This window comes from Oncorhynchus nerka, linkage group LG27 (assembly GCF_034236695.1).
Source record: "Oncorhynchus nerka isolate Pitt River linkage group LG27, Oner_Uvic_2.0, whole genome shotgun sequence".
NCBI classification, from domain to species: domain Eukaryota; kingdom Metazoa; phylum Chordata; class Actinopteri; order Salmoniformes; family Salmonidae; genus Oncorhynchus; species Oncorhynchus nerka.
In genome coordinates, this window is record NC_088422.1 from 87,980,339 (window position 1) to 88,052,280 (window position 71,942).

A 71,942-nucleotide genomic window follows, 5' to 3' on the forward strand; every position below is an offset into this window, starting at 1 on the left:
TTCAAATACAAAAACAAGATCCCACAAACAACATCTTGGGAAAATGCTGTCTTTCTGCTTTGATCCCCAATCTTATTAAAAGAGACTTTCTGCTTTGACAGCTGCCTCTGATTGGAAAAATACGTCTTTCTGCTTTGCCAACATAAAAATATCTTAAAAAATAGAGTCTTTCTGCTTTGTCACACCCTGATCTAACAAAAATGACGTCTTTCTGCTTTCTAAGGTCAGGTGTGATCTTATTAAAATGACGTCTTTCTGCTTTGTAGAAGCACAGGGCTTATTTATCTTTCCAAGGAAATGTACTTCCTAAATCTGATTAGGCTATAGTGTTTTTACATTGCCTTTAATTAAATATTGATCCCCATATGTCTCCGATCTTATTAAAAATGGTTTCTGCTTCCTAAAAGGTAGGCTATTAAAAATCATTTAAAGTTGTAGTAGTAGAATATTACAAGGTGCTTTCTTTTGAAATTCGGTAGTGCATCATCAGTTCCTCTTGTCATGTTAGTCAATGCATACCTTATAGAGCTCATTGAAAAGGAATAGGCACTACGTGCATATGTTAGGCTATTTATAACTTGTCAGAAATGTCCAGATTAACTAGCCCATCTCAACTAACGTTTTTTTATTTATTTTTTAAGCCCATAGATTTGTGTTTAATACATGTCTGTAAAAAAAGTGAAATGAAATGAAAAGGTCACAAAATGTCATCATAATATATGCACAAAGCATGCAGACACCTATTCCATTAAACGTTTTCAAGCAGTTAGGGTGCTGCTTTTCAAGTATCGAAACAGATTTGTCTGGCAAAGTCTTCAGTACTGATATGCTTTAGAAAATGGAGCAAGTGTCACTGACATCATTCTTGCAGCAACAAGTTCAGTCACCTCAGTCTGGACAACAAAATGGATGTCAGTTGGTAAAGAGTCTGGGACAAGATGAGCGTGGGGTAGGGTTCATCTTTTATTAATGATAACCCTCTCAGTTCTACTGGTGATGCTGCTGGTTGTTATTCTATTGGGCATTTTCATTTGTGTCAAAAGGAGGTGGAGATGCACTGCCTCACAGTCTAAACTTGCCAACGTTGATGCAACAATGTCAGAGGAAATGAACCTGTCTTCAGATTCTGAGACCTAATATATTCTTGGGACACTTATGCACTTTTGTCATATCAGCTCAATTCACAATGAAAATATGCCTGCCAGAGCACCTATCAGAGCAGAAACAAAATATGCAAAGGATTCTGTTATTGTTGGCCTTTCCCCTCAACAAAGGACTGTAAAGGATCAGTTTGGGGAGACTGTTGACAATAACCAACATCTGGTCATTAGTCCAGATCTGTATTTATATATTTTATAGGCTGGTTTGGCATCCTGAGCATTAACAAAGGTAATCTGCTAGTTATTTTGTGATGTATTCTGTCATTTATAATCATGACTATTCATTAATTGTACAATTCTATCTGTGCTGTATCAGCTGATATCCAGTTTCTTACCCAGAAGGAGATCATGTGATCATGTGTATGAGGTCTGTTTATTATTGGAATGTCTTTACAGTGTCTCTGTGTTGTATTGTATGTAGTGTACGTTACCCCCAGGCTGTACAGTAATACCTTTATTACAGACAATAACATGTAGCCAAATTTATTACTGCATTGATTCATATTAACTATGTCATTAATTCATGTTAATTATGTACCTTAACTTCTCTCAGGAACTTGTTTATCAGTGTGGAAGGTAGCAAAATTTGACTCTATTTCACTCCAGTTTAAGACTGGCATGAGTATTAAACTAAGGTGAATATTGTATGCATTGCTTTGACAAAAAATGAACCAATGTTAATGATGGAAAACACCTTTAACATCTAAGAATGGACCATATGACTGGCAGGGTAACATCTAATGTGATGGTTAGACAGCGTATAACATCTAATGTGAACCATATGATTGGACAGATGCTATATAACATCAAATCCCATATGACTGACAAGATACAAATCTGTCGTTCTGACCCTGAACAGGACAGTTAACATCTAATGTGATGGTTCCTGACTGGCAGATACTATATAAAAATGAAGAATTTGTTCTTAAATCTAACTGATGCCTAGTAAAATAAAAATGTAATCATGGGCCATATGAAAAGTCCTAACATTCTGATTTTACAGATATATATAACATCTAATGTTCTAAACATCCTTTCATTTAGTATTGGACAGATATTACTTTTCCTAATGTGTCAAATATTCAGAGCTTCATTTCCACTTCAAGGCTGGACCACAACATAAAACATAGCTTTCAATTATAATATCCATTTTTAACTCAATAATTAACTGTTATTTTGTATTGAACACTGAATGATATTATATAACATCAAAAGTGATGCAAAGCCAATGTTACAGATGCTTCATCTAATAAAACGACAGATAGAATAAACCCAATGTGTCTCCATATGACACAGATACATATAACATCTGTGATTTTCCCTCTGACAGCTGACATCTAATGTGATGAACCACTGGACAGATATTCCTAAACTAATGTGATCTTGACTGCAGATATTTTACATATAAAACAAACGTCAAGATCTCATATAACATTAATTATACATAAAGACTGGACAGATGCTATATAACATCTAATGTGATGGACCAAATTGCAGACCCTTTTAACATCTTCATAGTGCTTGGTTACAGATATTATATAACATCTAATGTGATGGAAATGACTGGACAGATACTATATAACATCTAATTTGATGGACCATATGACCATGTTTATAACATCTAATGTCAATTCATTGACCCCAGGTAATGTGATGGAACATGACTGGACATGTCCAGTGTTTTAACAATAAATATCCTGATGGACAGATAAAAAGGCAGAATTGATATTTGTCTTATATAAGACTGATGCCTCATAAGAGTAAATATCTAATTTGTCAATCTGACAGATATTGGTAACATCTAATGTGATGGTCCATATGACTGCAGATACTATATAACATCTAATTTCCAAATCAAGATATTGTTAACATCAATGTGAAACTTGCCTGACAGATACTATATAACATCTAATGTTCATCCATATGACCAGAAATATAACATCCAATGTGATGGGCACAAAATAACAAAAATGTCCATATGTGACTATAAACATCTAATGTGATGGTCCATATGACACAGATATTATATAACATCTAATGTGATGGTCCATATGGGCCAGATACTATATAACATCTGTGATAGCAAAAAGACTGGACAGATATTATAGAACAATGTGATGGAATATGACTGACAGATTATAAAACAATGTGATGGACCATATGACTGAATAGCATTATAAAATCTAATGTGATTCCATCTGCACCATGGCAAAATATGTTGAAATGTGATGGTAGTTAACTAGACTTATATAACATCTAACATGTGACCTCAGTCTGGACAGATACTCAAATCAAATGATGCACATGACTGCCATTACCGTTACTAATGTGATGGACCATATGACTGGCCAGAAAATGTTAATGTGAACAGTGATGACTGGAAAGATACTAGAGAACATCTAATGTGATGGTCCATATGACTACAGAGGCTATATAACATCTAATTAATGACACAAATCTGATATGGGTCACTATGTAAAACTAAGTGATGGACCATAACAGATCTATATAAAAATGTGATGGTCCATATATGGAGATAAAAACAGAACTGATGGTTCTTCAGATGGTTGTGTAATGTGATGGACCATATGAGAAGATCAATAAATCAAGTGATTTTATTTAAATTAATGGATGACTCCAAAGTGACTACAGATACTATCTGCATTTTGACATGTCTCTCAGATATTATCAACATCCAATGTGTCACTTCTAGGAAGATTTAAACATCTAATTTAATCCCAAAATGTCTCCCAGATACTTTTACCATCTAATGTGAAGCCCTAGCTATTTTGTTGCTTTGACAAAGTCAAATATATACTAAATACCATCTAATGTGATGGACCATATGACTGGACAGATACTATATAACATCTAATGTGATGGACCATATGACTGGACAGATACTATATAACATCTAATGTGATGGACCATATGACTGGACAGATACTATATAACATCTAATGTGATGGACCATATGATTGGACATATACTATATAACATCTAATGTGATGGACCATATGACTGGACAGATACTATATAACATCTAATGTGATGGACCATATGACTGGACAGATACTATATAACATCTAATGTGATGGACCATATGACTGGACAGATACTATATAACATCTAATGTGATGGACCATATGACTGGACAGATACTATATAATATCTAATGTGATGGACCATATGACTGGACAGATACTATATAACATCTCATGCAATGGACCATATGACTGGACAGATACTATATAACATCTAATGTGATGGACCATATGACTGGACAGATATTATATAACATCCAATGTGATGGACCATATTACTGGACAGATATTATATAACATCCAATGTGATGGACCATATGACTGGACAGATACTATATAACATCTAATGTGATGGTCCATATGACTCGACAGATACTATATAACATCTAATGTGATGGACCATATGACTCGACAGATACTATATAACATCTAATGTGATGGACCATATGACTGGACAGATATTATATAACATCTAATGTGATGGACCATATGACTGGACAGATACTATATAACATCTAATGTGATGGACCATATGACTCGACAGATACTATATAACATCTAATGTGATGGACCATATGACTCGACAGATACTATATAACATCTAATGTGATGGACCATATGACTGGACAGATACTATATAACATCCAATGTGATGGACCATATGACTGGACAGATACTATATAACATCTAATGTGATGGTCCATATTACTGGACAGATACTATATAACATCTAATGTGATGGTCCATATGACTCGACAGATACTATATAACATCTAATGTGATGGACCATATGACTGGACAGATACTATATAACATCTAATGTGATGGTCCATATGACTGGACAGATATTATATAACATCCAATGTGATGGACCATATGACTGGACAGATACTATATAACATCTAATGTGATGGAACATATGACTGGACAGATATTATATAACATCCAATGTGATGGACCATATGACTGGACAGATACTATATAACATCTAATGTGATGGTCCATATTACTGGACAGATACTATATAACATCTAATGTGATGGTCCATATGACTGGACAGATACTATATGACATCTAATGTGATGGACCATATTACTGGACAGATATTATATAACATCCAATGTGATGGACCATATGACTGGACAGATACTATATAACATCTAATGTGATGGACCATATGACTGGACAGATACTATATAACATCTAATGTGATGGACCATATTACTGGATAGATATTATATAACATCTAATGTGATGGACCATATGACTGGACAGATACTATATAACATCTAATGTGATGGTCCATATGACTGGACAGATACTATATAACATCTAATGTGATGGACCATATGACTGGACAGATACTATATAACATCTAATGTGATGGACCATATGACTGGACAGATACTATATAACATCTAATGTGATGGTCCATATGACTGGACAGATACTATATAACATCTAATGTGATGGACCATATGACTCGACAGATACTATATAACATCTAATGTGATGGACCATATGACTGGACAGATACTATATAACATCTAATGTGATGGACCATATGACTGGACAGATACTATATAACATCTAATGTGATGGTCCATATGACTGGACAGATACTATAGATCTATGCAAAACATCTATATATTTCATTATAATCAGGCAGTGTGGATTAGTTTGACACATCATCAGCAAAGTGCAAAATAAAAAGGTAACTATTTATGCATCGCTTAGTTTATTAAACTCTTGTTAAATAATCACCTTTTAATAACGCACATTGTTCAAGAAAAGTGTCAAATTAAATTATACTTTCAGATTGTAATGCCTTTCATGGTACTTTTGCACATATTTTACCTACAGTATTTTACACCATAAAGATGTCACTCAGTAAGTCAATAGGATGAAAACAAAACACAAAGTCACAGGAGGGTTTAAACATTTATAGTTTTTAGATGTCAGGTCCCAGTCCACATAGTTACAACATTATGGAATATAACATTGCTTCTGGCAACATTACTTTAGAATGATAAACAAGGCTCCTGCTGCAATCAGAGATGAGTTTCCCTGGCATTGAAATAGTTTTTAGATGTCAGGTCCCAGTCCACATAGTTACAACATTATGGAATATAACACTGCATCTGGCAACATTACTTTAGAATGATAAACAAGGCTCCTGCTGCAATCAGAGAAGAGTTTCCCTGGCATTGAAATAGTTTTTAGATGTCAGGTCCCAGTCCACATAGTTACAACATTATGGAATATAACACTGCTTCTGGCAACATTACTTTAGAATGATAAACAAGGCTCCTGCTGCAATCAGAGAAGAGTTTCCCTGGCATTGAAATAGTTTTTAGATGTCAGGTCCCAGTCCACATAGTTACAACATTATGGAATATAACACTGCTTCTGGCAACATTACTTTAGAATGATAAACAAGGCTCCTGCTGCAATCAGAGAAGAGTTTCCCTGGCATTGAAATAGTTTTTAGATGTCAGGTCCCAGTCCACATAGTTACAACATTATGGAATATAACACTGCATCTGGCAACATTACTTTAGAATGATAAACAAGGCTCCTGCTGCAATCAGAGAAGAGTTTCCCTGGCTTTGAAATAGTTTTTATTATCTTGTCTTGGCTCTGCTTAGGGTTGAAACATCCTGATAACTTTCCCAAAGTTCCCAGGTTTTCCAGTAATCCAGGTTGGAAGTTTTCCAGAATCAGGAGGGAATACCAAGGAATACTTGGGAATTCAGTGATAGTTAGTGGAATTTTGCAACCCTAACTCTGCTAGACTGTCTGTCTTCTACCACTCCACATCCTGAAAAAATACAAGTATAAGTCAGTACTTAGTTAGTCTTTCAGAATTCTATTATAAAAGTCTAGGGTTGGAAAGTTATAGGAACTAAACATAAGCAATACCTACAACATACTGTATTTGGTTGTACTTTTATATGAACAGCTGCTGTTTTTATCATGTGTATGACAATATAATTCATACATCATTTAATGTCCCCTGCCATTTTAAAACAAAAGATGGCTACTGTAATATCCATCCAAAAGCACAAACAACCTAAACTAACTGGTTCAAAGTCCCCATTCCAAAGCACAATACCTAATGGTGGTTAATATTTGACCAATTGTATTGGAAACGGATCTTTTCTACAAGTCTTTTCAAGTCAAGAGTGGCCTCAAAACTTTCCCTTCCTTTTTCTGTTTCGTTGATTTAAAGGCAACGGTCAGTCATTTTCTTGGCAAAGTGCTCCACATCTTACTTAGCCTCTTATAGAAGTTTGTTTGGATTGTAAATTGTGTTCAGAAGGTGGCATTAAACATTCACATTCCTGCACACACACCCTGAGAGGACAGGCAGTAGGAAAACAGAGAGGGGCAGGCAGGCAGACTTGAGAGGAGACGGGGAGGGAGGAGTGTGTGTGTGTGTATGAGGAGAGCTGGACAGGCAGTAGGAAAACAGAGAGAGGGGCAGACTTAGCAGGCTACTGCATACACACTCTGAGAGGAGACGGGGAGGGAGGAGTGTGTGTGTGTGTATGAGGAGAGCTGGACAGGCAGTAGGAAAACAGAGAGAGGGGCAGACTTAGCAGGCTAAGCACACACGCAAGTGAACTCAAGCCACACACATGCTGCACACTCCAGCACCAATATGTATTTAAATTTGACCTTTATTTAACTAGGCAAGTCAGTTAAGAACAAATTCTTATTTTCAATGACGGCCTAGGAACAGTGGGTTAACTGCCTGTTCAGGGGCAGAACGACAGATTTGTACCTTGTCAGCTCGGGGATTTGAACTTGCAACCTTTCGGTTACTAGTCCAACACTCTAACCACTAGGCTACCCTGCCACCCCACAGACAGACAGACAGACAGACAGACAGACAGACAGACAGAAAATTATCATGATCAACACACAAGCACACATTCAGGTCTAAGGATTTCACTGAACGTTATTTGTAATTCATTTACAGTATCATCTGATTGGTGTTTGGCTGTGTGTGCAACATGCAACATGACTCACCCTCTCTTCCTCATTATACCCTCAGTTTTCATTGTCTTAAATTTCCACCTCCATTTGTTTGACTCGTTCAACAACATTTAAGTACTTTACCTTGTTTTGACAAGTGAAAAGAAAAGTCTGTCAGACACTTCAGAGCTAGAAAACTGCTACGTGAGGCTACTGGAAAAGTAGTGAACATTTCAAAATCATGGGCAAACTGTCCTTTCATTTGTTCATTAGTTTTACACTATTGTCAACACAGGTAAAATGGACTTAACTTTCTCTCAAACTAATTTAATGATTTTTTTATGTTATAAAATGTCAAATGTCCATAATTGTGTAATATCACTCCTCTCCCAGGTTCAGGATCACATTCTCTGTGGGCACTTGCCACATAGACAGCAATTGGAGAGACACCTTTCCCTGAGTTACGGTTGTGGTGATGTTGGATGATGTTCAAGTGGGTTACTATGACTCCAACGATAAACAGTCTGTCTACAGGGGACAACATATCAACGACAAAACTGAGGATGAGGAAGCTCAGGACGGAGCTCATGTATTTGGAGTAATATACCAGAGGTAATTTGAATTTAAGATAGTTTGAACTGAAGCACCACTTTAATCTCACGGAAGGTCTTTAAGTTCAGCAAAGATTGACTGACTGTGAGATGATGGACAATGGAGAACCAGTCTTGGCCGTGTTTAAAGATGTTTTCAATGGCATTTTTCAAGATGTATTACAACATGACACATTATACATATGATGCTGGGAAACTACTACTAGGAAGGGATGGGTTGATGCAAGTATACAAAATAATAACGTTTTACCTTCCCCTTTGCATCAAATCACTGAAGAGATTCCTGAAGAGAGAGAAGAACGTTGTGATGCGTGAAGTTCCTCCCAGACTCAGGTTGATAAAGAAAGAGGTTTCTGGAGGGTTCCAGGTGAGCTGCTTGGCGTTTGGTTTCTACCCCCGCCACATCAACATGACCCTGCTGAGAGACGGCCAGCCAGTGGGAGAACAGGAATAGTGCCCTCAAAGCTCATCACTAAGCTAAGGACCCTGGGACTAAACACCTCCCTCTGCAACTGGATTCTGGACTTCCTGACGGGCCGCCCTCAGGTGGTAAGGGTAGGTAACAAACCATCTGCCACGCTGATCCTCAACACGGGGGCCCCTCAGGGATGCGTGCTCAGTCCCCTCCTGTACTCCTTGCTCACTCATGACTGCATGGCCAGGCACGACTCCAACACCATCATTAAGTTTGCCGATGACACAACAGTGGTAGGCCTGATCACCGACAACGATGAGAACGCCTTTAGGGAGGAGGTCAGAGACCTGTCCGAGTGGTGCCAGGATAACAACCTCTCCCTCAATGTGATCAAGATGATTGTTGACTACAGGAAAAGTAGGACCGAGCACACCCCCATTCTCATTGACGGGGCTGTAGTGGAGCAGGTTCAGAGCTTCAAGTTCCTTGGTGTCCACATCACCAACAAAATATAATGGTCCAAACACTCGGCCATTGACCGCAAGACACTGCAGAGGGTAGTGCGTACGGCCCAGTACATCACTGGTGCCAAGCTTCCTGCCATCCAGGACCTCTATACCAGGCAGTGTCAGAAGAAGGCCCTAAAAATTGTCAAAGACTCCAGCCACCCTAGTCATAGACCGTTCTCTCTGCTACCACATGGCAAGCGGTACCGGAGCGCCAAGTCTAGGTCCAAAAGGCTTCTACACTCAAGCAATAAGACCCCTGAACAGCTAATCAAATGGCTACCGAGATTAGCATTGCCCCCCCCCATTTTACGCTGCTGCTACTCTCTGTTCATTATCTATGCATAGTCACATTGACTCTGCCTACATGTACATGCATATGACCTAAATTAGCTCAACTGACCGGAGCCCCCGCACATTGACTCTGTACCGGTACCCCCTGTAATACCGTTATTTTACTGTTGCTCTTTAATTATTTGTTTTTTAAAATGTTTTACTTGACACTAATTTTTCTTAAAGCTGCATTGTTGGTTATGGGCTTGTAAGTAAGCATTTCACTGTAAGGTCTACAGCTGTTGTATTCAGCAAATGTGACAAATCAAATTTGATCTGATCAAATTAGATCTGATCGATTTTTCAAAATTAACCACCCCTTCTATCCATATGCAGAAGGGCAAATTATCTAGAGTAAGCTAATCTATGGTTGAAGCATTGCTAGCATACTATATATTACATTTTGTATTGATATTTCTGAAAGTTATTTTATTTTTTATATAATACCCCCAATTGAGCAAATGTGAAAATAATTGGTTTTGAAACTCCACCTCTGTTTGAATGTGCCTATTTCAATTGTTGGGAGGTGCAAACGGCTTGGATACAAGAACACATGTTATTTTAGCCTCTTCCACAGGCTTTCATACCGAAGCTGAGGTGAACATAAAATATAACATCACTTTTCAGGCCACTGACTACAATCAAGCAGATTCATTCCCCACTAAAGGCTTCCTATCATAAAACTGTTACATTTTTTATAATACATACAACATTCACCTTAGTTTAATACTTATGACAGTCTTAAACTGGAGAGAAATAGAGTTTAGGATTTCTCTCCCTTCCACAGGGATAAACAAGTTCCTGAGAGAAGTTAAGGTATATAATTAACATTAATTAATGACATAGTTATTATGAATCGATGCATTAATAGATTAGGCTACATTTTATTGTCTGTAACATAGCTTTTATTTTGCAGGCAGGATGAACATACACTAGATACAATACAAAACAATACAAAACAGAGACACAGTGCTATGATTTTTTTCGCACACGCTACAGAAAGCTATATCAGTCCGCTAATGCAGAGTTTCCCAAACTCTGTCCTGGGCCCCTGTGCTAATATAGGACTAGTAAAGGCCCAATACACTAATTTTGTGAAAAAATTAAAAAATATTTGTTTATATTATTTTATTTTATTTTTCAGGGGGTGGTGCAGCACCCTCAGCACCCCTACTTCCTGGGGCTATGGAGACACTGTAAAGCCATTCCAATAATAAACAGACCTCATACACAGGATCACATGATTCTCCTTCTGGTTAAGATACTGGATATCAGCTGATACAGCACAGATGTAGAAAACATTCTGAAATGAATGAATAGTTATGATTTGAAATTACAGACTGCAAAACATATATAACTCCAGATTACATTTGCTGTTGCTGCAGTTCTTTTTCTGCTGTAGCAAACAGGTTCAAATGAAGATCCTCCATCTGTAATACTGCAATAATAATAATCGTGTGGGCAGTCATCTTTTCATTGTGATTTGAGCTGAATCGACAAAGTTCCATCAGCGTCCCAACATTTTATCAGGTCTCAGAATCTGAAGACAGGTTCATTTTTTTTGACACTTTTGCATCAACGTTGGCAAGTTGTGACAATGTCTACGAGAAGGTGCATCTCCTCCTTTTGACGCAAATGAAAATGCCCAATAGAATAACAACCAGCAGCATCACCAGTAGAGCTGAGAGGGTGGATAGGTGAACTCTCTCTGTCCCAGACTCCCAACTGACATCCAGCTTGTTGTCCAGACTGAGGTGAGAGGCAGTACAGGTGTAGTTGTGTCTCTTCTTTAGCTCCTCAGTACTGACCTCCAGACTCTTCTTCAGCTGGTAGGTCCATCTCCACTAGGCAGAACCTCCCCCTGTCAGCTCCTATTTATGGTGTTGAACGCTGAGCTGTAGTCAATGAATAGCATTCTCACATAGGTGTTCCTATTGTCCAGGTGGGAAAGGGCATTGTTGAGTGCAATAGAAATTCCATCATCTGTTGGGGCGGTATGCAAATTGGAGTGGGACAAGGGTTTCTGGAATAATGGTGTTGACCATGACCAGCACTTCATGGCTACAGAAATAGCTCATGATTTTATGTTTTAACATTTCTCTTGACCACAGGGATTCTTTTGGAACCCTGGTCATGGTTATGGTCACAATATTATGGTCTGTTCAGCCCACTGGCATTGATCTGGCTTTCAAACATTGCAATGGTATATTACAGAAGATCAGATCAGTGTATATGTATGAACGGTGACCCAACTCAGTTGATGATCTAGTAGTATCATTAACCATTTGTTTCAAACCACAGTTCTCAGCATATCTTATTCATTTAGTTCTATTTGAATTATTGTGATCCTTCCAATTTATATTATAATCACCCATCTCTGTTTATGATATTAATTAACACAAATTATTTTTTTGTTTTTTTACACCTTTTTCTCCCCAATTTCATGGTATCCAATTGTTTTAGTAGCTACTATCTTGTCTCATCGCTACAACTCCCGTACGGGCTCAGGAGAGACAAAGGTTGAAAGTCATGCGTCCTCCGATAAACAACCCAACCATGCCGCACTGCTTCTTAACACAGCGCGCATCCAACCCGGAAGCCAGCCACACCAATGTGTCAGAGGAAACACTGTGCACCTGACAACCTTGGTTAGCGTGCACTGCGCCCGTCCCGCCACAGGAGTTGCTGGTGCACGATGAGACAAGGATATCCCTACCGGCCAAGCCCTCCCTAACCCGGGCGATGCTAGGGCAATTGTGCGTCGCCCCACGGACCTCCCGGTCACGGCCGGTTATGACAGAGCCTGGGCACGAACCCAGAGTCTCTGATGGCACAGCTGGCGCTGCAGTACAGCGCCCTTAAACACTGCGCCACCCGGGAGGCCCTAATTAACACTAATTTTGTTCCGAATGTGCAAATTATCCAAACAGATCCGCAAGGTAGATGGATTATTTTAAATATGTTATTGGACCATAAACAGATATGGCTCATTAACCTTTAGGGACCAAATAATGAGGATCCACACTTCTTTGAAAATATACAGTGGGGAGATACAATGTGATTTTCTGGATATTTGTTTTAGATTCCGTCTCTCACAGTTGAAGTGTACCTATGATAAAAATGACAGACCTCTACATTTTGTAAGTAGGAAAACCTGCAAAATTGGCAGTGTATCAAATACTTGTTCTCCCCACTGTATATAATAAATGATTAACCCTGCAAGCAATACAAGACTTTATTAATATGGTGGGAGATTATAATACTGTTTTAAATACCTCAATGGACCGTAAAGGAAATCACACTACAAACTATAACCCTCAGGCTCTTAAGGAAATGATGAATGTCATGGATATATTAGAACTAGTGTATATTTGGAGGCTTAAATATCCTGACCAAGTGAGATATACGTAGAGGAGGTTTAATACCCTGACCTAGTGAGATATACATGGCAGAGGCTGAATCAAGCTAGTCATCTTGACATCTTTCTTATGTCATTCTCATTGGCACCAAAAGTGAAAAAGGTTTTGATAGAATGCGGTCGGACCATCAGATATATACATTACTCTTACTGAATTTCCACGTGGGCGGGGATATTGGAAATTTAATCAAAGCCTATTGGATGATAACTTTTTTTGTAACTAGGACAGAGAAATGTATAACTGAATTGTTCTGCCGTAACATAGGTACAGCAAATCCGCTTATTGTATGTGACACTTTTAAATGTTCCTTTAGAGGTCATGCAATTCAGTACTCATCTCTAAAACAAAAAGACATTTTAGGTGAAAGGAATCCATACTAACAAAGCAAATAGAAGGTCTAACAGAACAGATAGATAGCAATAAAAACTGACCCGTAGAGGCACAGAATCAGTTAGAGGAAAAACTAAAAGAAATGGAGGAATTTATTCAACAAAGATCAAGTGTAATAATAAAGCTGGATGGAAAATGGGGAAAAATTCATCTTCAACATAGAAATGCTACCAAAAATAATTTACTGAAACTTATTACAAATGATCGAGTCACCTACGATTCACCAAACAATATTTTGAAAGAGGAAGTAAAGTACTTTAAACATATGTTTTCGTTCTAGTCTCTCCATCTCCTCTAACCGAAGCAATTTATTTCTTCTTCTATTAATAATGTAAAATTAACAGCCATACAGAAAGACTCATGTGAAGGTGAAATTACAGAGATGCAAATGTTGATGCAATTAAAGCCTTTAAATCCAGGAAAACTCCAGGGCTGGATGGCATACCAGTTGAGGTATACCAAACATTTTTTTATATACTCAGAGGACCGTTTTTAGCGTGTTTTAACCCCTCCTATGTAAATGGTAGATTATCAGACACTCAACAAGAAAGTCTGATTTCATTATTACTGAAACAGAATACAAGTGGGAAATATAAAGACCCAGTCCATTTAAAATTATTGGAGGCCCCTTACACTTCAATGTTGTGATGCAAAAATTCCAGCAAAATGTATAGTGCATTGAATTTAAAAGGTTTTGTCCGACATTATTCATTCGAATCAGACAGATGTTTTACATGGATGATACATTGGAGATAATATAAGGCAAGTACTGGAGACAATAGAACACTATAAAAAATCTGGGAAACCAGGCCTGCTATTCATAGCGGACTTTGAAAAGGCAATTTGATAAAGTACGACTGGAGTTTATATATAAATGCCTGGAACATTTCAATTTTGGAGAATCTCTTATAAAATGGGTTAAAATCATGTATAGTAACCCTAGGTGTAAAATATTAAACAATGGCTACTTCTCAGAAAGTTTTAAACTGTCAAGAGGTGTAAAACAAGGTTGTCCACTATCGGCATATCTATTTATTATGGCCATCGAAATGTTAGCTATTAAAATCAGATCCAACAGTAATAACAATGGATTAGAAATAGAGGGCTTAAAAACAAAGGTGTCATTGTATGCTGATGATTCATATTTTCTTTTAAATCCACAACTTGGATCCCTCCACAGCCTCATAGAGGATGTTTTTTGGAACAGCAAGCCAGACAAAATTAAACGTGCATATTTATATAATTAATACAAATTCAGAGGACTGAAATGATTAAATATTAAAGCATTAGACCTCTCACTAAAGGTGTCAGTCATACAAAAGTTATACTTACATCTAAACTGGTTCTCTATCAAATTAGTAAAATTGTCTCAACCTATGTTCAAGAAAGGCCTTTTTCACTTTATTCAGATTACTGTTAACAGTGAAGAGGTGACTTGCGATGCTGGCCTTCTAGGCAGAGTTGCAAAGAAAAACCATATCTCAGACTGGCCAATAAAAATAAAAGATTAAGATGAGCAAAAGAACACAGACACTGGACAGAGGAACTCTGCCTAGAAGGCCAGCGTCACGGAGTCACCTCTTCACTGTTGACGTTGAGACTGGTGTTTTGTGGGTACTATTTAATGAAGCTGCCAGTTGAGGACTTGTGAGGCGTCTGTTTGTCAAACTAGACACTCTAATGTACTTGTCCTCTTGCTCAGTTGTGTACCAGGGCCTCCCACTCCTCGTTCTATTCTGGTTAGAGACAGTTTACGCTGTTGAAGGGAGCAGTACACTGCGTTGTACGAGATCTTCAGTTTCTTGGCAATTTCTTGCATGGAATAGCCTTCATTTCTCAGAACAAGAATAGACTGACGAGTTTAAGAAGAAAGTTCTTTGTTTCTGGCCATTTTGAGTCTGTACTCAAACCCACAAATGCTGATGCTCCAGATACTCAACTAGTTTAAAGAAGGCCAGTTTAATTGCTTCTTTAATTAGAACAACCGTTTTCAGCTGTTCTGACATAATTGCAAAAGGTTTTTCTAATGATCAATTAGCCTTTTAAAATGATAAACTTGGATTAGCTAACACAACGTGCAATTGGAACACAGGAGTGATGGTTGCTGATAATGGGCCTCCCTACGCCTATGTAGATATTCCATTTAAATCTGCCGTTTCCAGCTACAATAGTCATTTACAACATTAACAATGTCTACACTGTATTTCTGATCAATTTGATTTTAATGGAACAAAAAAATGCTTTTCTTTCAAAAACAAGGACATTTCTAAGTGACCCCAAACCTTTGAACGGTAGTGTATATTTGCAAAACAATATATGGGGGATTGGAAGTGATGCAGACAACTACATTGATGGAAGCTACAATCTATCTGCAATACTAAAGCTGATCTACCCACCCCCCAACATTTAAAAATAAATAAATAAATAAACAATGCAGTTTTACAAAAAATAAGAGTTAAGAAAATATTGACTAAATAAAAAAAGTGAACATAACATAATGATAAGGATCACAATACAATAACAATGATGTAAACAGGGGTACCGGTACTGTGCAGGGGTACAGGTTAGTTGAGCTCATTGAGGTAATATGTACATGTAGGTAGGGGTAAAGTGGCTGTGCATATATAATATACAGGGTGTAGCAGCAGCGTAAATAGAAAAATGGAGGTCAATGCAAATAGTCCAGGTAGCCATTTAATTAACTTTTCAGTAGTCTTATGGCTTGGGGGTAGAAGCTGTAAGGAGCCTTTTGGACTTGGATTTGGCGCTCCGGTACCGCTTGCCGTGCGGTAGCAGAGAGAACAGTCGATAACTAGGGTGGCTCTAGTCTTTGACCATTTTTAGGGCCTTCCTCTGAAACTGCCTGGTATAGAGGTCCTGGATGGCAGGAAGCTTGGCCCCAGTGATGTACTGGGCCATACCCATTACCCCCTGTAGCGCCTTGCATTCGGATGCTGAGCAGTTGTCATACCAGGCAGTGATGCAACCAGTCATGTTCTCAATGGTGCAGCTGTAGAACTTTTTGATGATCTGAGGACCCATGCCAAATCTTTTCTGTCTCCTGAGGTGGAAAAGATGTTGTCGTGCCCTCTTCACGACTGTCTTGGTGTGTTTGGACCATGATATTGTGTTGGTGATGTGGACACCAAGGAACTTGAAGCTCTCAACCTGCTTTACTACAGCCCGCCGATGTGAATGGGGGAGTGTTCAGCCCTTCTTTTCCTGTAGTCCACGATCAATCTCTGGTTCTATCACACTTAGAGTACTGTCCTGTCATATGGTCATCTGCAGCAACAAACATACCTAAACCAGCTCCAACTCACTCAAAACACGGCTGCCAGATTAACTCTTTAATGCTTTGTTCAAATGAATATCAACAAAATGCACCAGAATATCTTATGGCTCTCCGTTGAACACAAATTACTATCAAGTCTTTAGATTTTCTTTAGGAATGTTATATTTTTCAAGAAACCACAGTATTTCTCAGACCAATTAGTGTATACTGGTGTAAGAGATGGTAAGAGAATATGGTTCTCGGCACCAGTGTAACAGATGCTCCATGAAGACCAGAAGACTGGTCTCGGGCCCAGTGTAACAGATGCTCCATGAAGACCAGAAGACTGGTCTCGGGCCCAGTGTAACAGATGCTCCATGAAGACCAGAAGACTGGTCTCGGGCCCAGTGTAACAGATGCTCCATGAAGACCAGAAGACTGGTCTCGGGCCCAGTGTAACAGATGTCCCATGAAGACCAGAAGACTGGTCTCGGGCCCAGTGTAACAGATGTCCCATGAAGACCAGAAGACTGGTCTCGGGCCCAGTGTAACAGATGTCCCATGAAGACCAGAAGACTGGTCTCGGGCCCAGTGTAACAGATGTCCCATGAAGACCAGAAGACTGGTCTCGGCACCAGTGTAACAGATGTCCTATGAAGACCAGAAGACTGGTTTCGGGCCCAGTGTAACAGATGTCCCATGAAGACCAGAAGACTGGTCTCGGGCCCAGTGTAACAGATGTCCCATGAAGACCAGAAGACTGGTCTCGGCACCAGTGTAACAGATGTCCTATGAAGACCAGAAGACTGGTTTCGGGCCCAGTGTAACAGATGTCCCATGAAGACCAGAAGACTTGTCCCGGGCCCAGTGTAACAGATGTCCCATGAAGACCAGAAGACTGGTCTCAGGCCCAGTGTAACAGATGTCCCATGAAGACCAGAAGACTGGTCTCGGGCCCAGTGTAACAGATGCTCCATGAAGACCAGAAGACTGGTCTCGGCACCAGTGTAACAGATGTGATCGTACTTCGTAAATCTCTTGAGTAATAGAGAAAGGATGTCTATCCAGAGATCCCAGTTGATTGCTGTTTATTCCTGATGATAGACACAAGGAAGCACATTAGATGGGTGTAGATTTGTGATTCGTCTGTAGTAATAACTGCGAATTAGCAAGGAGTTAATGCCACCATTGTAATTAGAGCATGCTAGCTAACTTGCTCTTACAGGAATAACATACTATTAGAGCATGCTAGCTAACTCGCTCTTACAGCAATAACATACTATTAGAGCATTCTAGCTAACTCGCTCTTACAGCAATAACATACTATTAGAGCATGCTAGCTAACTCACTCTTACAGCAATAACATACTATTAGAGCATGCTAGCTAACTCACTCTTACAGCAATAACATACTATTAGAGCATTATAGCTAACTCACTCTTACAGCAATAACATACTATTAGAGCATGCTAGCTAACCTGCTCTTACAGCAATAACATACTATTAGAGCATGCTAGCTAACTCACTCTTACAGCAATAACATACTATTAGAGCATGCTAGCTAACTCACTCTTACAGCAATAACATACTATTAGAGCATGCTAGCTAACTCACTCTTACAGCAATAACATACTATTAGAGCATGCTAGCTAACGCACTCTTACAGCAATAACATACGATTAGAGCATGCTAGCTAACACGCTCTTACAGCAACAACATACTATTAGAGCATGCTAGCTAACTCGCTCTTACAGCAATAACATACTATTAGAGCATGCTAGCTAACCCGCTCTTACAGCAATAACATACTATTAGAGCATGCTAGCTAACTCGCTCTTACAGCAATAACATACTATTAGAGCATGCTAGCTAACTCACTCTTACAGCAATAACATACTATTAGAGCATGCTAGCTAACTCACTCTTACAGCAATAACATACTATTAGAGCATGCTAGCTAACACGCTCTTACAGCAATAACATACTATTAGAGCATGCTAGCTAACTCGCTCTTACAGCAATAACATACTATTAGAGCATGCTAGCTAACTCGCTCTTACAGCAATAACATACTATTAGAGCATTCTAGCTAACTCGCTCTTACAGCAATAACATACTATTAGAGCATGCTAGCTAACTCGCTCTTACAGCAATAACATACTATTAGAGCATGCTAGCTAACTCGCTCTTACAGCAATAACATACTATTAGAGCATGCTAGCTAACTCACTCTTACAGCAATAACATACTATTAGAGCATGCTAGCTAACTCGCTCTTACAGCAATAACATACTATTAGAGCATGCTAGCTAACTCACTCTTACAGCAATAACATACTATTAGAGCATGCTAGCTAACTCACTCTTACAGCAATAACATACTATTAGAGCATGCTAGCTAACTCACTCTTACAGCAATAACATACTATTAGAGCATGCTAGCTAACTCGCTCTTACAGCAATAACATACTGTAGCGACCCGCACAGACAGCTGTGTGTTATGTGTTAGGCTAGGAGGTGGTTGTGTTGTACTGACCAGTACCCGGTGTTCGCGGGGTCTGACATGTCAATCAACCTGCTATCTGCCAATCACGGGAATGCCTGGAATGTTCTGATGCCGGGCATCCTGGTGGTTGGCGGAGTGGCGTGGAGGGGGGTTGGGCAGGGGGGTGGAGCATTGGAAGTTAAGACCAGGTTCAGCCTTTGTCCTCTCTCTCTTACGTCTGGGCTTCACAAGAGAAGGTCACGATTGGCTTGTGGGTTATCTGTCATCTATTTGGCGTGTGCTACGGCCCAAACAGTAGCCTGTGTAAAGTTGGTTTAATAAACCGTCAATTCGCAAACTCAAGCCTCTGTCTGGACAATTGTTCATTTATGATCTAGTCAGGTCATTACATTGGTGTCAGAAGTAAAAACGTTGATACAAGTTAGCCAGCTAGCTAGCTGACTTATGTGGCTAGCTACCGTAGGTGAGAACGGGGATTGAAAATGCTTCGAGGGAATCCGAAAGTGAAGGTGGAGGTAGGGGACGATTATGGCCAAGGAGGTGCGTGTGAATGGACGTCGGGGGTTCTGTCTGAGGAGATCGCCAGGGCGTCGGAGCGCAGAGGCCGCTTGAGGGAGGACGTTAGAGCGATGGCGGCTGAAGCGGGCATGAGTGCTTCGTCGACTGTATTTCGCGCGGATTCTGGTGGGCGGACCGAAGTGGTGACGTCGACGCGGCGTGACGAGGAATCTGGGGCTCAGGATGTAAACAAACATGGCGGCGCCCAGTTCCCGGCTGTGTCCGTATCTGTTAAGACCCCGAAGTATTCCGGTAAGGCGGATTGGGAAGCTTTTCATGCTCAGTTTGAACTGTTAGCTCATTTTAGGGGGTGGTCGGATGAAGAAAGGGCACTGCAGTTGGCTTTATGCCTCACGGATGAAGCTCTGGCCTGTTTGATATTGATTAGCCCCGAGGACAGGCATGATTATGGTGCTTTAGTGGGAGCACTGAGGAGGCGCTATGGACAGTGTGTACAGCCCGGGCTACTGCGCTCCGAACTGAGTAATAGACGCAGGCAGCCTGGAGAGCCTCTACGGGTGCTAGCTAATGACATTGAGAGCCTCTCTCGGCGGGCATATGCTCACATGCCCCCCTCCGTGCAGAGCGAGCTAGCACGGGACCAGTTCATACAGGCGCTCTCTCCTACGGAGCTGCGCATACAGACCCAGCTGGCTCATCCTGAGTCATTGCAGACAGCCTTGGAGATGGCTTTGGAGAGGGAGCTGGTGTGGGCTGGGGCTTCAGCTGGGGCTTTGGTGGGGGTGCAGGGAGACACACCCTCTGTGCGAGCTGGGGGGCAGAGCAGCCCGGAGCCGGAAAAGCCTGCTTGGGTGGCCGAAATGACAAAACTCATTCGTGCTGTGTCGCTACAGGCGGAACGAAACACACGCCCTGGTCCCAGGGTCTGCTGGGGTTGTGGCCAGCCAGGCCATCTGCGCCGAGATTGCCCCATGTCCCCCAGAGCTCAGGGAAACGGCTCGGGGTCCGCATAGACCGGGTAGTGGGGACCCCTGGCTTTCTATCCCAACCATCATCATCTTCAGGAGGAGCCCACCGGCACAGACGGGGAAGCAAGGCTCCACTTCCCCCAGAAGCAGACGAGGGCAAGCGGATGGAGCCTGTTGTTGTGGTGGGCCGGACCTGTGTTGGGGACTTTTGTCATGTCCCTGTCACTGTGGAGGGGGTGCCCTGCTCCGCCCTGGTGGACACTGGGTCCACAGTAACCCTGGTGAGGCCAGATATTGTGCCAGGTTGGACTCAGTGTGAGCCTACAACTGTGCAGCTCCGCACAGTCACAGGTGAGCTGGCACCCATGAAAGGGAAGGGAATAATGACTCTGACAGTAGGGGGCAGGACTGTGCGTCATCCTGTGTGGGTGGCGGCTGTGCAGGACCCTTGTATCCTGGGGTTGGACTTTCTTAGGAGCACAGGCTGCCAGTTAGACCTAAATAGGGGCACACTGAGCTTACAGGGAGGGACGGAAGTCACCATGGCCCCCCCTAATGTCACATTCACTCAACCCAACAAACCTTTTACTCCAACAGTTAAAGCAGCAGAGACTCATGGCCCCCTCCCCCACAGCTGTGTGTGACTTTTCCCCAGTCCCCCTGTCACCTACGGTGGTGTGTTACATTCCCCCAGCTACCTCCATGACACAGCCCTCTGTGAGCCCGGGCCGCACCCCCCCAGCCCAGCTACCCCAGATGGGAGAGGAGAGGACACTGTCTGCAGTGAGGGAGATATGGGGGAGGAACTGTGTTGGTCTTGACCCCGAGCAGCAGGAACGGTTGTGGCAGTTGCTGTTTGAATTCAGAGACAGCTTTGCGTTGAGTGAGGAAGAGGTGGGTCAGACTCATCTGGTGCAGCATGAGATCGACACAGGTGATGCTCGACCCATCAAGATGCGTCCCCGCCGTATCCCGCTGGCACGCCAGGAGGCGGCAGACAAGGCTGTGTTGGAGATGCAGCGGGCAGACTTCATTGAGCCCTCAGACAGCCCCTGGGCGGCGCCAGTCGTCATGGTTCCGAAGAAGGGGGACAAGCTAAGGTTCTGTGCGGACTACAGGCGGCTGAATGAGGTAACCAGGAAGGACTCATACCCCATACCACGTATCGATGAGTTGCTGGACCTGGTTAGGGGGTCCTCCTGGTTCTCCTCACTAGACCTCCGCAGTGGCTACTGGCAGGTGCCCCTCTCCCCAGAGGCCAGAGCCAAAACTGCGTTCTCCACTAACAGAGGACACTGGCAGTTCAAGGTCCTGTGCTTTGGCCTGTGCAACGCTCCAGCTACTTTTGAGCGTTTGATGGACAGGGTGCTGGATGGCATCCCCCGACAGCAGTGTCTGGTATACCTCGATGACATCCTGGCCCATGGCAGCTCCTTCCAGTCAGCCCTGGGGGCGCTACGGCGTGTGCTGGAGAGGGTGGCTGCCGCAGGTCTGAAGCTCCACCCCGAGAAGTGCCACTTCATGAGGAGAGAGGTGTCCTTCTTGGGCCACCGAGTGGGGAAGGAGGGGATCAGCACCATGGAGGACAAGGTAGGGGCTGTCAGAGACTGGCCCACCCCCACCGACCAGCGTCAGCTGAAGAGCTTCCTGGGCCTGGCCTCGTACTACAGGAGGTTTGTACGGGGCTTCTCAAGCGTTGCTGCTCCACTGAACCGCCTGCTGCCGAAGGACAAGGCTTTCACTTGGACAGTGGAGTGTGAGGAGGCGTTCAACACCCTCAAATGTGCACTGATCGAGGCCCCCGTGCTCGCCCCCCTGACCTCACCTTGCCCTTTATCCTGGACACAGACGCGAGCAATGTGGGCATGGGTGGGGTGCTGGCCCAGGTGGGGCCAGAGGGGGAGAGAGTGGTGGCGTACTTCAGCAAAACATTTGACAAACATGAGCGCCGCTACTGTGTCACCCGGCGGGAGCTCTTGGCTGTTGTGGCTTCCGTCAAACACTTCAAGTACTACCTGGGTGGTCTGCCCTTTACTGTAAGGACTGACCACTCTGCTCTCCAGTGGCTCATGTCTTTCAGAGAGCCAGAGGGACAGGTGGCACGCTGGTTGGAGGAGCTTCAGCCGTATGACTTCACGGTGGTGCACAGGGCAGGGGCACGCCACTCCAACGCCGACGCCATGTCCCGTCGGCCCTGTACTGCAGACGGCTGCCGCCACTGTGAACGGAGAGAGGGACGGGAGAGAGAGCTGCGGGCAGAGGAGGGTGTCTGTGCCACAGTGTGTCGGGCGAGCGGGCCTGTCTGCTGTGAGCTGCAGACTGTCGACGTGGCTGAATGGCGGCAGCAGCAGGGACGGGACACAGACCTACAGCCAGTGCTACAGTGGGTAGAGGCGCAGGTGAGGCCACCATGGGAAGAGGTGACAGCGCTCTCACTCGCGACCAAAGGGTTGTGGTCGAAGTTTGAGAGACTGCGGCTGGCTGATGGCGTGCTACAGCGGGCATGGAAGGAGTCAGCTACGGGAGAGGAGAGGTGGCAGGTGGTGGTCCCAAAAGCATTGCGGGAGGCTGTGCTCCAGAGTACTCATGGGGGGGGTGGGGACTGGACACTTTGGGGTCACAAAAACACTGCGCCGTCTCCGTCAGGGCTTCTACTGGGGGCAGCACAAGAGGGATGTGGAGGACTTTTGTCGCCGCTGTGACAACTGCACAGCGAGAAAGGGCCCCCCAGGCCGCTCTCATGCTCAGCTCCAACAGTTCCCAGTGGGGGCTCCCATGGAGAGGGTGGGAGTGGATGTAGTTGGGCCGTTCCCCACCACAGACAGTGGAAACCGCTGGGTGCTCACGGCCATGGACTATTTCACAAAATGGCCCGAGGCCTATGCTCTGCCTGACCAGGAGGCAGAGACCATCGTCGACGCCCTGACAGCGGGGATGTTCAGCAGGTTTGGAGCTGCAGAGTCCATCCACAGCGACCAAGGCAGAAACTTTGAGTCCCGTGTGTTCGCCACCATGTGTGAGAGGCTGGGTATGCACAAGACCCGCACTACTCCTCTCCATCCTCAAAGTGATGGCCTTGTGGAGCGCTTCAACAAAACGCTTGGACAGCAGCTGGCCATCGTCTCTTCCAAACACCAGCGTGACTGGGACAAGCACCTGCCTATGGTCCTCATGGCATGCCGCTCCGCTGTCCAAGACTCCACCTACTGCCCTCCTCATGCTGGGGAGAGAGATCCGCACCCCTGCGGAGATGGCGTTTGGTCGGCCCCTGGATAGCCCTCATGTTCCTCCGGGGCCGGAGTATGCCCGGAGACTCCAGGACCGCCTGGAGACAGCCCACACCTTCGCCAGAGAGCAGCTGGTGAATGCAGGTGTGAGGCAGAAAAGGAACTATGACGTGCACACCCGGGGAAGGCACTTTGTGGCTGGGGAGCTGGTCTGGGTCTACAGCCCCCTAAGGAAAAAAGGCAGATGCCCCAAGTTGGACAGTCACTGGGTGGGACCCTGCAGTGTCCTGGAGAGGGTAGGGGAGGTTGTGTACCGGGTGCAGCTTCCTCCCAGGGGGAGAAAGGTGGCACTGCACCGGGACAGGTTAGCCCCATACAGAGGGGCCTCTTCTCCCCAAACCCCAGGAACCCCCACAATTCCCCTCTCTGGCAATGACATTCTCCAGGCACCCACCCTCAGGTGCCGCAGACAAGGCTCCAGACAGCCCACTCCCCTGTCTCCCCCTGTGTCACCGCGTGGTTCCCCAGAGCCACGGACTGTATTACCCGTTCCCGCTTCCTTGTCCCCCATATCCCTGCCTTCATCCCCTGGTTCCCAGAGGGGCACTCTGCGACCATCACGGCCACGCAGGCAAAGGAGACCTCCGGGTCGCTTCAGAGACTTTGTTTGTTCCCTCGGGGACGAGGGACTTTGTGGTGGGGGGGGCTGTGTAGCGACCCGCACAGACAGCTGTGTGTTATGTGTTAGGCTAGGAGGTGGTTGTGTTGTACTGACCAGTACCCGGTGTTCGCGGGGTCCGACATGTCAATCAACCTGCTATCTGCCAATCACGGGAATGCCTGGAATGTTCTGATGCCGGGCATCCTGGTGGTTGGCGGAGTGGCGTGGAGGGGGGTTGGGCAGGGGGGTGGAGCATTGGAAGTTAAGACCAGGTTCAGCCTTTGTCCTCTCTCTCTTACGTCTGGGCTTCACAAGAGAAGGTCACGATTGGCTTGTGGGTTATCTGTCATCTATTTGGCGTGTGCTACGGCCCAAACAGTAGCCTGTGTAAAGTTGGTTTAATAAACCGTCAATTCGCAAACTCAAGCCTCTGTCTGGACAATTGTTCATTTATGATCTAGTCAGGTCATTACAATACTATTAGAGCATGCTAGCTAACTCACTCTTACAGCAATAACATACTATTAGAGCATGCTAGCTAACTCACTCTTACAGCAATAACATACTATTAGAGCATGCTAGCTAACTCGCTCTTACAGCAATAACATACTATTAGAGCATTCTAGCTAACTCGCTCTTACAGCAATAACATACTATTATAGCATGCTAGCTAACTCACTCTTACAGCAATAACATACTATTAGAGCATGCTAGCTAACACGCTCTTACAGCAATAACATACTATTAGAGCATGCTAGCTAACTTGCTCTTACAGCACATACTATTAGAGCATGCTAGCTAACTCACTCTTACAGCAATAACATACTATTAGAGCATGCTAGCTAACTCGCTCTTACAGCAATAACATACTATTAGAGCATGCTAGCTAACACGCTCTTACAGCAATAACATACTATTAGAGCATGCTAGCTAACTCGCTCTTACAGCAATAACATACTATTAGAGCATGCTAGCTAACTCGCTCTTACAGCAATAACATACTATTAGAGCATGCTAGCTAACACGCTCTTACAGCAATAACATACTATTAGAGCATGCTAGCTAACGCACTCTTACAGCAATAACATACTATTAGAGCATGCTAGCTAACGCACTCTTACAGCAATAACATACTATTAGAGCATGCTAGCTAACACGCTCTTACAGCAATAACATACTATTAGAGCATGCTAGCTAACTTGCTCTTACAGCAATAACATACAAAAGCACATCCCAAAATGCCCCCATTTATGCTTCTACTACAATAAGGCACTACTTAGTTAGTTGTTGAAAAGTCTATTATAAAAGTCTAGTGTTGGAAAGTTATAGGAACTAAACATAAGCAATACCTACAACATACTGTATTTGGTTGTACTTTTATATGAACAGCTGCTGTTTTTATCATGTGTATGACAATATAATTCATACATCATTTAATGTCCCCTGCCATTTTAAAACAAAAGATGGCTACTGTAATATCCATCCAAAAGCAATAACAACCTAAACTAACTGGTTCAAAGTCCCCATTCCAAAGCACAATACCTAATGGTGGTTAATATTTGGCCAGCTGTATTGGAAACTGATCTTTTCCACAAGTCTATTCAAGTCAAGAGTGGCCCCAAAACTTTCCCTTCCTTTTCCTGTTTCATTGATTTAAAGGCAACAGTCAGTACATTTTTTGGCAAAGTGGTCCTCAATCTTACTTAGCCTCTTATAGAAGTTTATCAGGATTGGAAAGTGTTCAGAAGGTAACATTAAAAATTCCCATTCCTGAACACACACTCAGAGGAGACGGGGAGGGAGGAGTGTGTATGTTTGTGTATGAGGAGAGCTGGACAGGCAAAACAGAGAGAGGGGAAGAATTAGTACACACACACACACACACACATTCATGTCTAAGGATTTTTTGTAATTCATTTACAGTATCATCTGATTGGTGTTTGGCTGTGTGCGCAACATGACTCACCCTCTCTTCCTCATTATACCCTCAGCTTCATTTGGTCTTAAATTTCCACCTCCATTTGTTCGACTCGTTCAACAACATTAAAGTACCGTACCTTGTTTTGACAAGTGAAAAGAAAAGTCTGTCAGACACTTCAGAGCTAGAAACCTGCTGCATGAGGCTACTGGAAAAGTAGTGAACATTTCAAAATCATGGGCAAACTGTCTGTCCTTCTTTTTGTTCATTCGTTTTCCACCATTGTCAACGCAGGTAAGATGTACTATCGACTTTCTCTCATAACTCATTTAATGATTTGTTATGTTATAAAAAATATCCATATCTGTGTATAATATCACTCCTCTCCAGGTTCAGGATCACATTCTCTGTGGGTACTTGCAACATATATAAGTGGAGAGACACCTTTCCCTGAGTTTACGGTTGTGGTGATGTTGGATGATGTTCAAGTGGCTTACTATGACTCCAACATGAAACACTTCATCTACAGGGTAAATAACAACCCTAACAAAATGCATGATAACGAAGCTCAGGACGGAGCTTATATACTTGGAATGATGTACAACAACATGAAAGAGAGATCATTTCACCTAAAGCACCACTTCAACCTCACAGAAGGTGTTCAAGTTCAGCAAAGAATGTCTGGCTGTGAGATGTTGGACAATGGTGAACCGGTCATGTTCATGGTGAAGGACACTTTCAATGCCATTTATACAGATTTACATTTACATTTAAGTCATTTAGCAGACGCTCTTATCCAGAGAAATGGTATATTACAACATGACACATTTTATATATGATGCTGGGAAACTACTACGAGGATGGGATGGGATGAGGCAAGCGTTTGAAAGAGTATTATTTGAGAACGTTCACCTTCCCATTTGTATCAGAACACAGAAGAAACTCCTGAAGAGGGAGAAGAACATTGTGATGCGTGAAGTTCCTCCCAGACTCAGGTTGATAAAGAAAGAGGTTTCTGGAGGGTTCCAGATGAGCTGCCTGGCGTTTGGTTTCTATCCCCGCCACATCAACCTGACCCTGCTGAGAGACGGCCAGCCAGTGGCAGAACAGGAGCTGACAGGGGGGGAGGTGCTGCCTAGTGGAGACGGGACCTACCAGCTGAGGAAGAGTCTGGAGGTCAGTACTGAGGAGCTAAAGAAGAGACACAACTACACCTGTACTGCCTCTCACCTCAGTCTGGACAACAAGCTGGATGTCAGTTGGGAGTCTGGGACAGAGAGAGTTCACCTATCAACCCTCTCAGCTCTACTGGTGATGCTGCTGATTCTTATTCTATTGGGCATTTTCATTTGCATTAGGAGGTGGAGATGCACTGCCTCACAGTCTAAAATTACCAACGTTGATGCAAAAGTGTCAGAGGAAATGAACCTTTCTTCAGATTCTGAGATCTAATAAAAATGTTGGGACACTGATGCAACTTTGTCAATTCAGCTCAATTCACAATGAAAATATGACTCCCAGAGCACCTATGAAGGAAGACACAAAATGTGTGAACGATTCTGTTATGGTCAGTTGATCTTCCCTTCCTCTCAACAAAGGACTGTAAAGGATCAGTTTGGGGAGACTGTTGACAAGAACAAATATCTGGGTATTATTAGTACAGATCTGCATTCATATATTGTATAGGCTGGTTTGGCATCCTGCTCATTAACAAAGGTAATATTTGTATTATTTCTGTTATGTAATCTGTCATTTTTAATCATGACTATTCATTCATTTCACAATGCACTTCATATCTGCAGTCAGTGCCATGAAAAAGTCCTTTAGTGTTACTTTTCCCCAGTCAAATATTCAGGCTTATATTTCCACTTCAAGGCTGGACCACAACATAGAAAACAATGTGTTTGATTATAAGATCTAGTTCAACTATTATTTTATGATGAACACTGAATGGTATATCAAAAGGCTGAAAAGCCAACGTCTCCATTACACATTTTAAATAAGTATCCTTCCATGTTACCTGCTTCCTAATGAGACCAGCTAGGTTAGAACCTAGGTCTCCTGCACACCACGACACTGTGTAGACCTCTGAGCTGAATCCTAGAACCACTGGCAACATTAGATTTCTTAAACCTGCTTGGTGCATTTTTGTAAAAGTCACAAACATAACTTACCTACATTTCATTACCGATGTAAAGGGCAGGTGCTCATAGACTATGTTCCAAATAGCACCCTATTCCCTACATAGTGCACTAGGGGCCCTGGTCAAAAGTAGTGCCCTATATAGACAATAGGGTGCCATTTGGGATGCAGTTATAACCACTGACTTTAGTCAAATTCCCCAGTTCTGCACACTCCAGTGGTTTCCCATTCAAAACCCTGAAGGTAGAAAAAAGGCAGAATTATATTTGTCATGGAGACGGATGCCTCATAAAGAGTAAATGTCATTTGTCAATCTGAAATGAGTCAGAGTTGGTGATGCTTGAGAGCAGAGATTAATACAACACAAATACTGTATTTGCTTTCAGAAAACATACACACATGTATCGTGAGATTTTGAGTGAAAACCTCCTTCCTGTCCTGAGGTGGTGAGAATAAGGGCTGTCCAGAATGTCTCCTGTCCTGAGGTGGTGAGAATAAGGGCTGTCCAGCATGTCTCCTGTCCTGAGGTGGTGAGAATAAGGGCTGTCCAGCATGTATCCTGTCCTGAGGTGGTGAGAATAAGGGCTGTCCAGCATGTCTCCTGTCCTGAGGTGGTGAGAATAAGGGCTGCCCAGCATGTCTCCTGTCCTGAGGTGGTGAGAATAAGGGCTGTCAAGCATGTCTCCTGTCCTGAGGTGGTGAGAATAAGGGTTGTCCAGCATGTCTCCTATCCTGAAGTGGTGAGAAGAAAGGAGAAGTTGAAGAAGTAATGGTAGGAGAAGAGACACCAGAGAATGTTTCTTGTCAACAGAGGGATCCTGTCCTGTTGCATGTAAAGAAGGTGGACATGGTAGTGTATATTGCATTGATTATCAACTGCACAGCGCAAACAGAGAGGGAATCTGAGAACATAGGCACCGTTGTGTGCGGCTGAAAGTTTTTTGGGACTCATGGACTTTCCACAGAGACACTACAAGGAATCCTTTCGATGAAGGCCCCCGAGCCGGTGTAGGGATGTGATTTGAATTGTGACTGAAGTGGGATGTTTTTATTTTTTATTTTATTTTGTATGATGTCTGTGTTTTCCACTATCTTTCCCACAATGGAACATTTTTGTTTCCCCACCCTGTACAGTAGGTGTCGGCAATAGAGCAGTAGGTTGTAGTCTGCCATAAAACCTCAAAAAAGAAGATACACTTCTAACGTTTGTTTGCAGACCGCCATAATACCATAGAAGAAGAAGAACGTTTTCTCAGCACCAAATATGGTAGTGAGAGCAAGTCCAGCTGTGGGTCGGAGACCGGAAGGAGGCGCTATGACAAGAAAAGGAAAGAATGGTACCGTTAAGATCAGAGATTCATCTCCTGCCTCTTGATTACATACCTTCGTCGTCCTAATACACACCAACAAATATAACTTATTGGCCTTCATGCTCTTCTTGAGCCAGCCCAGGATCAAGGGGGCCTACCTGCGGCGGCAGGTGTATTGGAGAGTTCCAACGTTTGTCCTGAGAATTCTACCAGAGATGATTTTGGACCGGTAGGGGTAATACTTTTGGCCGACCCACACCGACCAACACGTTGTGTCGCTCTGGTTAAAGGACAAACTGGGAATGGTCGATTCAGTGAAAGTTTTGAGAAGTGGGGCTGAGCTTTGACACAGAGTTTGGACCTTATAAGGTCAGGTTAGGTTATATTTGCTATTCTGTGAGGGCCTATGTTTATAATCCACTAATGTTTTAGGTGTCAAGGATTCATACGTGTTGCAGCAGTGTGTAGAAGGGAGATCACCACGCTGTGAGACATGTCCAGGAGGGCATAGTCAGAGGGACTGTACAGTTGCGAAAGAGACAAATCTGTGTGTCAACTGTGGGGGTGCTCATGCAGCTGAGGAACTGAAGTGAGAGAGACAGGTTGAGATTGCCAGAGTTTGAGTGGGACAGAATGTGTCCTATGCTGAGGCAGTGAAGAGAGCAGAGGATAGACCAAGGGTGAGTGAGTTGACTGGGTGATTCCCTGTGAGTAGGCCTGAAGAGAGAGATCCTGAGAGGATGAGTTTCAGTAAGGTTGGATTTCTTGTGTTTATAGCCATTGGGATCATCTGCACTGTAATGATGGAGTGGAAGTCACAGCAGATAGATGTGGTAGTTGCAGCTGCAGAGAAGTATTTGGATATGAGAGATATCAGTGCAGAGATCTACAGGAAGTTGAGAGAAGGGGTTACATCATAACAGGCCGATGGCCTGGTGTAGGATCGTTTAGGGACAAAGTGGTGGGATGGGGTGGTGTTTTGGGGACACTGTATAACTGCAGGTTAGATGGTGGTGCAATTCAATATTTTCCTATTTCCCTTTTCCTTGTATTTTTTATTTATTTTTTGTGACCAAAATGTGTAATCCACACCAAAACCTGTGAAAGGCAGCAATATGCAACACAGCGTCTAGCCTGCCAGAAAGTTACATGAAAAAGAAGAAAGTTGCAGGTAGTGAGAGAGGATGGAACTAGCTGAAACTGGGCTGACATTCTTCACATTTCCTCATCAATAAAACATCTGATCTCAATACATTTTTATGTTCCCCAAACTAGAATATGTTACAAACACAGTGCATTAAATGTTATAGACTTGACGCTTTGACAAAGTTTCAGAAAATTGTTGTTTAGGAGTGCAAGGTCGAATTGAGCTTGTGCACATGCGCACTTCACGGAGGAGACATTCCCTCACAGAAATATGCAAACACATGCTACATCGTGCCAATAGGATCTCGCTAGCTCGTGCTTGGCTTTGCTTGTTCTGCCCAGTATGCTCCATTTGCTCCCACTGTAAACAACACAGATGAACGATCAGAGGAGGAAAGATGGCAGAAGTGGATGTAGAGTATGATTTAGGCAGTGAGTGGAGTTCATTTGCTGAAGAGGAATGTTCTGAATGGACTACAGTAGTATCGAAAACTGGAGCAAAAAGAAAATTGTCTAAAATTGTAGTGGAGGATGTGTGTGTAAATTATAATGAATCGCTTATTGTTGGGATGCGTTTATTGAGCAAGGATTCATATGTGGGAAACCCATTAGAGGTGTCAAAAAATTGTGAAGTATGCGCTTGGAAATGTGGAGTCTGTCAGAGTGACCAGGAGTGGTCTTATTTTGTTAAATTGTATTTCTGATGAGCAGAGGAAGATTGCAGTGGGTCTCAAAAGAATCCGGACAACAGAAGTTTTGTGTTTTGAACTTGGGAATAGAGCACCCGTCAAAGGAGTCATCTCAGGGGTGACGACGGATGTTCAGGTTGAATACATGAAGAGAATTCCTGGTGTGGTTGGTGCCCGGCGTCTGACCCGCTGGGTGAATGGAGAAGAAGAAGAAAGTCGGTACTGTTGTTTGTTGATAAACAGCACATCCCTACCCATGTGAAGCCTGGTTATGTGTAAGATACACCATAAGAGCTTTCATTCCCAAACCACTGCAGTGTAAGAACTTTAAAGGATTTTGCCGTGTTTCAAGTGTGTGTAGATGAACAGAGTATATAGGAGAACGGTGTGTAGAAGGACGACGGTGTTTGTTGTGGTGGGGATCATGATCCTGAGTTCCTGGAGTGCCCTGTAAAGGTGAAGGAGGTAGAGGTGGCAAAAGTTTGGTCAACCAAATCTCCTGTGTTGAGATTCACTGTCAGATGCTAGTGAAGATATGGTATGGGATAGAATACAGCCTGTAGTAAATGTTTGCTGTCAGACAAAAGATACCCTGTGTGTTAAAAGGTGGACTTTGTTGCGTTCATTGCCACAGTTATATACTGTACAGCACAAGTCTCAAAGAAGTTGAAGAAAATTGACATTATTGTGGCTGAGGCAGAAAAGTTTTTGGGACTCAAGGATTTTACATCTGTAGACTTACAGGTACCCCTTGAGCCTGTGTAGGGATCAGATCTGTTTCATATAGTTATATTATATTAACAGAAAAGTTGTTTAGTTTATTTATTTTTGGGTAGTTTTTTGGTAGTTCAGTTTTTTGGGGAATCCTGTTTTCATCCTGTATTGTAGGTGGCGGAATGCACATTCAATTGTGATCATCAATATACCATAGAAGAAGAAGACACAAATGAACAATCATGGGATAGTTATAAATACCTTTGACAACAAGCATGCAAGCTCTATACAAAAAATATGCTACTCAGTTGGCTAAGTGAAAGGGAAAGTCTTTCAGACTCACTTCTTGCTATGCAGTTGGCATGGCGATTTTAGCATGTAAATCTTGACGGGGCAAAAATAATAATAAGTGTGATGCATGCCAGCAATGCCACTACACAACACAACACTTAACAATACATGAATTAAACTATAACGGTGACAAACGGTGCCCACAAACAGTTAGGGCCTCCATAAAGCTGTCCCAACAGCAGTTTCAACATCTTACCATTGCTACACCTGGCCATCAGCAGAGCCTTATCCGGCAGCAAAGCAGTTAATTCAGTCTCATTTACTGGATTTAAAAAAACATAGCTGATACGGCTGACTTGTTTAAACAAATATGGCTTCTATTAAGTATTGAGATGTACAAACTATGGCATAAGGGGATGACAAGCGAATAAGAGGCAATCCGTAATTTGGATTAGGACATTAATGAGCGAGCTAGGACGGACATAGTCAATATAACTATTTGTTCAGCAATTTTGAAATGTATTGTGACAGAATTCAGAACATGGGCGGTTCTTACAGTGCTCTCCCTCTACACCAAGTCAGAACCGTATGATAAATAGGCAGACAATGAAAGCTTTTACAATATTCAATGATTACATTTCTCTAAAACAGGTTATAGGCTAGATGTGCACCACCAAGTCAGAACAGTAGGCAAAATTAAGAGGGATAAATAGACCAAATGATTAGGGTGAGGCACATGGCCTACTAACATCTTACTACACAACATACACTTAGTATTACTTTCTTAGCGACAGTATACATATATCCCTGCCATATTACATCATTTATGCAGCACCATAAAATGCATTTTTGGACTCACCTTGCTTTGCTGTTCTCACTTGAACAGGAAGGTGGCGCGGCGGCCCTTCGTGGGCAAATGTTATCATCAAAGTCCGACATTCTCTGGATTGATGATGCTTTCAAGACAACTGGGAACTCTGAAAAAAACTATGTTGAATCATGGTGACGTCATTGATCTTCAGGTCGTAGCTCTAGAAAGAGGCCAGATTTACAATTCCGAGTTGGATGACCGTTCAAAACGTATTTTCGCAGTCTTAGCTCATTTATTCCTGACTTCCCAGTTGTCTTGAACTCACTGAAGTCAGGTTTTCGCAGTTCCGAGTTAACAGTTGTTTTGACAGCATGGCCAATGTTGAATGTTTATCATTTTAAAATTGGGAAAGAACTTAATCCCAGATTTGGGACCACACATCCACTGTCACTGATTTCTTCCAAACCACTCATGGTTGAATTAGCGATTTCAAACTTGTGTAATGTATGTACAATGGCCGATGAGCACCGAAACACTTTATCTATAATTTCTCTTCATTAATTATCTTCATATGACAAGGATTAAAAAGGATTTGCCAGTAGATTGTCGACTTGATTCATGATGTCTACTAGCTAAGATTTCGAAAGTATGATGTTGACATGATCAGTCCAATCAAAGCTACTGTAGATATAACGTGATTTGACGTAATTTTATCTGTGGCCAATGACCTTGAGCCTTCTTGGATGGGCACATCTTATGTAACTCTATGGTAGCATCCAAGGGGCTAAAGTTTTCGAGGTCTACCCTTAAGACTTTTCGGTGACGTAGTGTCCCCATGAGTGACAGAACACTGAGCCAATCACGGCGCAATGCTCTGTGATGTACCCTAGTGGTTAGAACGTTGGACTAGTAACTGAAAGGTTGCAAGATCGAATCCCCGAGCTGACAAGGTAAAAATCTGTCGTTCTGCCCCTGAACAAGGCAGTTAACCCACTGTTCCTAGACCGTCATTGAAAATAAGAATTTGTTATATATTTTTATATATATTTATACAGGCAAGCCTATATTTCTATATTTAAAATATATATTTTTTTACATTGTTTGCAAACTGATATGTGACACTGATATGGGACATTAATGCCAAAAGAACATGCAAAACAGGCAAGCCTATTGCTCTGCCCCACCTGCCCTGAATGACGGGTCGCCATTGGCAGTTGGCTAAGTGAAAGAGAAAGTCTGACAGACTCAATTCTTGCTATACAATCGGCTAAGTGGAAGGGAAAGTCTGACAGACTCACTTTTTGCTATGCGAGGCTACACTATCAAAATAATGGGCAAACTGTCTGTCTTTCTGTTTGTTCTGTCGTTTTACACCATTGTCAACGCAGGTAAGGGTTTAACTTTGTCGCTTACTCACTTACTCATTTAATGATTTATTAGACAATGTAAAATGTCCATAACTGTTTACAGGGTTGGGGAGTAGTGTGCCGACTATACTGATATCATTTATAGTTGATATCTAGGCTAAATGGCGCATTGATGATGCGAATCACACTGCTGCTCTCTATATCTTCTTGGCTGCATTCCAAACACTTGAAAGACACTGGCCTATCCCCTGTGCCCTCAAATTAAGTGGACACTTCTGATGACGTATCATGACTTCTGACGGGTATACACTTGCAGGGCAAGGGGCAATCATCGCGGGATGAACGAGTGACGAATTTCCGGGCAAGTCCATTTAAAAATCATTCCCTCCTCCCTTGCTCGGAAATTCGTCACTCGTTCATCCCACGTTGTGTTTTCAGCCACATGTAGCTTGTGGGTGCTTTATATGCGCTACAGTCAATTATGATTTTATGTCTACTTAAATTTACTATATAATTATTAATTATATAATAATTATTATTATGCCTAATGTATGATCGCTATCAAATTAATTAGCTAACTAACGTTATTTCTCCAATTTCCAAAAGCTGACCGAACAAAAACATTACTTTTACGAGATGTGTTTGTGCCGTCATGTGCATTAGTAGCACCATTTCTGACTTATTTACATTGGTTTTTACTTACATTTGTATGTTGACTCCATATTGACGTTGAGGTTTTACGTTTTTGCTGACTTTTCTTAGCAGATGTACAAACATCGTGAATTGAATTATGGGGTTTATAAAGGCCTCAAAGTGAACACAATTGTACACTCGCAAACTCCATTAAAAACGAGGGCTGAGGGGCTTATGTTGCAAACGTCCCTGATTGGCTAATCGTTTGGACCGACGACAAATATGGCTGCGGGGATTCCCCCAAGGGCATAAGGCGAGGGTAAGTGGACGAGGGTGTCTTTTATGAGTTTGAAACGCAGCTCTAGTCAGTTGCACAACTGAATGCAGTCAACTGAAATGTGAGAATATGCCCCAGTAGACAGCCAGTGAAAATGCGCTCCAACAGCAGCTGCGGATCCCAACCTTTGGAATGAACGTTTGAGTTCCTCCCTTCTAAACTCCCCTGTGGTATTGTGCTCCATACGTCTTCAACTAGTTTCATTTAAGAAGACCACCAGTGGGGCTTTTATTTTCTTCATGGAAAATTACCATCTTGTTTTTCTTTCTCAACGAGAAGCAATGAGTCCAATCAGTCCTCCATTACAACAAAATAAAAAATAACAGATTAGGCTAATTAGTGGGTTATGCTCAGGTAAAACAATTTGGCTAATCTATGTTTCCATTTTATCTTATAAAATGTCAAATGTCCACAATAATTTCACTTCTCTCCCAGGTCCAGGATCACATTCTCTGTGGGCACTTGCAACCTACATCACCGGAGAGACGCCTTTCCCTGAGTTTACGGTTGTGTTAATGTTGGATGATGTTCAAGTGGGTTACTATGACTCCAATGACAAACAGTCTGTCTACAGGGGACAACATATCACAGAAAAAAACAAGGACGATGAAGCTCAGGATGGAGCTTATGTATTTGGAGTAATATACCAGAGCATGAAAGACAGATCATTTGAACTAAAGCACCACTTTAATCTCACGGAAGGTGTTCAAGTCCAGCAAAAATTAACTGGCTGTGAGATGTTGGACAATGGAGAACCAGCCTTGGTCATGTTTAAGGATGCGTTCAATGCCATTTATACAGATCGAACATTATATTACAACATGACACATTTTACGTACGATGCTGGGAAACTACTACTAGGATGGGATGGGATAAGGCAAGCATATGAAAGAACACTTTATGAGAATGTTTACCTTCCTATTTGTATAAAATCACTGAAAAAAATCCTGAAGAGAGAGAAGAACGTTGTGATGCGTAAAGTTCCTCCCAGACTCAGGTTGATAAAGAAAGAGGTTTCTGGAGGGTTTCAGATGAGCTGCTTGGCGTTTGGTTTCTACCCCCGCCACATCAACATGACCCTGCTGAGAGACGGCCAGCCAGTGGCAGAACAGGAGCTGACAGGGGGGGAGGTGCTGCCTAGTGGAGATGGGACCTACCAGCTGAGGAAGAGTCTGGAGGTCAGTACTGAGGAGCTAAAGAAGAGACACAACTACACCTGTACTGCCTCTCACCTCAGTCTGGACAACAAGCTGGATGTCAGTTGGGAGTCTGGGGCAGAGAGAGTTCACCTATCCACCCTCTCAGTTCTACTGGTGATGCTGCTGATTGTTATTATATTGGGCATTTTCATTTGTGTTAAAAGGAGGTGGAGTAACACTGCCTCACAGTCTAAACTGGTCAACGTTGATGCAACAGTGTCAGAGGAAATGATCCTGTCTTCAGATTCTGAGATTTAATCAAATGTTGGGACAGAACTTTTCAGAACAATTCAGCTAAATTCACAAAATAGGACTACCCCCACTATTATAATTTTTATTATTATTGCAGTATTAAAGATGTAGGATCTTAATTTGAGCCAGTACGCGACAGCAGGAAAACAACACTGCAGCCACAGGAAAAATCCTACATGTTTTACATTTCCTGCAACAGGGAAACAGGCACAAAATGTGTGAATGGTTCTGTTATTGTCAGTCAGTCTTCCCTTCCTCTCAACAAAGGACTGTAAAGGATCAGTTTGGGGAGACTGTTGACAATAACCAACATCTGGGCATTAGTCCAGATCTGCATTTATATACTTTATAGGCTGGTTTGGCATCCTGAGCATTAACAATTGTAATCTGGTAGTTATTTCTGTTATGTAATCTGTCATTTCTAATCATGACTATTCATTAATTTCAGAATGCACTCTACATCTGTGCTGTATCAGCTGATATCCAGTATCTTAACCAGAAGGAGATCATGTGATCATGTGTATGAGGTCTGTTTATTATTGGAATGTCTTTACAGTGTCTCTGTGTTGTATTGTATGTAGTGTTTGTTACCCCCAGGCTGTACAGTAATACCTTTATTACAGACAATAACATGTAGCTGAATTTATTACTGCATTGATTCATGTTAACTACAACATTAATGAATGTAATAAAGCAATGCCAAGTATACCATAACTTCTCTCAGGAACTAGTTTATCTCTGTGGAAGGAAGACATCTGACACTCTATTTCACTCCAGTTTAAGACTGGCATGAGTATTAAACTAAGGTCAATGTTATATGCATTATAAACAATTAAACCGTTTTATGATAGGAATCCTTTAGTGGGGAATGAATCTGTATGATCATGTTCAGTGCCATGACTACAATCCTTTTCTGTTTTACAGTATGCACACCGCTCGTTCTAAACATCATTTTTTTAGTGCTACTTTTACCCAGTCAAATATTCAGGCCTACATTTCCACTCCAAGGATGGACCACAACATAAAACATAGCTTTTGAATATAAGGTCTGTTTTAATTAACTGTTATTTTGTATTGGACACCCAATGATACATCAAAAGGCTGAAAATCCAATGTCTCCATTCCACATTTTAAATAAGTATCCCTCCATGTTACCTGCTTCCCAATGAGATCAGCTAGGTCTGATGCACATCACAATTCTGTGTTAGCCCTCTGAGCTAAAGCCTAGGACCACTGGCCATATTAGATTCCCTAAACCTGCTTTGTGCATTTTTCCATGTAAAAGCCATAAACATCTTTATCTAACCTACATTCTATTAATTATGTAAAGGGCAGGTGCTCAGAGGATATGTTCCAAATGGCACCCTATTCCCTACATGGTTCACTATGGGCCCTGGTCAAAAGAAGTGCACTATATAGACAATAGGGTGCCATTTGGGATGCATCATTATCATTGGCTTTAGTAATTCCAGTGACATACATTTTTTTCCTATAATCTCGCAAATCTCCATTTTGGACGAGACTGACTTTATGACCAAAGTTATCCTATTTACACTTTATAGTCAATGTTGACACTAGAATAAATGTTTCTGTCTCATATCGATGCCACACAGGACATTTTCTAAACGAGAAGTGATATTTCAGGGGCAGTCGTGCTTTAATAAAAGGGAGCATAGAAATATCAGAAATAGAACATATATACCGCTTCCCAGACTTGCTTTCATTGAGAATGACAGATCTATAACGTACATTTCTACGTGAATTTGGTATTGTCTCCCAAAAAGCTACATAACCAACTGTGTAGCACATTGTTATTCATAGCTAAAAGAAAGGGGAAGTCTGTCAGACACACTTGAGAGCTTAGAAACTTGCTACGCGAGGCTACATTTTCTAAATCATGGGCAAACTGTCTGTCTTTTTGTTTGTTCTTTCCTTTTGCACCATAGTCAAGTCAGGTAATATGGACTGTTTACTCTTACCTCAATTAATGATTGTTTTATGTTATAAAATATAAAATGTTCATAACTCATTTTAATTTAACTGCTCTCCCAGGTTCAGGATCACATTCTCTGTGGGCACTTGCAACATATATAAGTGGAGAGACGCCTTTCCCTGAGTTTACGGTTGTGGGGATGTTGGATGATGTTTAAGTGACTTACTATGACTCCAACATGAAACACTTCATCTACAGGGGTCATAACACCTCAGACAAAATACATGATGATGAAGCCAAGAACGGAGATTTTGTATTTGGAGTTATGTACCACCACATGAAGGAGAGATACTTCCACCTAAAGCACCACTTGAATCTCACAAGAGGTGTTCAAGTTCAGCAAAGAATGGCTGGCTGTGAGATGTTTGACAATGGTGAACCAGCCCTGATCATAACAAAGAACACTTTCAATGCAGTTTTTGTAGATCATGCGATATATTACAACATGACACATTTTACATATGATGCTGGTAAACTACTTCAAGGATGGGATGGGATGAGGCAAGCACAGGAAAAAAATCTTTATGAGAATGTTTTACTTCCTCTTTGCATCAGAACACTGAAGAGATTCCTGAAGAGGGAGAAGAACGTTGTGATGCGTAAAGTTCCTCCCAGACTCAGATTGATAAAGAAAGAGGTCTCTGGAGGGTTCCAGGTGAGCTGCCTGGCGTTTGGTTTCTACCCCCGCCACATCAACATGACCCTGCTGAGAGACGGCCAGCCAGTGGCAGAACAGGATCTGACAGGGGGGGAGGTGCTGCCTAGTGGAGACGGGACCTACCAGCTGAGGAAGAGTCTGGAGGTCAGTACTGAGGAGCTAAAGAAGAGACACAACTACACCTGTACTGCCTCTCACCTCAGTCTGGACAACAAGCTGGATGTCAGTTGGGAGTCTGGGGCAGAGAGAGTTCACCTATCCACCCTCTCAGTTCTACTGGTGATGCTGCTGGTTGTTATACTATTGGGCATTTTCATTTGTGTCAAAAGGAGGTGGAGTAATACTGCCTCCCAGTCTAAACTGTCTTCAGATTCTGAGACCTAATAAAATATTGGGACACTGATTCAACTTTGTCAATTCAGCTCAATTCACAATGAAAATATGACTGCCAGAGCAAAAGATTGTTATTGTTGGTCAATCTTCCCTTCCCCTCAACAAAGGACTGTAAAGGATCAGCTTGTGGAGACTGTTGACAATAACCAACATCTGGGCATTAGTCCAGATCTGTAATTTCCAATCATGACTATTCATTCATTTCACAATGCACTCTATATCTGTGCTATATCAGCTGATATCCAGTATCTTAACCAGAAGGAGATCATGTGATCATGTGTATGAGGTCTGTTTATTATTGGAATGTCTTTACAGTGTCTCTGTGTTGTATTGTATGTAGTGTTTGTTACCCCCAGGCTGTACAGTAATACCTTTATTACAGACAATAACATGTAGACTAATCGAATGTAGGGAATAGGGTGCCATTTGGGACATATCCGTATTTACTGTGTAACGGCTTTCTTCCGCTGAAGGAGAGGAGGACCAAAATTCAGCGTGGTTAGTGTTCAACATCTTTAATATAGACGATCAATGAGAACACTACAAAATACAAAACAATAAATGTGAAAACCGAAACAGTCCTATCTGGTGCAATGACACAAAGACAGAAGACAATCACCCACAAAATACCCACAGAATATGGCTGCCTGAATATGGTTCCCAATCAGAGACAAAGATAGACAGCTGCCTCTAATCGAGAACCAATCTAGGCAACCATAGACCTCCAAACTACCTAGAAAGGAAACAGCCCCATAAACATACAAAAACCCCTAGACCAGTCAAAACACATACATCCCCATGTCACACCCTGACCTAACCAAAATAATAAAGAAAACAAAGATAACTAAGGCCAGGACGTGACATACTGGCTTTAGTCAATTAAGTTCCCCAGGTCTGCACACTCCAATGTTTTACCATTTAAAAACCTAAAGGTAGAAAAAAAGCTTAATTGTATTTGTCTTGGAGACTGATGCCTAATAAAGAGTAAATTTCATTTACAATCTGAAATGAGTCAGAGTTAGTGCTTCTACCCTTTTCCAAATCAAGTATTGTTCATTGTGAAACTTGCCTGGTTGTCGTTCATACTTCCTGAAATTGCACTGGGGGCACAAAATAACCCAAAATATATCCACATCTGACACACACACAGGCACACAGTCACACACACAGGCCGGTACGGACAGACTTGGAGGTCAGGGGCTCCTAGATAGCATGTGAGAAGAAAAAGTTTAGAATTGCAGGAAATCAGCTTTAAAACTGCAACATTTTATTTTAGCCTCATGACAAAATGTGTAGAATAGCATTATAAAACTGCAAAATGTTGTCTCCGCACCATGGCAAAATGTGTAGAATAGCATTATAAAACTGCAAAATGTTGTCTCCGCACCATGGCAAAATGTGTAGAATAGCATTATAAAACTGCAAAATGTTGTCTCCGCACCATGGCAAAATGTGTAGAATAGCATTATAAAACTGCAAAATGTTGTCTCCGCACCATGGCAAAATGTGTAGAATAGCATTATAAAACTGCAAAATGTTGTCTCCGCACCATGGCAAAATGTGTTGAAATGTAGGAAGTTAGCTGATTCCTCTCCCCCTCATGGCAAAATGTGTTGAAATGTAGGAAGTTAGCTGATTCCTCTCCCCCTCATGGCAAAATGTGTTGAAATGTAGGAAGTTAGCTGATTCCTCTCCCCCTCATGGCAAAATGTGTTGAAATGTAGGAAGTTAGCTGATTCCTCTCCCCCTCATGGCAAAATGTGTTGAAATGTAGGAAGTTAGCTGATTCCTCTCCCCCTCATGGCAAAATGTGTTGAAATGTAGGAAGTTAGCTGATTCCTCTCCCCCTCATGACAAAATGTGTAGAAATGTAGGAAGTTAGCTGATTCCTCTCCCCCTCATGGCAAAATGTGTAGAAATGTAGGAAGTTAGCTGATTCCTCTCCCCCTCATGGCAAAATGTGTAGAAATGTAGGAAGTTAGCTGATTCCTCTCCCCCTCATGGCAAAATGTGTAGAAATGTAGGAAGTTAGCTGATTCCTCTCCCCCTCATGGCAAAATGTGTAGAAATGTAGGAAGTTAGCTGATTCCCCCTCTATCTTTTGCCAATTATTTGGATCTCAATCCTGATACAATTCGGCTCCACATGTGACCTCAGTCTGGAAGCTCAAAAATCAGATTTGTTTTGCTCTGAAGTATTTGTACATGACCTGCCATTACCATGACAACCATCCCAAAATGTTTAAGGAACAGTGACAGGAAATGAGCATTGCATCTGTGTGCTACTACAGAGGCTACATCCTGAACGTGCAAATCTGATATGGGTCACATGTTAAATTGAGTGTGGACAGTTAGAAAAAAGATTAGATATTTACCAGTTAATCCAATAGCAAACAATGTAAGATACAGTACGTGTTTCAAATGGCCCTTAGAAGTGCAGAAAGTAATACACTACAGTAGATTACACCGTTTTCACATTAGGCAATGCACTTACATTACCCAACACAATTGACAGAAAATCTATAATTCCCATATATATCCAATGTGTAATCAAAGATGTGATCAGTGAAGACATCCTGTACATTCATTCATGCAAATTTAGATGTTTTAAATTGTTCCGATATAATTGCAACAGAGGTGTACTGTCTGTAATCAAATGTAAGAAATTTAATTAAACAAATTAAATGAGAATGAAAACAAAACAACATTTAGCAGGCATTCATTTGCATCAAGCCTGTCTGACTAATTGGGCCATACATTCTCATCCACATCACAGTGAATGTGCTCATTGTTCATGCACCGTGGGAGAAACCTTTCGGCATGGCGAATCCAAGCTTGACAATGGTCTGCATTGATGTCATTGCATGCCTCGTCCATGGCCAGAAGGAGGGTGGCACACTCATGGGGATGGCGATCGTACACCTTCCACCTCCATGCTGAAAGGAGAGTATGGTGGCAGGTATAGGGTCATGAATCGGCGATGGGCCCGAAACCATGCCTGAACCACCTCTACATGGTGGAACCTGACATTGTCCCACAGAATGACATAGGTGACCCCTTCACCTTGACTGATCTGCTTAATTTCATTGCGTTGTAGGATCCAAGTAATGGCCTACGTCCTAACACACCATCTTCAGAGATAGGGCGCATATGGAGATGTTTCCCCCACGTTGTCCAGGCACTTGGACATTACATTTCACACTAAACATATATTTTGAATAAATGGTTGTGTGGTGAGAGATGTTTACAATCCACATGAATGAACAATGAATGAAAGACTGGCGGTGTTACATGTGTGATCAGTTTGTAGTTTTGCACTAAGAGTTGTGAAAATGTACCACATATAAGTGAAAATAGTACCAAAGCGATAAAAAGAAAAGCTGTAATGAAACAAGTCTTCTTGATTATCTGGCATTTCTAACCAGATCCTTCCTCAGCAGCTCTGTCCTTCTGAGTGTAACGAAACAGTGGATTTCCTATTCTACCAGCCACTGCCCAGACGATGCCATTGATTTACACTGTTGCAGAAGGCTACAGAGACTAGTCTATGGAAGGAAACGCCAAACATGGTCGTCTGCAGGACACGTCACCTGGTGATGAAGTGATTCCTTTTTTCCTCTCATGTTTGTTGTATTCACATGTTTTGAAATACATTTTCCGTGCCAACTTATTGACTAGTGCTGTGTGTTAAATAATTGAAGTGTGCACTGGAAATGAAGAAGATAAATGTTGATTGACAGATTTTACACGAGGCATCTTCATGCCCAACCTGTGCAGTGTGATAAATGTAAACTATTTGGCCATGTGTCAAGTGTATGTAGACAGCAGGAGTATCGTATGCCAGTTGAGCCTAAATGCTGCAATTGTGGTGGTGAACATGTGCCCGAATTCCTGAAGTGTCCTGTTAGGATGAAGGAGACGGAGGTGGTGAGAATAAGGGTTGTCCAGCATGTCTCCTGTCCTGAGGTGGTGAGAATAAGGGTTGTCCAGCATGTCTCCTATACTGAGGTGGTGAAAATAAGGGCTGTCCAGCATGTCTCCTGTCCTGAGGTGGTGAGTATAAGGGCTGTCCAGCATGTCTCCTGTCCTGAGGTGGTGAGAATAAGGGTTGTCCAGCATGTCTCCTATACTGAGGTGGTGAAAATAAGGCCTGTCCAGCATGTCTCCTGTCCTGAGGTGGTGAGAATAAGGGTTGTCCAGCATGTCTCCTATACCGAGGTGGTGAAAATAAGGGCTGTCCAGCATGTCTCCTGTCCTGAGGTGGTGAGAATAAGGGTTGTCCAGCATGTCTCCTATACTGAGGTGGTGAAAATAAGGGCTGTCAAGCATGACTCCTATACTGAGGTGGTGAGAATAAGGGCTGTCAAGCATGACTCCTATACTGAGGTGGTGAGAATAAGGGCTGTCCAGCATGTCTCCTGTCCTGAGGTGGTGAGAATAAGGGCTGTCCAGCATGTCTCCTATACTGAGGTGGTGAGAATAAGGGCTGTCCAGCATGTCTCCTGTCCTGAGGTGGTGAGAATAAGGGCTGTCCAGCATGTCTCCTATACTGAGGTGGTGAGAATAAGGGCTGTCCAGCATGTCTCCTGTCCTGAGGTGGTGAGAATAAGGGCTGTCCAGCATGTATCCTGTCCTGAGGTGGTGAGAATAAGGGCTGTCCAGCATGTCTCCTGTCCTGAGGTGGTGAGAATAAGGGCTGTACAGCATGTCTCCTGTCCTGAAGTGGTGAGAAGAAAGGAGAAGTTGAAAAAGTAATGGTAGTAGGAGAAGAGACACCAGAGAATGTTTCTTGTCAACAGAGGGATCCTGACCTGTTGCATGTAAAGAAGGTGGACATAGTTGTGTTTATTGCATTGATTATCAACTCCACAGCGCAAACAGAGAGGGAATCTGAGAAAATAGGCATTTGTTGTGTGCGGCTGAAAGTTTTTTAAGAGTCAGGGATTTTACAGCAGAGGCATTACAAGGAATACTGTCGATGAATGCTCCACCCTCACAGGCCCCTGAGCCTGTGTAGGGATGTGATTTGAATTGTCTGAAGTGGGACATTTTTTCTATTTTTTCTTATTTTGTATGATGTCTGGGTTCCCCCCCCCCCACCTTTCCCGCAGTAAAACATTTTGGTTTCATCACTCTGTACAGTTGGTGTCAGCAATAGACCAGTAGGTTGTAGTCTGCCATAAAACCTCAAATAATAAGAAGAAGAAGCACTTCTAACGTTTGTTTGCAGACCGCCATAATACTGTGGAAGAAGAAGAAGAAGTTCTCACCCCCAAATATAGTAGTGAGAGCAAGTCCAGTCGCGGGCCAGAGACCGGAAGGAGGTTGAGATTGCCAGAGTTCAAGTGGGGCAGAACGTGTCCTATGCTGAGGCAGTGAAGTGAGTAGGGGATAGACCAAGGATGAGTGAGTTGACTGGGTGATTCCCTGTGAGTAGGCCTGAAGAGAGAGATCCTGAGAGGATGAGTTTCAGTCAGGTTGGATTTCTTGTGTTTATAGCCATTGGGATCATCTGCACTGTAATGATGGAGTGGAAGTCACAGCAGATAGATGTGGTAGTTGCAGCAGCAGAGAAGTATTTGGGTGTAAGAGATATCAGTGCAGAAGTTTTGCGAGAAGGGGTAACATCATGTCAGGCTGATGGCCTGGTGTAGGATCGTTTAGGGACAAAGTGGTGGGATGGGGTGGTGTTTTTGGGGGGGATAGGGTTTAGGTGCAGGGTTAGATGGTGTTGCAATTTTACCATTCCACTTTTCCCTGTATTTTCTATTTATTTTTTGTGACTAAAATTAGCAATCTGCACGCTGGCGTCTAGCCTGCCAGAAAGTTACATGAAAAAGAAGAATACAGTCTCGGGTAGTGATAGAGGATGGAACTCGGTGTAACTAGACCCACACTCAGTTAATGTTCTCATCGATAAAATGTCTGATCTCAATACATGTTTCTGTTCCCATAACTAGAATCTGTTACAAACACAGTGCACCAAGTTTTATAGACTTGACACTGACACATTGTAACGGTTTTCATGTGGTGAAGGCGAGTCGGACCAAAATGCAGCGTGTAGATTGCGATCCATGTTTAATGAACAAACGTAACACGAATCTAAATACAAACACTACAAAACAATAAACATAATGAAAACCGAAACAGCCTATACTAGTGTAAACTAACACAGAGACAGGAACAAGGACACTAAGGACAATCACCCACGAAAAACTCAAAGAATATGGCTGCCTAAATATGGTTCCCAATCAGAGACAACGATAAACACCTGCCTCTGATTGAGAACCACTTCAGACAGGCATAGACTTAACTAGAACACTCCACTAGCTACAATCCCAATACATACACACCACATACAAAAACCCATGCCACACCCTGGCCTGACCAAATACATGAAGATAAACACAAAATACTTCGACCAGGGCGTGACAGAACCCCCTAAGGTGCGGACTCCCGAACGCACCTCAAAACAATAGGGAGGGTCCGGGTGGGCGTCTGTCCATGGTGGCGGCTCCGGCGCGGGGACGTGGACCCCACTCAATCAATGTCTTAGTCCCCTCTCCTCGCGTCCTTGGATAGTCCACCCTCGCCGCCGACCATGGCCTAGTAGTACTCACCCAGAACCCCACTGGACTGAGGAGCAGATCGGGACTGAGGGGCAGCTCGGGACTGAGGCAGCTCGGGACTGAGGGGAAGCTCGGGAGTGAGAGGAAGCTCTGGAGTGAGAGGAAGCTCAGGTGTGAGAGGAAGCTCAGGTGTGAGAGGAAGCTCAGGAGTGAGAGGAAGCTCAGGAGTGAGAGGAAGCTCAGGCAGGTTGATGGATCTACCAGATCCTGGCTGGCTGGTGGTTTCGGCAGATCCTGGCTGACTGGCAGATCCCGGCTGACTGGCAGATCCTGGCTGACTGGCAGATCCTGGCTGACTGGCAGATCCTGGCTGACTGGCGGATCTGGCAGATCCTGGCTGACTGGCGGATCCTGGCCGACTGGCAGATCCTGGCCGACTGGCAGTTCTGGCAGATCCCGGCTGACTGGCAGATCCCGGCTGACTGGCAGATCCCGGCTGACTGGCAGATCCTGGCTGACTGGCAGATCCTGGCTGACTGGCGGATCCTGGCAGATCCTGGCTGACTGGCGGATCCTGGCTGACTGGCGGATCCTGGCTGACTGGCGGATCCTGGCCGACTGGCAGATCCCGGCTGACTGGCGGATCTGGAAGAGTCTGGTTGACTGGCGGATCTGGAAGAGTCTGGTTGACTGGCGGATCTGGAAGAGTCTGATTGACTGGCGGATCTGGAAGAGTCTGGTTGACTAGCGGATCTGGAAAAGTCTGGTTGACTAGCAGATCTGGAAAAGTCTGGTTGACTAGCAGATCTGGAAGAGTCTGGCTGACTGGCAGATCTGGAAGAGTCTGGCTGACTGGCAGATCTGGAAGAGTCTGGCTGACTGGCGGATCCTGGCAGACTGAAAGATCTGGCTGCTCCATGCTGACTGGCGGCTCTGGCTGCTCCACGCTGACTGGCGGCTCTGGCTGCTCCATGTAGGCTGACAGCTCTGGCGGCTTCTTACAGACTGGCAGCTCTGGCGGCTCCGTGCAGACTGGCAGCTCCTTGCAGACTGACAGCTCCCTACAGACTGGCAGCTCCTTGCAGACTGGCAGCTCCTTGCAGACTGACATCTCTGGCTGCTCCATGCAGACTGACAGCTCTGGCTGCTTCATGCAGACTGACAGCTCTGGCTGCTCCATGCAGACTGACAGCTCTGGCTGCTCCATGCAGACTGACATCTCTGGCTGCTTCATGCAGACTGGCAGCTCTGGCTGCTCCATGCAGACTGACATCTCTGGCTGCTTCATGCAGACTGGCAGCTCTGGCTGCTTCATGCAGACTGACAGCTCTGGCTGCTCCATGTAGACTGGCAGCTCTGGCTGCTCCATGCAGACCGACAGCTCTGGCTGCTTCATGCCGGCTGGCAGCTCTGGCTGCGCTGAACAGGCGGGAGACTCCAGCAGCGCTGTAGAGGAGAAAGGCTCTGGCTGCGCTGAACAGGCGGGAGATTCCGGCAGCGCAGGAGAGGAGAAAGGCTCCGACAGCGCTGGAGAGGCGAGGCGCACTGTAGGCCTGATGCGTGGTGCTGGTACTGGTGGTACTGGACCGAGGACACGCACAGGAAGCCTGGTGCGGGGAGCTGCCACCGGAGGGCTGGTGTGTGGAGGTGGTACTGGATAGACCGGACCGTGCAGGCGCACTGGAGCTCTTGAGCACCGAGCCTGCCCAACCTTACCTGGCTCGATGCCCACTCTAGCCCGGCCGATACGCGGAGCTGGAATATACCGCACCGGGCTATGCACCCGCACTAGGACCGTGCGCACCACTGCATAACACGGTGCCTGCCCGGTCTAGCCCCCCGGTAAGCACAGGGAGTTTGCGCAGGTCTCCTACCTGGCATAGCCATACTCCCTGTGAGCCACCCCCCAAGAAATTTTTGGGGCTGACTCTCGGGCTTCCATCCGCGCCGCCGTGCTTGCTTCGCCAACTCCATTCTCTGATAACCTTCCGCGCACTGCTCCATCGAATCCCAGGCGGGCACCGGCACTCTCCCTGGGTCGACCGCCCACCTGTCTATCTCCTCCCAAGAAGTATAGTCCATACTGTCCTCCTCTTTGGGCTGCTCCTGTTGCCTCTTCTCCTGCTGCACCTTTGGGCGGCTACACTCATTTACATTTACATTACATTTAAGTCATTTAGCAGACGCTCTTATCCAGAGCGACTTACAAATTGGTGCGTTCACCTTAAGACATCCAGTGGAACAGCCACTTTACAATAGTGCATCTAAATCTTTTAAGGGGAGGGGGGGGGTGAGAAGGATTACTTTATCCTATCCTAGGTATTCCTGAAAGAGGTGGGGTTTCAGGTGTCTCCGGAAGGTGGTGATTGACTCCGCTGTCCTGGCGTCGTGAGGGAGTTTGTTCCACCATTGGGGTGCCAGAGCAGCGAACAGTTTTGACTGGGCTGAGCGGGAACTGTACTTCCTCAGTGGTAGGGAGGCGAGCAGGCCAGAGGTGGATGAACGCAGTGCCCTTGTTTGGGTGTAGGGCCTGATCAGAGCCTGGAGGTACTGAGGTGCCGTTCCTCACAGCTCCGTAGGCAAGCACCATGGTCTTGTAGCGGATGCGAGCTTCAACTGGAAGCCAGTGGAGAGAGCGGAGGAGCGGGGTGACGTGAGAGAACTTGGGAAGGTTGAACACCAGACGGGCTGCGGCGTTCTGGATGAGTTGTAGGGGTTTAATGGCACAGGCAGGGAGCCCAGCCAACAGCGAGTTGCAGTAATCCAGACGGGAGATGACAAGTGCCTGGATTAGGACCTGCGCTGCTTCCTGTGTGAGGCAGGGTCGTACTCTGCGGATGTTGTAGAGCATGAACCTACAAGAACGGGCCACCGCCTTGATGTTAGTTGAGAACGACAGGACACTCCCCTGGTTTAGCCCAGGGTCCTCTCCCGTCGAGGATTTCCTCCCATGTCCAGAAATCCTTATTACGCATCTCCTCTTTGGGCTGCTCCTGCCTGTTGACACGCTGCTTGGTCCTTTTGGTGTGGGTGATTCTGTAACGGTTTTCATGTGGTGAAGGAGAGTCGGACCAAAATGCAGCGTGTAGATTGCGATCCATGTTTAATGAACAAACGTAACACGAATCTAAATACAAACACTACAAAACAATAAACGTAACGAAAACCGAAACAGCCTATACTAGTGTAAACTAACACAGAGACAGGAACAAGGACACTAAGGACAATCACCCACGAAAAACTCAAAGAATATGGCTGCCTAAATATGGTTCCCAATCAGAGACAACGATAAACACCTGCCTCTGATTGCGAACCACTTCAGACAGCCATAGACTTAACTAGAACACCCCACTAGCTACAATCCCAATACATACACAACACATACAAAAATCCATGCCACACCCTGGCCTGACCAAATACATGAAGATAAACACAAAATACTTTGACCAGGGCGTGACACACATTTTCCAAATATTTTGTTGTTTAGGTATAACGGCACAGGGTGAGACCCATATGCAGACACAGGAGGCAGATGGTTAGAGTCTCTGATATTTATTGAAATACAAGGGGCAGGCAATGGGCAGGTCTCGGACAGGCAGAAATTCATTAACCAGGTCAGAGTCCGAAAGGTACAGTTGGGTCAGTTAGGCTTGAGGTCAAGGCAGGCTGAATGGACAGGCAGGCGGGCTCACTGTCAGGGCAGGCAGAATGATCAGAACCGGGAGGGCTAGAAAAACAGAGACTAGTAGAGCAGGAGCATGGAAAAACACACTGGTAAGCTTGACAAGACAAGACGAACTGGCAACAGACAAACAGAGAACACAGGTATAAATACACTGGGGATAATGAGGAAGATGTGCGACACCTAGAGGTGGTTGATGCTTATTTATAAAACCCTCTTAGGTCTCACTCCCCCCTATCTGAGATATCTACTGCAGCCCTCATCCTCCACATACAACACCCGTTCTGCCAGTCACATTATGTTTAAGGTCCCGAAAGCACACACATCCCCGGGTCGCTCGTCTTTTCAGTTCGCTGCAGCTATCAACTGGAACGAGCTGCAACAAACACTCAAACTGGACAGTTTTATCTCAATCTCTTCATTCAAAGACTCAATCATGGACACTCTTACTGACAGTTGTGGCAGCTTTGCGTGATGTATTGTTGTCTCTACCTTCTTGCCCTTTGTGCTGTTGTCTGTGCCCAATAATGTTTGTACTGTTTTGTGCTGCTACCATGTTGTGTTGCTACCATGTTGTTGTCATGTTGTGTTGCGACCATGCTGTGTTGTCATGTTGTGTTGCTACCATGTTGTTGTCATGTTGTGTTGCGACCATGCTGTGTTGTCATGTTGTGTTGCGACCATGCTGTGTTGTCATGTTGTGTTGCGACCATGCTGTGTTGTCATGTTGTGTTGCGACCATGCTGTGTTGTCATGTTGTATTGCTACCATGTTGTTGTCATGTTGTGTTGCGACCATGCTGTGTTGTCATGTTGTGTTGCGACCATGCTGTGTTGTCATGTTGTGTTGCGACCATGCTGTGTTGTCATGTTGTGTTGCTACCATGTTGTTGTCATGTTGTGTTGCGACCATGCTGTGTTGTCATGTTGTGTTGCGACCATGCTGTGTTGTCATGTTGTGTTGCGACCATGCTGTGTTGTCATGTTGTGTTGCGACCATGCTGTGTTGTCATGTTGTCTTGCGACTATGCTGTGTTGTCATGTTGTGTTGCGACCATGCTGTGTTGTCATGTCGTGTTGCGACCATGCTGTGTTGTCATGTGTTGCTGCCTTGCTATGTTTTTGTCTTAGGTCTCTCTTTATGTAGTGTTGTGTTGACTCTCTTGTCGTGATGTGTGTTTTGTCCTATATCTATATTTTATATTTTAATTTTTAATCCCAGCCCCCCCTCCCTGCAGGAGGCATTTTGCCTTGTGGTAGGCTGTCATTGTAAATAAGAATTTGTTCTTAACTGACTTGCCTAGTAAAATAAAGGTTACATAAAACAAATAAATACAAGTATTGAAAACTGGAACAAAAACTTGAACAAAATGTAAATCTCAGAGGTGATGACGGATGTTCAGGTTGAATACCTGAACACAATTCCTGGTGTGGTTGGTACCCGGCGTCTGACCCGTTGGGTGAATGGAGAAAAAGAGAAAAGTCTATCGGTACTGTTGTTATTGATAAACAGCAAATCCCTATGCATGTGAAGCTTGGTTATGTAAGATACACCATAAGAGCTTTCGTCCCCAAACCACTGCAGTGTAAGAACTTTAAAGGATTTTGCCGTGTTTCAAGTGTGTGTAGATGAACAGAGTATATAGGAGAACGGTGTGTAGAAGGACAACGGTGTTTGTTGTGGTGGGGATCATGATCCTGAGTTCCTGGAGTGCCCTGTAAAGGGGGAAGGAAATTGGGGTGGCAAAAGTTAGCAGTCAATCGAATATCCTATGTTCAGACAATCAAATCAAATCAAACTTTGTCACATGCGCCGAATACAACAGGTGTAGACCTTACCGTGAAATGCTTACTTGCAAGCCCTTAACAAACAATGCAGTTCAATAAAGAGTAAAGAAAAATTTCTCAAAATGAACTGATATAAAAAATTATAAAAAAGTAGCACAATAAAATAGCAAAAACAAGGCTATATACAGGTGGTAACGGTACAGAGTCAATGTGCAGGGTACAGGTTAGTCGAGGTCATTTGTACATCTGGATAGGGTTGGATTAATTGTTCAGCAGTCTTATTGTTTGGGGGTAGAAGCTGTTAAGGAGCCTTTTGGTCCTAGACCTGGAGCTCTGGTACCGCTTGCCGTGCGGTAGCAGAGAGAACAATCTATGACTTGAGTGACTGGGAGTCTTTGACAATTTTTTGGGCCTTCCTCTGACACCGCCTAGTATATACAGTTGAAGTCGGACATTTACATATACCTTAGCCAAATACATTTAACCTCAGTTTTTCACAATTCCTGACATTTAATCCTAGTAAAAATTCCCTGTCTTAGGTCAGTTAGGATCACCACTTTATTTTAAGAATGTGAAATGTAAGAATAATATTAGAGATAATATTTTTTTCAGCTTTTATTTCTTTCATCATATTCCCAGTGGGTCAGAAGTTTACATACACTCAATTAGTATTTGGTAGCATCCCCCTGACAGAGCAGGTGTAACTGAGTCAGGTTAGTAGGCCTCCTTGCTCGCACACGCTTTTTCAGTTCTGCCTACAAATGTTCTATAGGATTGAGGTCAGGGCTTTGTGATGGCCACTCCAATGCCTTGACTTTGTTGTCCTTAAGCCATTTTGCCACAACTGTGGAAGTATGCTTGGGGTCAATGTCTATTTGTAAGACCCATTTGCGACCAAGCTTTAACTTCCTGACTGATGTCTTGAGATGTTGCTTCAATATATCCACATCATTTTCCTACCTCATGATGCCATCTATTTTGTGAAGTGCACCAGTCTCTCCTGCAGCAAAGCACCCCCACAACATGATGCTGCCACCCCCTGTGCTTCACGGATGGGATGGTGTTCTTCAGCTTGCAAGCCTCCCCCTATTTCCTCCAAACATAACGATGGTCATTATGGCTAAACAGTTCTATTTTTGTTTCATCAGACCAGAGGACATTTCTCCAAAAAGTACGATCTTTGTCCCCATGTGCAGTTGCAAACCATAGTCTGGCTTTTTATAGTTGGTTTTGGAGCAGTGACTCCAAAAATGTCAGGAATTGTGAAAAACGGAGTTTAAATGTAATTGGCTAAGGTGTATGGTGTAAACTTCTGACTTCAACTGGAGGTTTATGTCGATATAAGACTCGTTTTACTGTGGATATAGATACTTTTGTACCTGTTTCCTCCAGCATCTTCACAAGGTCCTTTGCTGTTGTTCTGGGATTGATTTGCACTTTTCACACCAAAGTACGTTCATCTCTAGGAGACAGAACACGTCTCCTTCCTGAGCGGTATGACGGCTGCGTGGTCCCATGTTGTTTATACTTGCGTACTGTTGCTTATACAGATGAACGTGGTACCTTGAGGCGTTTGGAAATTGCTCCCAAGGATGAATCAGACTTGTGGAGGTCTACAATTTTCTTCTGAGGTCTTGGCTGATTTATTTAGATTTTCCCATGATGTCAAACAAAGAGGCACTGAGTTTGAAAGTAGGCCTTGAAATACATCTACAGGTACACCTCCAATTGACTCAAATGATGTCAATTCGTCTATCAGAAGCTTCTAAAGCCATGAAATCATTTTCTGGAATTTTCCAAGCTGTTTAAAGGCACAGTCAACTTAGTGTATGTAAACTTCTGATTTCAACTGTAAGTCCTGAATGATGTACTGGGCCGTACACACTACCCTCTGTAGTGCCTTACGGTCAAATGCCGAGCAGTTGCCATACCAGGCGGCGATGCTGCCGGTCAGGATGCTCTGCATAACTTTGTGTTCAGCTGTATAACTTTTTGAGGATCTGGGGACCCATGACAAATTCTTTCAGTCTCCTGAGGGGGAAAAGGTGTTTTCGTGCCCTCTTCACAACTGTCTTGGTGTGTTTGGACGATGATAGTTAATTGGCGATGTGGACACTAAGAAACTTGAAACTCTCGACCCTCTACACTACAGCCCCGTCGATGTTAATGGGGGCCTGTTCGGCCCGCCTTTTCCGTAGTCACATTGAGGGAGAGGTTGTTAACCTGGCACCACACTGCCAGGTCTCTGACCTCCTCCCTATAGGCTGTCTCATCGTTGTTGATGATCAGGCCTACCACTGTTGTGTTGTCAGCAAACTTATTGATGGTGTTGGAGTCGTTTTTGGCCACGCAGTCGTGGGTGAACAGGGAGTACAGGAGGGGACTAAGACAAGGGATGCTAGTGAAGATATGGTAGTGGATAGAATACAGTCTGTAGTAAATGTTTTCTACCAGACAAAATATACCCTGTGTGTTAAAAAGGTGGATTTTGTTGCGTCCATTGCCACAGTTAAACTGTACAGCACAAGTCTCAAAGAAGTTGAAGAAACTGGACATTATTGTGGCTGCGGCAGAAAAGTGTTTGGGACTCAAGGATTCTGGATTCTTGAGGATTCTCAAGGATCTGTAGACTTACAAGGATCTGTAGACTTACAAGGGGTACTGGCACCAGAATACCCAACCTCCCAGGTTCCCCTTGAGCCTGTGTAGGGATCAGATTCTGTTCAATTTATTTATTTATTTGAACAGTTTTTGGGAAGTTTTTTGTTAGTTCAGTTTTTTGGGGTGAATCCTGTTTCCATCCTGTGCAGTAGGTGGTGGAATGCACATTCAATTGTAATCGCCAATATACCATAGAAGAAGACACAAATGAACTATTTTGGGTTAGTTATAAATACCTTTGACTACAAGCATGCAAGCTCGATACAAAAAAAGTATTTCAGACTCACTTCTTGCTACGCAGTTGACTAAGTGAAAGAGAAAGTATGACAGACACTTCTTGCTACGCAGTTTAAGTTGAAGGGAAAGTCTGTCAGACTCACTTCTTACTACACAGGGCTACACTATCAAAATCATGGGCAAACTGTCTGTCTTTCTGTTTGTTCTGTCGTTTTACCCCATTGTCAACGCAGGTAAGGGTTTAACTTTCTACCTCATTTAATGATTTATTATGTCAGACAATGTAAAATGTACATACCTGTTGTCAGGGTTGCGAGTAGCCTACAGGCTACACTGATATCACGTATTATTGATATCTAGGCTACATGGCGCATTGATGATGTGAATCACACTGCTGCTCTCGAATTTATTTGCGCCTTACGGATTGTGAAGGAAAAGGGCATGTCTAGTTAGTTCAGCTGAAATGTGTCTTCCGCATTCCCCATTTGTGAACAGCCATCCACAAGAACTGCACCTCTCTGATTCAGAAGGGTAATCTATATTTCCATATTATGTTATAAAATGTGTATAATATCACTCCTCTCCCAGGTTCAGGATCACATTCTCTGTGGGCACTTGCAACATATATAAGCGGAGAGACACCTTTCCCTGAGTTTACGGTTGTGGTGATGTTGGATGATGTTCAAGTGGGTTACTATGACTCCAACATGAAACAGTCTGTCTACAGGGGACAACATATCAACGACAAAGCCGAGGATGAGGAAGTTCAGGACGGAGCTCTTGTATTCGGAGATATGTACCAGAGCATGAAAAACAGATTATTTAAACTAAAGCACCACTTTAATCTCACGGAAGGTGTTCAAGTTCAGAAAAGAATAGCTGGCTGTGAGATGTTGGACAATGGTGAACCGGCCTTGGTCATGTTTAAGAACGTTTTCAATACAGTTTCAGTAGATTATGCAATATATTACAACATGACTCATTTTACATATGATGCTGGTCAACTACTGCAAGGATGGGATGGAAAGAGGAAAGAAGTTGAAATAAATAATTTGATGGAAGTTTACCTTCCCATTTGCATCAAATCACTGAAGAGATTCTTGAAGAGGGAGAAGAACATTGTGATGCGTAAAGTTCCTCCCAGACTCAGGTTGATAAAGAAAGAGGTTTCTGGAGGGTTCCAGGTGAGCTGCCTGGCGTTTGGTTTCTACCCCCGCCACATCAACATGACCCTGCTGAGAGACGGCCAGCCAGTGGCAGAACAGGAGCTGACAGGGGGGGAGGTGCTGCCTAGTGGAGATGGGACCTACCAGCTGAGGAAGAGTCTGGAGGTCAGTACTGAGGAGCTAAAGAAGAGACACAACTACACCTGTACTGCCTCTCACCTCAGTCTGGACAACAAGCTGGATGTCAGTTGGGAGTCTGGGGCAGAGAGAGTTCACCTATCCACCCTCTCAGCTCTACTGGTGATGCTGCTGGGTTTTATTCTATTCAGCATTTTCATTTGTGTCAAAAGGAGGTGGAGTAACACTGTTGATGCAAAAGTGTCAGTGGAAATGAACCTTTCTTCAGATTCTGAGACCTGATACATTTTTGGGACACTGATGCACCTTTGTCGATTCAGCTCAAATCACAATGAAAATATGACTCCCAGAGCACATTTGAGGGAAGACACAAAATGTGTGAAAGATTCTGTTATTGTTGGTCAGTCTTCCCTTCCTCTCAACAAAGGACTGTAAAGGATCAGCTTGTGGAGACTGTTGACAATAACCAACATCTGGGCATTAGTCCAGATCTGTATTTATATATTTTATAGGCTGGTTTGGCATCCTGAGCATTAACAAAGGTAATCTGCTAGTTATGTGTGTTAAGTAATGTGTCATTTCTAATCATGACTATTCATTAATTTCACAATTGGCCCAGCGTCGTCCAGGTTGGGCCGGTGTAGGCCGTCGTTGTAAATAAGAATTTGTTCTTAACTGACTTGCCTAGTTAAATAAAATAAAATATATATATATCTGTTCTGTATCAGCTGATATCCAGTATCTTACCCAGAAGGAGATCATGTGATCATGTGTATGAGGTCTGTTTATTATTGGAATGTCTTTACAGTGTCTCTGTGTTGTATTGTATGTAGTGTTTGTTACCCCCAGGCTGTACAGTAATACCTTTATTACAGACAATAACATGTAGCTGAATTTATTACTGCATTGATTCATGTTAACTACAACATTAATGAATGTAATAAAGCAATGCCAAGTATACCATAACTTCTCTCAGGAACTAGTTTATCTCTGTGGAAGGAAGACATCTGACACTCTATTTCACTCCAGTTTAAGACTGGCATGAGTATTAAACTAAGGTCAATGTTGTTCTGACTACAATTAAACAGTTAAACATGATAGAACACCTTTAATAGAGAATGAATCTGTTGGATTGTAGTCAGGGCCATGAAAAGTCATTTTCTATTTTACAATATGCACACTGCTTTTTTAGTGCTACTTTTACCCAGTCAAATATTCAGGCCTACATTTCCACTCCAAGGATGGACCACAACATAAAACATAGCTTTTGAATATAAGGTCTGTTTTAATTAACAAATCCAATGTCTCCATTCCACATTTTAAATAAGTATCCCTCCATGTTACCTGCTTCCTAATGAGACCAGCTAGGTTAGAACCTAGGTCTCCTGCACACCACGACACTGTGTAGACCTCTGAGCTGAATCCTAGAACCACTGGCAACATTAGACTTCTTAAACCTGCTTGGTGCATTTTTCCATGTAAAAGTCACAAACATAACTTACCTACATTTCATTACTGATGTAAAGGGCAGGTGCTCAGAGTATGTGTTCCAAATATCACCCTATTCCCCTCATAGTGCTGTATTTTTTGTGAAGAATCAACAGACTATAGGGTGCCATTTGGGACACAATATAATCACTGGCTTTAGTCACATTTATTGAGTGGTTTCCTGAAGGTAGAAAAAGGCAGAATTGTTTCAAACTTTTTTAAAAAATCAGAAATTTGTCATGGAGACGGATGCCTCATAAAGAGTAAATCATTTGTCAATCTGAAATGAAAAATACAGTTTTAAATCTTTTGTTTGAAAAGCCTGAAATGTGGCAAAACACACAACACAGTTCAACACACACACATACACACACACAGGCACTGTATACACACACACACACACACACACACCAGGGCTGCTCTGTCACTGTATATCTCCCCATACTATATTATATTAATGAATCAAGTCTTCTTGATTATCTGGCATTTCTAATCAGATCCTTCCTCAGCAGTTCTGTCCTTCTGAGTGTAACGAAACAGTGGATCTACCAGCCACTACCCAGACGATTCTATTGATTAGGCTACAGTGACTAGTGTAGGGAAGGAAACTCCAATATGGTATTCTCTAGGGGACACAGTGGCACAGTCACACACACAAGCAGGGACTGATATATGCACACATGCAGGGAAAACACACACACAAACGCACGCACACACATACATACATACACGCACACCGTTTTCACTGAAAGGTTTTGATATATAATTTATAATGTCATCTAACTGGTCTTTGGCTGCGCGCCCAACATGCAAAATGACTGTGTTTAGACAATCAAGACACCAAGCTAAATCCAAGGTCAGTAAACATGTTACAGAATAAATCATCTGGGCAGCCCCTTGAACAGACTAGAGTTTCCAGATTAAACTGGTTGATGTCATTTCCAGAATGACACCAAAGCAAAAGCGCCCTCTCTTCCTCATTCCACCCTGTTACAGACACACTGAGTCTTGTCATGCAATAAACTGAGTCTTTACTTCAGAACCTCATGTTAGCAACTCATACAAACTTGTGTAACCCTCACACGTCCAGGGGTCCTACTGATCTCCCCAAACAACCCCTAAACAACCAACCACAAACAACCACAAACAGGTACCTCAAACAACTGAACTAGCTACTAGCTAAACCCTGGACCAGAGCCAGTTAGTACGGCCAAAGCTAGACCAGAGTTAATATGGACCAGGGCTAGCTAGCCACTAGCTACATACTGGACCAGAGCTAGTTAGTGCGGACCAGAGCTATATCAGAGCTGGTGTGGACCAGAGCTAGCTACTATCTATGCCTTGGACCAGAGCTAGTGACATACAGATTATAGCTCTGGTCCAGGGTGTTAGAGCACTGCATGTGCACATACCAAATGAGACATAAAAAATACCATCTGAAACCAAGCGCATGCACTTTGAGGTTCGCAGACCAGGTGACCTCAGCACACATAATCTTCAGCTGGATGCTTTTCGGTGTTTAGGGATCCTGTTTATGGTTGTTTGGCAGCCCTGTTCCACAGTGTATTTATGCAAATAATTCAAATATTTTCTTTATTTTAACAAAAAATATAAAATAAATATATATAACTGTATTCCCACCAAAATCCCTGAACTCCATGCATTATTTGTCTGTGCCTGTCAAATGATTTATGTGCTACAGATCTTACTTTGATCTCTCTTTTGTCATTATGAATTCTTCTGCACAAAAGGAAGTGCAAACTCGTATTTGAGATTTAAAAAGGCTTCTAAAGTTTGTAATTCCCACTTTAAAATGTCAGACTTGATTTGCCCTAACAAAAAATATCAACCCCTACAAAAAATGTCCTTTAAATATAATCCACACATTAATTGGCATCTCCTATTGCTGTAGGATTATTTTCCTGCTGTAGCAAACTGGCTCAAACTAAGATCCTACATCTGTATAATTCAGTCAATAGCTGATGGATTTTAAAAAGTAAGTTTGCAGCATCTTCATCCATTGTCTAACTATTGCATTTATTAGAATTGTTTTTAAAACCTTTTAACAATTTTGATGACCGTCACTATTGTTTGTTGTTTTTTGGGTGGTTGTTTGTAGTTGTTTAAGGTGATTTGGGTATCTGTTTGTAGTTGTTTAAGGTGATTTGGGTATCTGTTTGTGGTTGTTTGTGGTTGTGAGTAGTTGTTTAAGGTACCCGTTTGTGGTTGTTTGGAGTGATTAGTAGGACCTCACAACCATGCATACATTCTGCACACATTCTGCATACATTCTGCATACATTCTGCACATGTGATAAATTCTTAAAGCAACAGCATTCAATACTCAACTGAGCTAGAACCCCACATTACTGAACACATCCAAAATAACTTCACAGAGTCACACATAAAAAATCTGAATAGTTCCCCTTCTTTATCACATAAAAGGCATATGTCCTCTAAGTCTAGGAATTTAGACAAGCTATTATCAAATTCAATCAATCAAATGTATTTATAAAGCCCTTCTTACATCAGCTGATGTCATAATGTGCTGTACAAAAACCCAGCCTAAAACCCCAAACAGCAAGCAATGCAGGTGTAGAAGCACGGTGGCTAGGAAAAACTCCCTAGAAAGGCCGGAACCTAGGAAGAATCCTAGAAAGGAACCAGGCTATGAGGGGTGGTCTCTTCTGGCTGTGCCGGGTGGAGAATATAACAGAACATGGCCAAGATGTTCAAATGTTGACCAGCAGGGTCAAATAATAATAATCACAGTGGTTGTAGAGGGTGTAACAGGTCAGCACCTCAGGAGTAAATGTCAGTTGGCTTTTCATAGCCAATCATTCAGAGTATCTCTACCGCTCCTGCTGTCTCTAGAGTTGAAAACAGCAGGTCTGGGACAGGTGGCACATCCGTTGAACAAGTCAGGGTTCCATAGCTACAGGCAGAACAGTTGAAACTGGATCAGCAGCACGACCAGGTGGACTGGGGACAGCAAGGAGTCATCAGGCCAGGTAGTCATCAGGCATGGTCCTAGGGCTCAGGTCCACTGAGAGAGAAAGAGAAAGAAGGAATTAGAGAGAGCATACTTAAATTCACACAGGACGCCGGATAAGACAGGAGAAATACTCCAGATATTACAGACCATTCCTAGCCCCCCGACACATAAACTATTGCAACATAAATACTGGAGGCTGACAGGTGGGGTCGGGAGACACAGTGGCCCCGTCCGATGATACCCCCGGAAAGGGCCAAACAGGCAGGATATAACCCCACCAACTTTGCCAAAGCACAGCCCCCACACCACTAGAGGGATATCTTCAACCACCAACTTACCATCCTGAGACAAGGCCAAGTATAGCCCAAGAAGATCTCCCCCACGGCACAAACCCAAGGGGGGGCGCCAACCCGGGCAGGAAGATCACGTCAGTGACTCAACCCACTCAAGTGACGCACCCCTCCTAGGGACGGCATGGAAGAGCACCAGTAAGCCAGTGACTCAGGCCCTGTAATAGGGTTTGAGGCAGAGAATCCCAGTGGAGAGGGGGGAACCGGCCAGGCAGAGACAGCAAGGGCGGTTCGCTGCTCCAGTGCCTTTCCGTTCACCTTCACACTCCTGGGCCAGACTACACTCAATCATATGATCCACTGAAGAGATCAGTCTTCAATAAAGACTCTCACATGGATAGGCAGACCAGTCCATAAAAATTTAATTCTATAGGAGAAAGCCCTGCCTCCAGCTGTTTGCTTAGAAATTCTAGGGACAGTAAGAAGGCCTGTGTCTTGTGACCGTAGCGTACATGTAGGTATGTATGGCAGGACCAAATCAGAAAGATAGCTAGGAGCAAGCCCATGTAATGCTTTGTAGGTTAGCAGTAAAACCTTGAAATCAGCCCTTGCCTTAACAGGAATCCAGTGTAGAGGCTAGCACTGGAGTAATATGATCAAATTTATTGGTTCTAGTCAAGATTCTAGCAGCTGTGTTTAGCACTAACTAAAGTTTATTTAGTGCTTTATCAGGGTAGCCGGAAATTATAGCATTGCAGTAGTCTAACCTAAAAGTGACAAAAGCATGAATTAATTTATAGATGGAAAACATCTGTCCTTGAAATAGTCTTGATATGTTCGTCAAAAGAGAGATCAGGGTCCAGAGTAACTCCGAGGTCCTTCACAGTTTTATTTGAGACGATTGTACAAACATCAAGATTAATTGTCAGATTCATCAGAAGATCTCTTTGTTTCTTGGGACCTAGAACTAGCATCTCTGTTTTGTCTGAGTTTAAAAGTAGAATATTTGCCTCCATCTACTTCCTTATGTCTGAAATACAGGCTTCCAGGGAGGGCAAATTTGGGGCTTCACCATGTTTAATCGAAATGTACAGCTGTGTGTCGTCCACAGCTGTGTGTCGTGCATAGCAGTGAAAGTTAACATTGTGTTTCCGAATGACATCACCACAAAACACAACTTTTGTTAGAAGGATTATATTTTGTGCAAGATTTTAAAAATAACATTTGTTTTACTTTATTTTATATGCAACAATTGTGAGGGAGAAACCAAGCTTTCTTCCATTCAATGTCAGTTATATGTGCGTTCCAGAAGAATTTCCCTCTTCGAGAGATCAAGTTCTTTGGGTAAAACAATTTAATTAAGAAAATCCCTTAAGAATGTATTATTACATTTCTTATCCAGCAGGGGGCAACCTTCTAACATAAGATGTGCACCTACAATAACTTGACATGATCTCCAAAACACAAATAAAATGTCATTAATTGAGTAAGTCTTGAAAGTATTGCTTTGCATATAGAATACAATTCTTTATAATGTATTGGTAAGTTATATGATTCTAAGAACTTTCTATAAGAGAGTATATTCCCTTTATCAAATAAATCAAGCACAAATATAATATTTCTATCAAACCACTTAGGGAAGAATAAAGCCTTGTTTTTAACAACAATATCTTTGTTGTTCCACAGAAGTTTTGTGTGGGGAGAAGTTGTGGACATAGTTTCAAGGCTAAAAGGGCTTGTTGGGGACATTTTGACAGTTTGATGAGTAATTTTGCTGGAGAATAGTTGCACTAACCCATTTTCTGAAAAATATGACAAGGATTGAAGTACCATATAGATTCAGAGCTAAGCATACACATATTTTTTCTCCAGTTTACTTTAAAAGATATTGTTGATATCAATAAATCTAGTACTTCAAGCCCATCATCAGCTCTTTGGTTTGACATTACAGATTTCTTAAGTTTGGGTTTATTTTTCCATATGAAGTCTAGGAAAGTCTTGTTGATATCCTTGCTGGTTGGATCAGCTACAGATAGGGATAGAGCAGGGTAGACAACATGACAGACCCTCTGCTTTGGACAGTAAAGCCCTTCCAATAATAGAGAGGTCACACTGGAGCCAGTTTTTACAGATGGATTTTTCATCTCTGAGAGAAATTGAGATGTTGACAGACAATATGGTTTTTCGCCATGTGCACCCGTAAATATTACACATGATCTTTCACAGGAATATTCTCAACAGATTGGTCATTTGAGTTACACAGGGACAATATTTCACATGTATTTAAGTTAAGTTCCAGACCAGAAGCAGAAGAGAATGATTTGATAATAGTGTAATAGCATCTTGATCATTGTCTTTTATAAACAGAGTTGTATCATCTGCTAATTTAGATATTTGTATTTATTTTCCAAATATTGAAATACCTTTTAATTCAGGGTTATTTAAAATGCTAATATAGAGTAATTCTACAACTAAAAACAATAGGAAAGCTGAAATAGGGCAACCCTGGTGTACACTACGGTGAATATGACATATTTTAGGTGTGTTATGATTAATCATAATATAACTATTCAAATCTTTATAAAACATATTGATAACAGAGACAAAGATAGTCCCGAAACCAAAGGTGTACAACAATGTATTAGGAACTTGTGTTCCATTGTAGCAAATGATTTACAACAGTGGAGGAATGCAATAATAGCCTCTGAGTCAACTGAATCAGTGTAATCAATCAGGTCTAAACTAATGTTACAGCTGATGTGGAGACCCTTCATGAAACCAGTTTGGGTTTCATATATAAAGGTGGTTTAGGCCCATTTTAACTTTATTAGCATATGCTAAAATGACCAATTCAGAATCTGTCATTAATAATGTAATAGGTCTATTATCTATGAAAAGGGGATCTTTGTCAGGTTTTGGTATTAAGGTGTCACGTTCTGACCTTAGTTCCTTTTTTATGTCTTTGTGTTAGTTTGGTCAGGTGAGTTGGGGTGGGTAGTCTAAGTTCTTTTTTCTAAGTTGTATTTCTGTGTTTGGCCTGGTATGGTTCTCAATCAGAGGCAGCTGTCGATCGTTGTCTCTGATTGAGAATCATACTTAGGTAGCCTGTTTTCCCCATTTGGTTGTGGGTGATTGTTTTCTGTTGTATGTCTGCACCAGCCAGAACTGTATTCTGTTGTGTGTCTGCACCAGCCAGAACTGTATTCTGTTGTGTGTCTGCACCAGCCAGAACTGTTTTCTGTTGTGTGTCTGCACCAGCCAGAACTGTTTTCTGTTGTGTGTCTGCACCAGCCAGAACTGTTTTCTGTTGTGTGTCTGCACCAGCCAGAACTGTTTTCTGTTGTGTGTCTGCACCAGCCAGAACTGTTTCCTGTTGTGTGTCTGCTGCACCAGCCAGAACTCTTTTCTGTTGTGTGTCTGCACCAGCCAGAACTGTTTCCTGTTGTGTGTCTGCTGCAGAACTGCACCAGCCAGAACTGTTTTCTGTTGTGTGTCTGCACCAGCCAGAACTGTTTTCTGTTGTGTGTCTGCACCAGCCAGAACTGTTTCTGTTGTGTGTCTGCACCAGCCAGAACTGTTTTCTGTTGTGTGTCTGCACCAGCCAGAACTGTTTCTGTTGTGTGTCTGCACCAGCCAGAACTGTTTTCTGTTGTGTGTCTGCACCAGCCAGAACTGTTTTCTGTTGTGTGTCTGCTCCAGCCAGAACTGTTTTCTGTTGTGTGTCTGCACCAGCCAGAACTGTTTTCTGTTGTGTGTCTGCACCAGCCAGAACTGTTTTCTGTTGTGTGTCTGCTGCACCAGCCAGAACTGTTTTCTTGTGTGTGTCTGCACCAGCCAGAACTGTTTTCTGTTGTGTGTCTGCACCAGCCAGAACTGTTTTCTGTTGTGTGTCTGCACCAGCCAGAACTGTTTTCTGTTGTGTGTCTGCACCAGCCAGAACTGTTTTCTGTTGTGTGTCTGCACCAGCCAGAACTGTTTCTGTTGTGTGTCTGCACCAGCCAGAACTGTTTTCTGTTGTGTGTCTGCACCAGCCAGAACTGTTTTCTGTTGTGTGTCTGCACCAGCCAGAACTGTTTTCTGTTGTGTGTCTGCACCAGCCAGAACTGTTTTCTGTTGTGTGTCTGCACCAGCCAGAACTGTTTTCTGTTGTGTGTCTGCACCAGCCAGAACTGTTTTCTGTTGTGTGTCTGCACCAGCCAGAACTGTTTTCTGTTGTGTGTCTGCACCAGCCAGAACTGTTTCCTGTTGTGTGTCTGCACCAGCCAGAACTGTTTTCTGTTGTGTGTCTGCACCTGCCAGAACTGTTTTCTGTTGTGTGTCTGCACCAGCCAGAACTGTTTTCTGTTGTGTGTCTGCACCAGCCAGAACACTTTTCTGTTGTGTGTCTGCACCAGCCAGAACTGTTTTCTGTTGTGTGTCTGCACCAGCCAGAACTGTTTTCTGTTGTGTGTCTGCACCAGCCAGAACTGTTTTCTGTTGTGTGTCTGCACCAGCCAGAACTGTTTTCTGTTGTGTGTCTGCACCAGCCAGAACTGTTTTCTGTTGTGTGTCTGCACCAGCCAGAACTGTTTCTGTTGTGTGTCTGCACCAGCCAGAACTGTTTTCTGTTGTGTGTCTGCACCAGCCAGAACTGTTTTCTGTTGTGTGTCTGCACCAGCCAGAACTGTTTCCTGTTGTGTGTCTGCACCAGCCAGAACTGTTTTCTGTTGTGTGTCTGCACCAGCCAGAACTGTTTTCTGTTGTGTGTCTGCACCAGCCAGAACTGTTTTCTGTTGTGTGTCTGCACCAGCCAGAACTGTTTTCTGTTGTGTGTCTGCACCAGCCAGAACTGTTTTCTGTTGTGTGTCTGCACCAGCCAGAACTGTTTTCTGTTGTGTGTCTGCACCAGCCAGAACTGTTTTCCTGTTGTGTGTCTGCTGCACCAGCCAGAACTGTTTTCTGTTGTGTGTCTGCTGCACCAGCCAGAACTGTTTTCTGTTGTGTGTCTGCACCAGCCAGAACTGTTTCCTGTTGTGTCTGCTGCACCAGCCAGAACTGTTTTCTGTTGTGTGTCTGCACCAGCCAGAACTCTTTTCTGTTGTGTCTGCACCAGCCAGAACTGTTTCCTGTTGTGTGTCTGCTGCACCAGCCAGAACTCTTTTCTGTTGTGTGTCTGCACCAGCCAGAACTGTTTCCTGTTGTGTGTCTGCTGCACCAGCCAGAACTGTTTTCTGTTGTGTGTCTGCACCAGCCAGAAATGTTTTCTGTTGTGTGTCTGCACCAGCCAGAACTGTTTCCTGTTGTGTGTCTGCACCAGCCAGAACTGTTTTCTGTTGTGTGTCTGCTGCACCAGCCAGAACTGTTTTCTGTTGTGTGTCTGCTGCACCAGCCAGAACTGTTTTCTGTTGTGTGTCTGCACCAGCCAGAACTGTTTTCTGTTGTGTGTCTGCTGCACCAGCCAGAACTGTTTTCTGTTGTGTGTCTGCACCAGCCAGAACTGTTTTCTGTTGTGTGTCTGCTGCACCAGCCAGAACTGTTTTCTGTCTGCACCAGCCAGTGTCTGTGTGTCACCAGCCAGAACTGTTTTCTGTTGTGTGTCTGCACCAGCCAGAACTGTTTTCTGTTGTGTGTCTGCTGCACCAGCCAGAACTGTTTTCTGTTGTGTGTCTGCACCAGCCAGAACTGTTTTCTGTTGTGTGTCTGCTGCACCAGCCAGAACTGTTTTCTGTTGTGTGTCTGCTGCACCAGCCAGAACTGTTTTCTGTTGTGTGTCTGCACCAGCCAGAACTGTTTTCTGTTGTGTGTCTGCACCAGCCAGAACTGTTTTCTGTTGTGTGTCTGCACCAGCCAGAACTGTTTTCTGTTGTGTGTCTGCTGCACCAGCCAGAACTGTTTTCTGTTGTGTGTCTGCACCAGCCAGAACTGTTTTCTGTTGTGTGTCTGCACCAGCCAGAACTGTTTTCTGTTGTGTGTCTGCACCAGCCAGAACTGTTTTCTGTTGTGTGTCTGCTGCACCAGCCAGAACTGTTTTCTGTTGTGTGTCTGCACCAGCCAGAACTGTTTTCTGTTGTGTGTCTGCACCAGCCAGAACTGTTTTCTGTTGTGTGTCTGCACCAGCCAGAACTGTTTTCTGTTGTGTGTCTGCACCAGCCAGAACTGTTTTCTGTTGTGTGTCTGCACCAGCCAGAACTGTTTTCTGTTGTGTGTCTGCACCAGCCAGAACTGTTTTTTCTGTTGTGTGTCTGCACCAGCCAGAACTGTTTTCTGTTGTGTGTCTGCACCAGCCAGAACTGTTTTCTGTTGTGTGTCTGCACCAGCCAGAACTGTTTTCTGTTGTGTGTCTGCACCAGCCAGAACTGTTTTCTGTTGTGTGTCTGCACCAGCCAGAACTGTTTTCTGTTGTGTGTCTGCACCAGCCAGAACTGTTTTCTGTTGTGTGTCTGCACCAGCCAGAACTGTTTTCTGTTGTGTGTCTGCACCTGCCAGAACTGTTTTCTGTTGTGTGTCTGCACCAGCCAGAACTGTTTTCTGTTGTGTGTCTGCACCAGCCAGAACTGTTTTCTGTTGTGTGTCTGCACCAGCCAGAACTGTTTTCTGTTGTGTGTCTGCACCAGCCAGAACTGTTTTCTGTTGTGTGTCTGCACCAGCCAGAACTGTTTTCTGTTGTGTGTCTGCACCAGCCAGAACTGTTTTCTGTTGTGTGTCTGCACCAGCCAGAACTGTTTTCTGTTGTGTGTCTGCACCAGCCAGAACTGTTTTTCCTGTTGTGTGTCTGCACCAGCCAGAACTGTTTTCTGTTGTGTGTCTGCACCAGCCAGAACTGTTTTCTGTTGTGTGTCTGCACCAGCCAGAACTGTTTCCTGTTGTGTGTCTGCACCAGCCAGAACTGTTTTCTGTTGTGTGTCTGCACCAGCCAGAACTGTTTTCTGTTGTGTGTCTGCACCAGCCAGAACTGTTTTCTGTTGTGTGTCTGCACCAGCCAGAACTGTTTTCTGTTGTGTGTCTGCACCAGCCAGAACTGTTTTCTGTTGTGTGTCTGCACCAGCCAGAACTGTTTTCTGTTGTGTGTCTGCACCAGCCAGAACTGTTTTCTGTTGTGTGTCTGCACCAGCCAGAACTGTTTTCTGTTGTGTGTCTGCACCAGCCAGAACTTTTCTGTTGTGTGTCTGCACCAGCCAGAACTGTTTGCACCAGCCAGAACTGTTTTCTGTTGTGTGTCTGTCTGCACCAGCCAGAACTGTTTTCTGTTGTGTGTCTGCACCAGCCAGAACTGTTTCTGTTGTGTGTCTGCTGCACCAGCCAGAACTGTTTTCTGTTGTGTGTCTGCACCAGCCAGAACTGTTTTCTGTTGTGTGTCTGCACCAGCCAGAACTGTTTTCTGTTGTGTGTCTGCACCAGCCAGAACTGTTTTCTGTTGTGTGTCTGCTGCACCAGCCAGAACTGTTTTCTGTTGTGTGTCTGCTGCACCAGCCAGAACTGTTTTCTGTTGTGTGTCTGCACCAGCCAGAACTGTTTTCTGTTGTGTCTGCTGCACCAGCCAGAACTGTTTTCTGTTGTGTGTCTGCACCAGCCAGAACTGTTTTCTGTTGTGTGTCTGCACCAGCCAGAACTGTTTTCTGTTGTGTGTCTGCACCAGCCAGAACTGTTTTCTGTTGTGTGTCTGCACCAGCCAGAACTGTTTTCTGTTGTGTGTCTGCACCAGCCAGAACTGTTTTCTGTTGTGTGTCTGCACCAGCCAGAACTGTTTTCTGTTGTGTGTCTGCACCAGCCAGAACTGTTGTTTTCTGTTGTGTGTCTGCACCAGCCAGAACTGTTTTCTGTTGTGTGTCTGCTGCACCAGCCAGAACTGTTTTCTGTTGTGTGTCTGCACCAGCCAGAACTGTTTTTCTGCACCAGCCAGAACTGTTTTCTGTGTGTCTGCACCAGCCAGAACTGTTTTCTGTTGTGTGTCTGCTGCACCAGCCAGAACTGTTTTCTGTTGTGTGTCTGCACCAGCCAGAACTGTTTTCTGTTGTGTGTCTGCACCAGCCAGAACTGTTTCTGTTGTGTGTCTGCACCAGTTGTGTTGTGTGTCTCTGCACCAGCCAGAACTGTTTTCTGTTGTGTGTCTGCACCAGCCAGAACTGTTTTCTGTTGTGTGTCTGCTGCACCAGCCAGAACTGTTTTCTGTTGTGTGTCTGCACCAGCCAGAACTGTTTTCTGTTGTGTGTCTGCACCAGCCAGAACTGTTTTCTGTTGTGTGTCTGCACCAGCCAGAACTGTTTTCTGTTGTGTGTCTGCACCAGCCAGAACTGTTTTCTGTTGTGTGTCTGCACCAGCCAGAACTGTTTTCTGTTGTGTGTCTGCACCAGCCAGAACTGTTTTCTGTTGTGTGTCTGCACCAGCCAGAACTGTTTTCTGTTGTGTGTCTGCACCAGCCAGAACTGTTTTCTGTTGTTTTCTGTTGTGTGTCTGCACCAGCCAGAACTGTTTTCTGTTGTGTGTCTGCACCAGCCAGAACTGTTTTCTGTTGTGTGTCTGCACCAGCCAGAACTGTTTTCTGTTGTGTGTCTGCACCAGCCAGAACTGTTTTCTGTTGTGTGTCTGCACCAGCCAGAACTGTTTTCTGTTGTGTGTCTGCACCAGCCAGAACTGTTTTCTGTTTTGTCTGTTGTGTCTGTCTGCACCAGCCAGAACTGTTTTCTGTTGTGTGTGTCTGTTGTGTGTCTGCACCAGCCAGAACTGTTTTCTGTTGTGTGTCTGCACCAGCCAGAACTGTTTTCTGTTGTGTGTCTGCACCAGCCAGAACTGTTTTCTGTTGTGTGTCTGCACCAGCCAGAACTGTTTTCTGTTGTGTGTCTGCACCAGCCAGAAACTGTTTTCTGTTGTGTGTCTGCACCAGCCAGAACTGAACTTTTCTGTTGTGTGTCTGCACCAGCCAGAACTGTTTTCTGTTGTGTGTCTGCACCAGCCAGAACTGTTTTCTGTTGTGTGTCTGCACCAGCCAGAACTGTTTTCTGTTGTGTGTCTGCACCAGCCAGAACTGTTTTCTGTTGTGTGTCTGCACCAGCCAGAACTGTTTCTGTTGTGTGTCTGCACCAGCCAGAACTGTTTTCTGTGTGTGTCTGCACCAGCCAGAACTGTTTTCTGTTGTGTGTCTGCACCAGCCAGAACTGAACTTTTCTGTTGTGTGTCTGCACCAGCCAGAACTGTTTTCTGTTGTGTGTCTGCACCAGCCAGAACTGTTTTTTTCTGTTGTGTGTCTGCACCAGCCAGAACTGTTTTCTGTTGTGTGTCTGCACCAGCCAGAACTGTTTTCTGTTGTGTGTCTGCACCAGCCAGAACTGTTTTCTGTTGTGTGTCTGCACCAGCCAGAACTGTTTTCTGTTGTGTGTCTGCACCAGCCAGAACTGTTTTCTGTTGTGTGTCTGCACCAGCCAGAACTGTTTTCTGTTGTGTGTCTGCACCAGCCAGAACTGTTTTCTGTTGTGTGTCTGCACCAGCCAGAACTGTTTTCTGTTGTGTGTCTGCACCAGCCAGAACTGTTTTCTGTTGTGTGTCTGCACCAGCCAGAACTCTTTTCTGTTGTGTGTCTGCACCAGCCAGAACTGTTTTGTGTGTGTCTGCTGCACCAGCCAGAACTGTTTTCTGTTGTGTGTCTGCTGCACCAGCCAGAACTGTTTTCTGTTGTGTGTCTGCACCAGCCAGAACTGTTTTCTGTTGTGTGTCTGCACCAGCCAGAACTGTTTTCTGTTGTTGTGCACCAGCCAGTGTCTGCACCAGCCAGAACTGTTTTCTGTTGTGTGTCTGCACCAGCCAGAACTCTTTTCTGTTGTGTGTCTGCACCAGCCAGAACTGTTTTCTGTTGTGTGTCTGCTGCACCAGCCAGAACTGTTTTCTGTTGTGTGTCTGCACCAGCCAGAACTGCACTGCTGCACCAGCCAGAACTGTTTTCTGTTGTGTGTCTGCACCAGCCAGAACTGTTTTCTGTTGTGTGTCTGCACCAGCCAGAACTGTTTTCTGTTGTGTGTCTGCTGCACCAGCCAGAACTGTTTTCTGTTGTGTGTCTGCTGCACCAGCCAGAACTGTTTTCTGTTGTGTGTCTGCA

At 43.5% G+C, this 71,942-nt stretch overlaps 3 protein-coding genes, 2 long non-coding RNA genes and 2 pseudogenes across 6 annotated transcripts; 5 read left to right on the top strand and 2 right to left on the bottom strand.

The window, feature by feature from the left end:
• The first annotated feature begins 6,084 nt into the window (after positions 1-6,084).
• LOC135565128 (major histocompatibility complex class I-related gene protein-like) lies at positions 6,085-11,311 on the top strand (annotated as a pseudogene).
• A 15,637-nt stretch (positions 11,312-26,948) lies between these two features.
• On the top strand, positions 26,949-28,402 carry LOC115120977 (major histocompatibility complex class I-related gene protein-like). The gene is made up of 3 exons (XM_065012232.1): positions 26,949-27,224; positions 27,321-27,688; positions 27,732-28,402. The coding sequence occupies exons 1-3, from the start codon at positions 27,167-27,169 to the stop codon at positions 28,380-28,382; spliced, it is 1,077 nt and encodes a 358-aa protein (XP_064868304.1). The 5' UTR covers positions 26,949-27,166; the 3' UTR covers positions 28,383-28,402.
• LOC135565389 (uncharacterized) lies at positions 27,567-36,184 on the bottom strand. The gene is made up of 3 exons (XR_010461606.1): positions 36,104-36,184; positions 29,472-29,804; positions 27,567-29,309 (listed from the first exon to the last, which is right to left on the bottom strand). It is a non-coding gene; the product is annotated as an uncharacterized LOC135565389 (long non-coding RNA).
• On the top strand, positions 35,342-38,535 carry LOC115125982 (major histocompatibility complex class I-related gene protein-like). 2 transcript variants are annotated; one of them, XM_029655572.2, is made up of 2 exons: positions 35,342-35,421; positions 36,806-38,535. In XM_029655572.2, the coding sequence occupies exons 1-2, from the start codon at positions 35,364-35,366 to the stop codon at positions 37,825-37,827; spliced, it is 1,080 nt and encodes a 359-aa protein (XP_029511432.2). In that variant the 5' UTR covers positions 35,342-35,363; the 3' UTR covers positions 37,828-38,535. The 2 variants fall into 2 exon arrangements, with proteins under 2 accessions (XP_029511432.2, XP_064868303.1); XM_065012231.1 differs by lacking the exon at positions 35,342-35,421 and adding an exon at positions 36,269-36,352.
• Positions 38,536-38,621: 86 nt separating this feature from the next.
• On the top strand, positions 38,622-41,267 carry LOC115125984 (major histocompatibility complex class I-related gene protein-like; annotated as a pseudogene).
• A 9,702-nt stretch (positions 41,268-50,969) lies between these two features.
• Positions 50,970-56,262, bottom strand: LOC135565390 (uncharacterized). The gene is made up of 2 exons (XR_010461607.1): positions 56,099-56,262; positions 50,970-52,830 (listed from the first exon to the last, which is right to left on the bottom strand). It is a non-coding gene; the product is annotated as an uncharacterized LOC135565390 (long non-coding RNA).
• On the top strand, positions 55,905-58,070 carry LOC115125983 (major histocompatibility complex class I-related gene protein-like). The gene is made up of 2 exons (XM_065012233.1): positions 55,905-56,033; positions 56,389-58,070. The coding sequence occupies exons 1-2, from the start codon at positions 55,976-55,978 to the stop codon at positions 57,384-57,386; spliced, it is 1,056 nt and encodes a 351-aa protein (XP_064868305.1). The 5' UTR covers positions 55,905-55,975; the 3' UTR covers positions 57,387-58,070.
• Positions 58,071-71,942: the final 13,872 nt, after the last annotated feature.

What these genes read in the sequence shown, in the direction of transcription:
- LOC115125982 (XM_029655572.2), top strand. Translation starts at nt 35,364, where the DNA reads ATGGGCAAACTGTCTGTCTTTCTGTTTGTTCTGTCGTTTTACACCATT. An exon ending in TTACACCATTGTCAACGCAG is followed by an intron (nt 35,422 to 36,805) that starts GTAAGGGTTTAA and finishes CTTCTCTCCCAG; the next exon opens with GTCCAGGATCACATTCTCTG.
- LOC115120977 (XM_065012232.1), top strand. Translation starts at nt 27,167, where the DNA reads ATGGGCAAACTGTCTGTCCTTCTTTTTGTTCATTCGTTTTCCACCATT. An exon ending in TTCCACCATTGTCAACGCAG is followed by an intron (nt 27,225 to 27,320) that starts GTAAGATGTACT and finishes ACTCCTCTCCAG; the next exon opens with GTTCAGGATCACATTCTCTG. An exon ending in TCAATGCCATTTATACAGAT is followed by an intron (nt 27,689 to 27,731) that starts TTACATTTACAT and finishes CTCTTATCCAGA; the next exon opens with GAAATGGTATATTACAACAT.
- LOC115125983 (XM_065012233.1), top strand. Translation starts at nt 55,976, where the DNA reads ATGGGCAAACTGTCTGTCTTTCTGTTTGTTCTGTCGTTTTACCCCATT. An exon ending in TTACCCCATTGTCAACGCAG is followed by an intron (nt 56,034 to 56,388) that starts GTAAGGGTTTAA and finishes CTCCTCTCCCAG; the next exon opens with GTTCAGGATCACATTCTCTG.